The sequence below is a fragment of the Zingiber officinale genome, chromosome 10A (assembly GCF_018446385.1).
Source record: "Zingiber officinale cultivar Zhangliang chromosome 10A, Zo_v1.1, whole genome shotgun sequence".
Lineage (NCBI taxonomy): Eukaryota > Viridiplantae > Streptophyta > Magnoliopsida > Zingiberales > Zingiberaceae > Zingiber > Zingiber officinale.
In genome coordinates this window covers 84,643,052-84,715,140 of record NC_056004.1, presented here as the reverse complement: position 1 = coordinate 84,715,140, position 72,089 = coordinate 84,643,052, and the positions used below count along the sequence as shown (strand labels likewise).

The 72,089-nt window shown below is 36.5% G+C and overlaps 3 protein-coding genes across 13 annotated transcripts in view; 2 read left to right on the top strand and 1 right to left on the bottom strand.

Annotated features, from left to right (window-relative positions):
* LOC122027001 (lysine-specific histone demethylase 1 homolog 1-like) overlaps window positions 1-5,390 on the top strand; it is a 9,226-nt gene extending 3,836 nt beyond the window's left edge. The window contains exons 2-7 of one of the 10 annotated variants that reach the window (XM_042585791.1): window positions 1,038-1,109; window positions 1,192-1,274; window positions 1,376-1,454; window positions 3,763-4,786; window positions 4,857-4,920; window positions 5,126-5,390. In XM_042585791.1, the coding sequence (XP_042441725.1) occupies window positions 1,038-1,093 (56 nt within the window). In that variant the 3' untranslated portion in view covers window positions 1,094-1,109; window positions 1,192-1,274; window positions 1,376-1,454; ... (1 more) ...; window positions 4,857-4,920; window positions 5,126-5,390. The other 9 variants (XM_042585783.1, XM_042585787.1, XM_042585790.1 and 6 more) reach the window with 9 other exon arrangements.
* Window positions 5,391-7,114: 1,724 nt separating this feature from the next.
* LOC122027456 (5'-adenylylsulfate reductase-like 3) lies at window positions 7,115-15,362 on the top strand. Its single transcript, XM_042586435.1, has 4 exons — window positions 7,115-7,521; window positions 14,018-14,205; window positions 14,291-14,415; window positions 14,740-15,362. Exons 1-4 carry the CDS (start codon window positions 7,336-7,338, stop codon window positions 15,186-15,188), a joined length of 948 nt encoding a protein of 315 aa, XP_042442369.1. The 5' UTR covers window positions 7,115-7,335; the 3' UTR covers window positions 15,189-15,362.
* Window positions 15,363-26,386: 11,024 nt separating this feature from the next.
* LOC122026362 lies at window positions 26,387-42,073 on the bottom strand. 2 transcript variants are annotated; one of them, XM_042585046.1, is made up of 4 exons: window positions 41,740-42,073; window positions 35,835-36,858; window positions 33,602-34,463; window positions 26,387-26,748 (listed from the first exon to the last, which is right to left on the bottom strand). In XM_042585046.1, exons 2-4 carry the CDS (start codon window positions 36,801-36,803, stop codon window positions 26,708-26,710), a joined length of 1,872 nt encoding a protein of 623 aa, XP_042440980.1. In that variant the 5' UTR covers window positions 36,804-36,858; window positions 41,740-42,073; the 3' UTR covers window positions 26,387-26,707. The 2 variants fall into 2 exon arrangements, with proteins under 2 accessions (XP_042440980.1, XP_042440981.1); XM_042585047.1 differs by having other exon boundaries at window positions 35,835-36,855.
* Between the last annotated feature and the right edge of the window lie 30,016 nt (window positions 42,074-72,089).

Sequence of the window (72,089 nt, the reverse complement as noted above, 5' to 3'; positions counted from 1 at the left end):
GATCAGCATCTTGAAGTGCATGCATTATCTCGTTTTCCCCTTTGGCTAAAATGGTAAAGTTGTGGAAAAACTTGCCATGTTTTATGGATTAGGGTGCTGGGCTAACAGGAAATAATATGTACTAAAGCTAATTTAACAAAACTTAAGCACATCGTATACACACTCAGAAGCCGACAAGCAGAATATTCATCTCTCTTTGTTTTTTTTTTTTTTTCATTTTCTGAGTAGGCAAATTAGGGGGGAAGGCTGTCTACCTAATATCAAAAAATAAATAAATGCTAACACGGATGCTTCCGGCTACTACCAAAGATAAAATAAGAACATTATTGTCTAAGAGCAATTAGGTGTAGGTTCAAAAATGATTAAATGAATGAGATAGTATGGGCATGACTAAAGAGAACCAACAGATCTATATTTAGATGAGCTGAATCAGTTGGAGTGGAAGGGATAATGGGTAGAGGGAGGCTAGATTTTTTCGAGTTCTTGTAATATAACATGACTTATTTGATTTAAAGATTACTAGTGATATATTCTTGGAAGGGAAGTTTAGTGCAACGGTAAAGTTATTGCTTTGTGACCTAAAGGTCACGGGTTCGAATTCTGAAAATAGTCTCGTGTAAAAAACAGGGTAAGGCTGCATTCAATGCATCCTTCCCTGCACCGGGCTGCCCTTTTAGTGATATATTCTTGTATAAAGCTCAACAAAAGGATAAGATCCATTTAACCAACCTAAAGTAGTTGGGATAAACATGGATTAAGAAAAGAGAACAAATAGTAATGACGGAACACTTGTCAATAGGAGCTTCAGTTAACTAATTTTCAGGACTCTAATTTATCTGTCAGAGACTTGCCACCTATCATTCTTGTACACTGAGGTTCTCAATCCTCAGGTTTCCTTAAGTTGTTTATAGAACATTGCTCATGATTTGCCAATTGAATCTAGGTAGTTAGTAGATTGATTCAAGATATTATTCTCATCTGTTTGTTTCTATGTTTTAATGTGAATCTTTTATTGATATTGTCTCTTGTAATCTAAGTTGTTATCATCATCTTTGGCTTACCAAGGGGAATCACAACTTACGCCAGCTACTAGTGTCTCTCTTATAGATGTGAGGTTATGACAGAAGTGCTTATTGATATTTTTCTTGTTGTCTTTTATGTTAAAAATTGTCTGGCAACATATTCAAACAGAGCAATGAAGAAGCCAGAAATGTTACCATTGTCTTTTGCTTACCATGGGGAGTTGCAAGTGATGCCAGCTACTACTCTATATGGTAAGAGTAACCTTTTAGTCTTTGCCCTATAGAGGTGAGGTAATGACAGAAGTGCCTACACATTTTACTTATTTGTTTTAATGAGTATTAGCTTCATGCAGTAACTCTTAGGAAGGATGCTAGAAATTGCAACTTGATGGCATGTATCATCTTTCTTCTTTCAATAGACATTAAAATCGGGTAAATTCCTATACTTTGAAATTTGTCATTTTTGCATTTGTAAAGTAATAAAATCATTTAAAGCATTCAATTGCCTTTGTTAATAAATATATAAATTTCAGTATTTGATACTGGTTTGCTTTTTCTTATACATGCTGAGAAAAACAATTAAATTTTGTGTTTAATTTAAAGGTGTGGATAATTGTTGGTGAAGATGGAAAATATTTGATGACTATTTATTTCCTTAAATAATGCTTAAATATGTGAGAAAGTTGCTCGTGACGCTTAAAAACACTATTTTTTTCATAGATAGAAACATTTAGAGCATTTAATTAACTTTCTAAGTAAATATGTAAGGTTCCAGGATTTGGTATTTGCACTTTTTTTTTCAAGAGATCAGGAAAATTCATTTATTTTCTTTGTGGTTGCTTTAATGGAAATGGATAATTGTTGATCAAGGTAAATACATAGTGTAGTTTGCATTAATTTCTTTATGTTAACCTCAAGTTGCTTAACTTTTATGTCTCTAGGTATGATGCAATAACAAGTGTTTTTAGGTGACATGGTTCAAGTACCTTACACATTCATGGTGTTGATTTTTTACAGAGAATTTTATTAAAGCATGATTCCTACCTTTACCCTTATTCATTTTCTCTAAAAGAATGAGTTGCTACTTTTACCATATGTCCATTTTCATTCTTAATCAAGAACTGCAATCCTTTTTTGTGGTGATAACTACTATACAAATTATACATTTAATCCGTCTTTTAATGAAATATTTGTTTTCTTTAATTAATTGTTGATCTTATTCATTTTCAGATTTGGGTTGAATAGCCATAAACCAGAAATTGACAAACTTAAATTTTGATATTAAGGTTAGCTGCACAACAGAACTAAGAATGCAACAATAAGAACAACAATGCTAATTTTAAAATAGTACGTGGTTTGGAATTGCAATCCACAATGGCTTACTTTGATTTGTAAGGTAAGGCAATCCTCAAATCCCACTATCTTTTTTCCTTCCGGAGGTAGAGAAATCTCTTTCAAAACCTTTATAATAATTAGATTTAAAGAATAAGCACAAAGAAAGACTTGAATCAAGTATGAAGCTCGAAGTTTAAGGTAAAGATCTTAAGTTATGACAATAAAAATAAGATTAAAAATTAACAAAGATCGCTTTAGGATATAGAATTTGAGCACTTTGAGAAGTCTTAAGCCTCCAAATTGACTTTAATTCAACCTCACAATACCTTCCTTCCACAATTTCAGGCAACTCCTTGTTTTAGTGGACGCCTGCCTTCTACTTGATAATGCATACTTCAATTGGTTCACTTTGATTCCATGGTTGCCACCTTCTTATGGATCTAGTCGACTGAACTCGAAACCGAGAGCAAATAGAGAGCAATGATTTTGTAAATGGAAGTTCTTTAGTGGATTATGCAATCAACTAAGCCTTACCTCAGTCAATTGAATTCATCTTTAATCGATTCAACTTGAAATGCAAACTTTCTATTTGTGAACAAAATCTCTTGAGTTGATTCCCTAATCAACTCAACACCTCAGTTCATTATCGATTTGATCATTGACTGCAACCAAAACTACAGTTGAATGCTCCTTAAGTTAAATTCTACCTAAAACCCAAAGTTCATATCACTCGTAGAATCTCAACTCACTTAGAATTGGCTTCACTTTTGAGACTCCTTAGTTTGCAAGGAAGCCTTGCTTCCGAATCATCTTTTGCCAAGAGTTTTCGCCTCCGGGTCTTCTTCATCTATTGGTATTTGATTAACCTTTATGTGTCTGAACTTTCAATCGCTAAGTATTCTGTCACTTTTGGCCTACTTAAACTTTCAATTGTGATGTATTTGTTCACTCTTGACTTACGTGGATTATTCTTTTGGCAATAGCTGATGAACTTCTCCGATTGTCAAATATTTGTCAATTTTGACTTATTTGGACTATTATCCATTAATATGCATTTGCATATTGACAAACTTCATTAGCAAAGACACTCTTAGTCTAACTCAAGCACTTGGTTGAACTTGACGACTTAGAGTATAATTGCACCAACAACTCATCACTATTTAGTCAAACTCAACCACTTGGCACATCATTGCACTGACAATCTATTTGACTTTGGTGTTTGCCTTAACTCCATTACATATAAATAACTCACATTCTTTGTTGTTATTATTGGATCTCAACCATGTCATAGTCGCGCAACATTGTTACCATTATGGTTGCTATCATGCCTTCTTATTGCATTCTCGATCCATGACTACTTGACCCAAATATTGTCTTAGCTAAGGTTACTATCCTTCTTTTGTAGCAAAAGATGATTACGCTCACCTCAAGCACCCCTCAGAGACGCGTCCCAGGCTATGTGAAGGGAGGCAAATCACATAGTCTACTTATAGACGACCGCCAAGTGGCTAGGGGGTGAGAGAAATTTTTTCCCAAGGACATGCACTCGATGGGAATTGATCCTTGCCCCATTGTAGCAAATCTGTCCCATTATAGCCGATCGTCAAGTAACTAGGGGGTTACTATCCTTCTTTCTCTGTACGCATAGTGCCTTTATCACTATTGTTGATTGCTCTAATTGCTATCAAAATGTCTTCAAGTATGTGTGCCCTTGTAGGTTTGTGCAACATTAAACTCATCATTGCTTGTCCTTGTTCTTCATCTATGCTTGGCGATTATGTATTATATTTGTAATTTTCTCTTTAACATTACTATCGTTCCCTTGCCATTAGTGGTCACCAGAGAAATAATTTTGACATGACAACCATGAGGGTCGCATGAAAGTTTCCTCACTTCCTAAGTGAGAATCAACTATGCCTTAAAAGAACTACATACAAGTATATATTTTCCCATGACTAGAAACTTGTGAAGTTACAGAAAAAAGTCATAAAGAAAATTTACTTTCAGAATCAACTATAAGTTCTTACCCTACTAGTAACAAAAAATAGGAGACAAGCACAAAGAGAAATTGCCAAAACTTGAAATTCTCAACCCACCAAAACCTAAAAACCACATAGGGTTGGAGCAGCTATAGGATGATCAGTATGAAAAACTAAATTTCATAGAAATCTACATCATGGAGATGATAGTTTAAGATTTCATAGAAATCAAAGAGAAAGAACATGCATCATTAAGGTGATAGTTTAGGATTTTTCATAGAATTAAGAGAGAGCATATTTATCATGAAGATGATAGTTGAAGTTAGAATTTTATATATATGCTTTTTAAAGTGCCTAGATTAACATCTAACTAGATTGTAACCTGTGTGATGCACTCTAGGTGGTGTGTCAATGGATTGGACAAACATATTTTACTCAAGTAGACGAAATGTATGTTTGAACATTATAAATGTCATTCATCGCTTTTGCATTATCTTAGATCATAATTTACATCCTACAGAGACATATACACTGCTACTCCAGCTTCAATGATATCAGCCAGTCAATCATAGACATGGTGCCAGGTGAAATGCAAGTTTCATTCTCAAGATTTCAAAACTTCTTTACTTGTTTCTCCCAAGTATTCACCATACTGAGCTTGCTTTTCGTTAAATGGTTGTTGACTATTGTAGTATTCTTGTTTTCGATATTACAAAGTGGCTTGCATTCCAAACAATCGTTTTAACTCATAAGATCCTTTGTTCTAACTGGTAAAATGACTGCTGCCAGGGACACCAATTCATCTGTGATGCACATGATGGCTATATTATCTTTGTTCCAAACCAGATGCTTTCCTTTTCCTCGTAAATCAGGAGTGGTTTATCAAAACTATAGATGGTTTTCTTCTCTAATCGCATTGATGTATGAGATCTTTAGCTTGTCAAGTTCTTTCATAGGTTACTTCAAGTTTTTTCTCGCACTGGTGCGATTTTCATGTATGGGGCTGCTCTTATTATCATTTATACTAGTGAAATTAATGGCTAATTATTTACAAATGTGGAAGAAAGAGAAGGCAATACAAAGTTGGGTCTAAATAGTTCTTTCATAAACATTAAAGAACTGTTAATTGTTTTTGGGCGAAAATCAAAATAGCATCTCATATTTTACAAATCATCAAAAGAGTGGATAGTTTTTTTTTTAAAAAAAAAAAATCAAATGGGTGTTCCTTTTATGATTTTATTTCAAAAATATTTCTTGATCCAGTGTTGTTGTATAAGTTATTGGATATCTTCTACAAGTGTAGTAGTTACTATGTAACTTTTATAATGTGTAAAGGTTATCGGATAGCTTCTACAATGTAAAGAAGTTAAGTAACTGTTACAACGTGTTTAAAATGAATTTAGGATTTATATTGTGTAGAAATTATTCAGTAGTTGATATAATATATAGAAGTTATTGTGTAGCTGTTATAACGTATTTAGTGTTTAGTGTGAGATTAGGATTTATGATTTACTATTTGTTTAGGAGGAGATGAAGGAAGGGTAAATAAGGGGAAGAAAAACTTTGAACCATGTTTGGAAAGAAGTAACTTAAAGGAAAGGAAAGGTAGGGATAGGTAAATTTAACTTTCATTACCCATAAAGGAAAAGGAAGCTTTGTTTACATTCCAATTTGGGATATAAGAAAGAGGAACTCAGTTATTCTTTATTCTAATTTTATTCTTATTTTAAAAATTAAATCAATGTCTAATTTAAACAATGTATTTTTAAAATTTTATATATTTAACTTTTAATTTTTTCTCTTTCATCCCAAATAGGATAATACATGTTATGTTATATTAATAATACATGTTATGTTATACATTTCATCTCTTCCAAATAGGAGGAATATAAATATATATTTTTTCCGCTCATTTTCTTTCATCCCCTCTCTTTCCTTTAGGATAATAAACATTTTCTCATTCCATCCAAATAGAGTTTTATTAGGATTTAAAATTTAAGATTCTATGAATATTATTATATCAAAATACTATTTAATAATTTATTAAAATTATTTAAAAAATCTTTAAATTTCATAAAAATCATTTTAAAATAGTGGTAGAAGAGATTATATAGGTATAGCTATTAGGTAACTTTTACTTGATATAATAATTATTAGATAACTTTGACATGGTGTAAATTTTAAATCCACTTTAAATATATTATAGTAATTAATGGTAGCTTCGGTAACCGCATTGAATTCAAGGATATTTTAAAAATAAAATCGAGGGAGGGCATCTATTTGGTTTTTATGCCCATCTTATGTTTCTCTTAGTTTGGGGAATTTTTCTTACTTCTATAAAAATTACTGTACTATATTTGGTTGCTAAATTAATCGATTAAGATGGGCCAAACTGATATTCGTTTCCAAGAAAAGTTAGGGGCCAAAGTATAAAAACGTTAGGGCCTGCCGGTCGATTCCGTCAAGTCCTCTTCCCCAAACGACCGCGTGGACCCTAGCCCGGTCTAGAACGACGGAGTATCTCCTGCATCAATTCAAAACAGGCAACTCAATATTGATGCTAGATGAAATATGATGACGTCACCAAGAGAACTAAAATCCGTGTTCCCTGCGTCGATCCTTGGACCCGAGCGAAAAGGCTCCCACCTCATTTCCTCCCCCACCCTCTTCTCCGCCCCATCGCTGATTTCTGCTTCATACTGCCCGTCCGATCTGTAACGGGCGGTGGAGATTTCTTCTCCGGAAGACACCGGCTTCGTCTCCATTATTAACTCTGCTTCCTTCCCCATCGACGTTGCCAAGAAAAGAGGACCAAAATATTAAGGAAAAAAAAATCCTTTATAAATCTGTCGCCGGCCGTGGTCGCGGAGCTGGCACAAACGACGTCGCCCCGTCCTCTGCCGCTTCTCTCGCGTCCCCTCGACCTAGGGCTTCCTCCTGCCGTTCCTCTCCCGTTCTCTTGTCCGTATCTTCATATTTGCGGGAGTTGGAACCGGATCATGGAGGGGACCGGGAAGCAGACGCAGGCTCTGGCCGCTGCTCTTCTTTTCTTGGCCGCCTTCGTCGTCCTGGGGACGGGATCGCCTGCTTGCCCCGTGCCCTCGGTTGGGGACTCGATCTTGGGTCGCCTGGATTTGGATCCATCGATGATGCGTGCTAACTACCGGATCGGCGGCGTCGTTGAGGTGCTGAAAATATTCCCTTTTTTACATAAATTTATTATCGCGTGTTTTTTTTTTCTTCTACACCTCTAATTCTAGTCTTATTTAATTGGATTCTTGAGAAAATAAATATTGTTCAAGGTATCGAAATAATATATGGTCCTGAGATAAATTAGGGATTTTCTTTTGTCGCACTCCAGATTTGATAGCACGCGAAGCTTATGAGAATCCCACAAGCTTTTGGTTTTATGAAGTTTAAATTTTGCAATACCTGCATCAGTTAACCCATATGTAACGACCGTAACAGTAGCTGCTTTAATGAGAATAAAACTAGCATTTATGCCTAATATGCCCCCATGCCATCGGGAAGGGAGGTAAATGCGGCTTCGCCCAGCACAGTGATCCTTTGCATGAAGGTCAGGTGACCCATGATGTATTTTGCACATGCGAATCAACCCCATAACCTATTGCAGCAACACCACATGCAAGTACAGTTTGTCAGCCCGTGGGGGCTAGATTTTTATACTAGTGAAAACATGATGTATTTCACCAAGGTTTCATGTATCAGTCCATACCAGATATTTGGGCAGAAGTTCGTAATCAGTCCTAGCTTAGTGTGTTGGATATGGTACAGGTTGTTCCATTTGACCCCAATGATGAAAGAGAAAAGACGAGAGGAAGGAGGGAGAGATTGGTCTGATGAACAAGGAAAAGGCGAGAAAACACCTAAATAAGGGATGAGGAGATAGGAGGGAAAAGAGCTGAAATATAATCCTAGTTTTGACCAGCCTATGTTCTGCTGCTAGTCTGCAGTTAAATATCATCCTTACCTCATGCAATGGTCTGGTAATTGAAACTCAAGGAATCAATTTGTCCCCAGCCAGCCAGACTCCTGTCAAACTCTGTCAAACACTTGCGATACTATGACCCAAGGCCAGCATGGGCCTAAGGAAATATCTATTTTTTAAAAGAAAACAAAATCTATTGAATCACGAAAAAGAAAATATTTTGGCTTCACTCAGGTTTTTGGCCTACCATACTATAGAATGTCTACATACCTTCCATTCAAAGGATCAATTTCTTGCATTTTTCTAGTAATTGGGATGGTCTCACTTCCTCATTAGAGATTGATGTCTTTAATAAAAACTTAACTATTTACTTCATAATTTAAATTACTGAATCTCCGCTATGTTGACTTGGAAGATTACAGTTCAATGATCTAAGTATAGATAAGAGGTTATAAGAGTAATAACAAGTTGATGGTGAAACCTAAGTATATACATGAGGCTATAAGAGTCATAAGAATTTGATGGTGTTGATTGTTGAGAATTTACATATTCTCATAATATTCAAATATATGTCACAATATCCATTCTATTTTATTCTGAATCTAAAACTACAGCTACACAAAATGAATCACATGACTGAAATATCACACTCTAATATATATATCCAGTTCTGTTCCTATGGTGGCAATTAACTCGTCTAAGTTATTATCATTTTTATATTCATTAAACAAAGTACTGATATTACTAAACACTGTAATAATAAAAGAGAAGAGTGACACTAAACAATAGTAATATCATTATTAGCACAAAAAAATAATTCCAAAACATTGCAAACTTTAACAGCACTAATCAAATTCATCAATATTATTTTGAGGTAATCTATCACATATTAGTTTTGGAAAGTTCAACTCTAACTGTTTAAGTATTAAATTATAGCAAGTAAAATTGTAAACTATACCTTGCAAAGAAGAGTGGACAATGTAGCTGAGAGTTTGGGATGAAATTGGTGGTTAAGTATTGATGGTAAAACAAAAACAAAAAAAAAACAAGAGATCCAGAGAAGATTATGGGAAAATATTGTGAGAGAATGACATTGAGTGTTTAAGAGTTGAGAGTTTGAGATCAAGATGAATGTATTTGGATGAGGGATGAGTTGAGGTGGGATGGTATTTATAGAGAAATTTTGAGATTTTTTTTTATATTTACAACCAAATGATCGTTACAACCTTGTGATTTTAATAATTTTGGCCATTTGTAAGGTTATTAGGGAAGTTGAATGAGAAGTTTAGAGAGAAATATGGGTGAGACCATGCCCAACACATGGGATTGCACCTTGCTTTGCATGTGCCCGCGTACATAGTGATGAGCAGCATAGTTGACCTAATAAGCTGGTCCATGTTAGGTTGAGCTGACTTGTGCGCAGGCTGACATGTTTGATACTACTAATAGAAGCTATGCTATTTGTGAGCATAAACTATAAACTTTTACATTCAATTAATGCCAAGTGGAAAAAATAAATCTTGTTTTTGATACAATCAATGTTAGTTTTTTTTTTTAAATATTCCAAGATGAACATGTGCACTTATTAGTACACTTTGATAAAGATATTAATATTCACGATCAATTTAGTGTAGCTGTAATAGCTAACAAAATGAAAAAAAAAATAGATCGAAATATGGTATAATAAAAAATAGATTGAGATACCAATTCCTTTTAGAGCACAGAGCTAAAACTCTATAGTATAAATAATTCATTTTTTATTTTATTAATTAGTAATATAGTATAAGTAGTCAGTAACCTCTTTTGGAGCATAGAGCAAAATCTCTATAGTATAAATAATTCCTCCCCTGATTTATTGGTTAGATATAAGTAGTTCCACCTTAATTTTTTAGATTTCACATGTATATGCTCTAATTTATTGGTTAGACAAACACTGAAATATCAAAAGGGCAAACAACATGAAAACAAGTTGCAAGTACAAGAGTGGAACAATCTCAAAATCAAGCTCTTTTTCAAGGACACTTTCATTATCTATTTTCATCAATTTAATCATAGAGAAGGTACATGTAATGAAACAACTAGAAAGCACCCACCTCGAAAAAGAAATCCACATCCTCCAATCAACCTAAAATACCTTTATATTCTTCTAACAACTAAATATGCAACATATAAATGAGTATGGTTGTTAATTATGATTCTACACCGTAAATCAATCACGGCAGAGACACTTACCTTACACCTGATCAACATGATAACTAGTATATTCTCAAGCTTTACCAAACACACACCATAACATCATATCAAGAAGAGCCATAACTCGTTATTACATAAACTATAATATTGAACGAAGTCTTTTAATTGAAATTTGCTATACTTACATTCATAACAAGGCTACAAAGGGGAAACAAAAGGGGATTGGGGACTCTGATTACTCACATTTGAAACAAGACACTAAGTGGTTGTTGCCACTCGAAAGAGTTGAAGAGAAAGGTTTGATTGTTGTTGCTCACAAGGAGAGGGGAAATTGGTTTTGAGTCTTTTGACAATTGTTCGAAAGAAGGATGGGTTTCTATTGTCAAAGCGCTTTCAAAGATACATAGCGGCTCTACTCAAAAGAGGAAATGAGATTAGACTACTGCTTGGAAGAGGGATGAGGGATGTGTTTCTGTTGCTAAAGCACTTTTGAAGATGCATCGCGGACAACAATGGAGATGGATCGATGAGGTTGTAAGAAAGGGCAGCTGCTGTTGCAAGTTCACCAATTGGTGGTGGTAGGACTCATAGTCATTAGTGATTGCTGTTGTTGAGCAACTGCTGTGATGATTTGCAAGTGAAGAGAATGGTGTACTCACTGAAAGTAGAGACTCTGTAGGTAGGGGGGCGGCTGCGTGTGATGACTTTGTCAACATCTAACCATGACGTATGGCTAACAAAGGCATGCAAATAAGCATAATAGGGAAAGGTTAAAGCTCCTCATGAATATGAATAATCTTGAAAACTCTAGACCAAGTGAACTCAAGAATACGACTAAAATAGACTCAAATGTGTGGCTTGATTCAACCATAACTCATCCAAATTGAGTCCAAATCAATATCATTCTAACTAGGGGTGCAAATGAACTGAATCGAGCCGAATAGTATAAAAATATTGATATTTAAATTCGAGCATGAAAAATATATGATTTTCAAATTTGATTTGAAGTTTGAAAATACAAATAATTTTGGCTCGAGCTCAGTTTGAAATGAAATTTGAGCTCAAATTCGGTTCGAGTTGTTCGAATCTTGATTCAAGCAGAATCCAACTATAGCTTGAAATAACTCAAATTTGAGTCCAGTTCGAATTATTCGAAATTTAATTTTAGCATATTCAAATCAAAGTTGTGTACTACAAAATAAACGTATGTTTGCTGTCTAATATAATAAAAATATTAAATATATAAACATATTGAATAAAAACTTGCGAGCTACCTGTGAACAATTGGAAAAAATATTATGGGTTCGAGTTCAACTTGAATTTTTATCAAACTTGTTAAATTTATGCTCGAATTGGATAATTTTGAATGTTTGCACCTCTGTTTCTCATTTTCATCCATATTGAATCCAAATCGAGATCGGTCTAACCCTGTTGAACTTAATCACAAGATCTACATGGCAGACCCACTAACTTTTAAAAAAAAATAGGTACACCTTGACTCCATTTATCCTAAAATTAAATTAATTCTCTAAAATAATACCACTAGCACTAATAAATTGTAAATATAGATCATTTCTAACATTTGATTGATTTTTCTAAAATTTTCATACATAACATTACTAGTGAAATTGTCTTGCATAGACTTCAAAGGAGTTATATAATTTATGTGGTTGACCCAAATGGTTAGGACAAATATGGCTTGATGAGGATGATGATGATATTTAGTTCTCAAAACATCCTTGCATACTAGTTAATAGAATGGGTATAAAGAAGCACTAGATGGTAGGCTAAATGGTTTCGTAGTATAGATTAAAAATCAAAGGGGAATTTCACCAAAACTATTGATTTTGCCCATTTAGAAAAAATTCAACATTTTTTTAGGGCAATTTCATACATGTTCAGTTTGATGAGAGAATGCTATTATGAAGATCTAGAAAAATGCGGGTTGTATTTAAGAGCAATATAATAAAACAAGAGCAATATAACAAACCGAACAGATTCACATCCTTTTAAGAGAAATATAACAAACTTGGACAGAATCATTAGAACTATTCGATTTCATCCTGTCTATTTTTCACACTGACCATGATTACTTTTTTGTACAAATTAATATAGAACACATATACTATGATGAGAGAATGCACAGTAGCATATCTAAGTATGTTTTGGATTGAATTTAAGATCGATACAATAAAATTAAAGAGGGGTTAAATTGTTCGATTTAGTTTGTTCAATTTTCGCAATTACCATTTTACTCTTCTTTTTGAGATAGAGTTTTACAGAATGCATGTAGTGTGATGCGGCTTTCATAAGAGTTTAAGTTAATCAATTTTCACAGGCACGTGTATTATAAATAAGACTTACATAAGAGTGTAGGGTTTCAACCCTCTTTCACTTGTTCAACACACCTTAAATGATCCTTCCCCTTCTCTTCATGACTGAGCTTCATGGTAGAACATAACAAGGGTGAATTAATGTAAGATCAGGATTACTAAATATCTATCAGTCACTGGGAAGGAGAAGAAAAGGAACAAGAAGATCCTAACAAGGAGAAGAAGACTCCTTACTGACTAATCACCTCTTCAAATGAAGAAAGAAGAGGAAGCCATTGGGAGAGAGCACAAGATGGAGAAAATGATGTATGTTGGTGAGAGGGACAACAATGGTACAAGAGAAGGAATCCCACATGTTTGCTCTTTGGATGAAATCGAATCAGTTGAGAATTTTGAAGTCTATCAAGTGAACTATTTTTTAGGGCTATTATGGGACTTTCTTTAACAGGCATACCATTTTGATGAAAAATAAAAAAAGAGGCATCCCTTTTAATATTGCTAAATTGGGGCACTGCCTTGATTGTTCCCTATATTATAAGATAATACTGCTCATGGTGGATATTGTCTAAAGTTAACATGGGATCAAACAATTTGCTATCTTTTTGCTGAAGTGGATTATGGATTTGCAATTACAATTTGTAAATGTTCTAACGGGAACACATTATGCCAAAATCAGCAGTTAACAACATGAGCACCAAGCAAGACATGAAGTTTCAAAATCCAAATGCTTCCTTTCCCTTGACTGGAATAGAATTCACTAGGCCCTACAATTCCATCAGCATTACTTCTGATGGACATTGATTGATGTACAAAATGTTAGAAAATACTGCACAAGACACAACGCAAGATTAGCACATGACAACAGGTTCAGTAAATATAAATAGCTTTAAAAAAAATTATATACCTGAAATGTTTAATGTACATACTCGGCCAATCTATAGACAGAGATAAACAAATGAACTAAGTACTGAATCGGGAATATAAGAAGCAGAACATGTCTTACAGCAACACCTAACGTCCTGATTTGACACTCCTAGTACTCAGCTTAAATCTATCGGCAAAAAAATAAAAAGGGATGTTGGCTGTGTTGCATAATTGAAACAGCCTAGTTAATCATGAAAGTACCTCAAATTTATTTCATTTAAATTGTATTAGTTGGCTTTTATTTGCAATGATCTTTATATATTTTCTCTATTGCATGCATAGGGTGACGAAGCAGCTTTGCAACGGGCATTGAGCATTGTGCAGACAAACAGAGACAGCTATGTGGCCTTGCTCTTTTATGCATCCTGGTGTCCTTTCTCTAAAATCTTTACTCCAAATTTCCACGTCTTGTGTGACTGGTTTCCAGCTATTCATCATTTTGCATTTGAAGAATCTGTTATCAGGCCAAGGTACATCAAAAAGTTTGTTAAAATAACAAGATTCCTCAAATGTAATAATGTTTATATGGTAATATCTGAAAGTTGTCAATTGCAGTATACTATCAAAGCACGGAGTGCATGGTTTTCCAACCCTTCTTCTACTGAATTCCACTATGATGGTCCGTTATCGTGGTCCACGAACCTTGAATTCCCTTGTTGCCTTTTACAATCATGTCACAGGTATATTCTATTTTTCATGTGGTTGTCGGCCCCTGAAGTTTTTTTCTTGATTACTAGATTGCAAACTGTATAACTATTTTTCATGGTGGCTATCTTTTAGTCTATTTAGAATTGTTTAGTAAATAAGTTACTGCATTTATTACAATGAATATTGGACACTAAATGAATTCAACTGATGATCGAGAAAAGTTACTGCATTTATCACAAGCATACATCATGATTCTTGTTCTGGACTTTGTTTTGTGCATGGGGAAATCCAATCTGCCACATAGTTTGCAAACATATTCTAAAGGCTTTCCTTTATCGAATTTGTTATATTTTCAGGTGTTGACCCATCAGCAGAACCCATATCCCTCGCTGAAATTAGGGACTCGCCGAGGACTACTGAACCCACGGAAGACATGCAGGCAAACTGTCCATTCTCGTGGGCAAAGTCGCCGGAGAAATTGCTGCAGCAGGATGGTTATCTAGCACTCGCAAGTTTCTTCCTGCTCATGAGACTACTACATCTTTTCCTTCCGAGCCTTAATGCTTGTTTCCAGAGAGCTTGGAGGAGGCAGATGCGATATGCAAGCCTGCGGAACATATGGAATTGCCTCAAGGCCTACATGGAACAAGCTAAGCAGGGTTTCAGTAGGCTGCATCCGTGCAAGCAAAGCAATTTGCAGGAAGGTGCTATGAATGCAAGAGCCTGGGCTTCCCAGTCATTAGCATCAGTGTCGCTAGGGGAAAGTAGTTCCGGAAGAGCATACCCCACAGTCGAAAGGAATTGAAAAGGCGAGACCGATGGCCGCTGCTTGTACAGTGTTGCATATTTGATATTGTTTTCGGTTTTAAGCTGCAATGGGCTGCAACAATTGTTCAAGCAGCCCTTCCAACATGGCCTTCTCTTTAAGATAATTAGATTAGATCGGCTCGACACTCCCTGATGATCTGATCTTTTTCAACTTTTCGAAGCTTGACAACTTTAGCGCCGGTCGTCTCATTTGATGGTATGAAAACTTGTTGATTCATCCAGCGTCAGGTTGGCATCTCACCTACCGAACAAGCCTGGTGGGTCGGAATTCTACCTGTTTCTTAGTCTTCATTCTAAAAAACAATTTAGAAGTTCTAAATAACATGACAATTACGTAGTAAAACGTCATTCTTATAATTAATACTAATAACGTCTTCTTCTTAATATTAAATGATAGATCTAAGATCTTAATTAGGGATTAGCAATGAAATGAGTATTTTCGTGTAGTCATCATGACTACTTTGGCTACTTAATGGGATGCAAGTATTCCTTAAAAAAGGTGTAATATAAAGATTAATCATAATAAATTATAAACAAAATAAGTAAAAGTAAATTAAAATTTAGATAACTTATTTAAAAGTTGTCATCATATATATTCTCTCTCTCACACATACATAGGTGTGTTCCTCTACACACTCACGGTGGTCGACCATCGTGAGTGCCTCGTACAAGAAGGGCCTTTGATCATAGGAGGCACCTCCGCACATGAGAGGCATCCACGGTGATCGTCCATTGTGGGTGTGGAGGCTAACCACCTACTATATATGGTGCACCCTCATAGGCGACACTCACATGTTTGAAAGCTTGGAAGTGTTCCCGGGCGCTCCGATTCTAGAAAGTGAATCGGGACATCTAGGAACACTTCCGAACGCCCGAACATGTAAGAGTTGCCCAAGAATATACATCAAACGAGTGTACAAGCTAAATTCCCTTATATATATATATATTCTTTCTCTCCTAAGAATTGAGCTATAAAGTAAAAAAAATGATAATTTACTGAACAACATAGGTGAATATATATTTTTCTTGAACGCATGTGGTTTTGAAAATATCCAAACAATATAGTTTCTCATTTTCTTTTACTGTTTATCAACGCCATTGTGTTGCTGGTTTTTGAAATTTAACAACACAATGACGAAAAAAATATGAAAAAAAATTCTATATTGCCGATTTTCATTTTCCGATTAATCCGAAAAAAAATTTGAATCAATTTTTATTGTGTTGCTAATTTTCAAAAATCAGTAACACCGTAAAAAGTGATTTATAGTTTGTACTCCACAAAAATCAACAAGACAGTGAAAAGTGGTGTTGTTGATTTTTAAAAATCAACAACACAAGGTTAATTTTATGTGTTATTGTGTTGTTGATTTTCTATATTGGAAATGTCCAAACAAAGTAATCTCTCTCTTCCTTTATACTTCTATCTTTTTCTTTTTACTTATCTCTCTCTCCCTTTTAATTATTCACCCGGAAAAAATTCCAACAAGTCACCAACACCGTGTGTTGCTGATTTTTGAAAAATGAGCAACACTCTGTGTTATTAATTTTTGAAAATTAGCAACACAGACATACGGTGTTGTTGAAATTTTTTTATCAACACTGTGTTGTTAATTAACATAGAGTATTGTTGATTTTTCAATAATCAGCAACATAGATATACAATGTTGTTGGAATTTTTTCAGCAACACTCTGTGTTGCTGATTAACACATAGTGTTGCTGATTTTTTTCAGCAGCACACACAACACTCTGTGTTATTGCTAAAAAAAATCAGCAACACAAACACACGATTTGTTGGAATTTTTTTAGTAACACATGCATACGGTGTTGTTGGAATTTTTTCAGCAACATTCTTGTTGTTGATTTCTACAATCAGCAACACAGATACATAGTGTTGCTAAATTATTTTCAACAACACTCTATGTTAGCAAGAGAGAAACAAGTAAAAAGGAAAAGAGAGAAAAAAAAAGAAAGAGAGAGATTACATTGTTTGAATATTCTAACATAGAAAATCAACAACACAGAAAATCAACCCTATGTTGTTGATTTATGAAAATTAGCAACACCACTTTTCACAGTGTTGCTAATTTTCAAAAATCAACAACATTATGGAGTATAAACTCCAAATCACTTTTTTGAGTGTTGCTGATTTTCGGAAATCAGCAACATAGTAAAAAGTGATTTGAAATTTTTTTGGATTAATAGTAAAAAAAGGCAATAAACAACACTTTTTTTTTCAGAATTTTGTTTGCCATTGTATTATTGATTTTTGAAATTCAACAACACAATAGTGTTGATTGCCTGGAGAGGAAAAATAAATTTTTTTATTGCATGCATGCATGCAAAAGAGAGAAGAGAGGTTGCATACAATTGCTGTTAGATAAATAGTAAAAGGAACAAAAAGACTATATTATTTGGACATTTTCAAAACCACATATGTGTCTGGGAAAAATACATATTCACTTACATTGTTTGGTAAATTGTTGAAAATAAAAAAAATGTTTAATTCCAATCCTATTAAAAACAATCAAATCTTATCTCATAGGTAGGATTGATTATATATATATTTTGGATGCGGAAATCTCATTTTGGTGATGCAGCGATAGAAATCCATATTACAACCAACAGCGATGATGTCAAAGCCTTTTCCTTGCTTTCTTCTCATGGCAAGCCAAATCTACAAAGAATGACAAACATCAAATGACTCACCAAGAGTAGCCCCGACGAAACAACTTCGATGCCTAAGTTATCCTGATGTTTCGATGAAAAGGTACAAAGTAATAAGAGAGGTTGAGTTAGAGAGCCCCCCCCCCCCCCCCCCCCTTCTCAGAGCATATACCTAGTTTTTTATAAGCATGAGGTACCCCGAGAGATCATGTAGAGGTGGAGAAGAGAACATGGGAGAGTGGGAATTGTTGGTTCTGATAGGCCGACTAGAAGAGGGTGAATAGCCTGCATAAAGAGTTAAAATTTTTCTTTTGTTATCGGCTTAGTAAGGACACACAATTAACTAAAAAGAATAAAAAACATAAATTAAAGAAAAAAGAGGCACAACGAATTTACTTGGTTTCAATCGGGGAATTTGCTAATTCAAAGTAATAGAAGCTCCAATAAGAAATCTTCTTTCAAGCAGGCGGAGTAGCTTCTTTACCAGCATTGAAAGCACATAATAATAAAAATAGAATGTGAAATGAAAGTACAAGTTTGTTATTCTAAACTTCGAGGACCATGACTCTATTTATAGTCCACTAGTCAAAGTTAGTCGTTGGCTGATGTGGCAACTTCCAAGCGTCTGGACTTGGTCGTGTCAATCCACTCCGCAACGACTTTTTTCCAACCGTCTTCACTTCCCAGGTGCCTGGACCTGGTCTAGGTCCGACGCTCGGGGTCAGTTGACGTGGACTCTGTGCTGATGCTCTTCGACAACGGCTCGCTAATGTGGCCCAAAGGAATCCAAGCACTTGGATCGGGCCGGGGGCCTGGAATGTCCAAGCGCTTGGATATAGTGAACTCAACGGTTGACTTTGTCCTATTGCTGGGGTGGTGTTCCGACCATCCAAAGTTGAGCTCACCAAACACAATTGCCCGAAGGAATCCAAGTGCCTGGACCAAGCTCGGGGGCCTGGACCTGGTCTAGGTCCGACGCTCGGAGTCAGTTGACGTGGACTCTGTGCTGATGCTCTTCGACAACGGCTCGCTAATGTGGCCCAAAGGAATCCAAGCACTTGGATCGGGCCGAGGGCCTGGAATGTCCAAGCGCTTGGATATAGTGAACTCAACGGTTGACTTTGTCCTATTGCTGGGGTGGTGTTCTGACCATCCAAAGTTGAGCTCACCAAACACAATTGCCCCAAGGAATCCAAGTGCCTGGACCAAGCTCGGGGGCCTGGAATGTCCAAGTGCTTGGATATAGTCAACTCAGCGGTTGACTTTGTCCTATCGCTTGGGTGATATTCCGACCATCCAGAGTTGAGCTTACCCAAACTCAGCTCCGATCTTTTCCTCGAACAATCTTCCTCCCAGGCTTCTCGTCCCTAGGAAGTGTTGCGCGTGTCATTCTCATCCGTCGATGTACTCTTCTGTAGCTCCTCGTCCTTCAAATGCACAAAACCCGTTGACTCACTTTTCGTGTCATCCTTCTCGCTCACTGTGTCATCCGCTCGACTTTTTGTGCTTCTAAGTCTTTGCACACGTAGCCACAATGTATCAAAACTATAGAGCATAACTTAACTTGATTGATCACATAAAAATCAACGTAGAGTAATTACAATCTCCCTTTTTGTGATGTGCATCAACTTAAGTTAAGTCAGGGTTAAAACAAACAATAAAACAGTTATTTGCATTTATAACAAGAAATAAATTTGCAAAAAAAATAATAATAAACCTCCCCTTTATTTTAATCCATATTTCTCCCCCTTTGATAACATCAAAAATAGATTAGGAAAAATATGAAAAATATTAGAAATTTTTTTAGAAGTTTTAAACGAAGTATAGAAAAGCTTGTCTTTTTACCAAAATTATTTTTCAAAGATAATATTTTTTTACTAATTAATTTTTTATTTTAACAAAAAAAATTAAAAATTATTTTTAAGTTTAAAAAAAAATCCTAATTTTTTTTTGTCACTATGAAGCATAAATATTCAAACCAATATAAAAGTATTCACTAAAATAATATTTCTATTTTATCCAAAATAAATATTTTTGAACAATAATTTCAAAAATAAATGATTAGATATAGAATTTACCATCTAAAATTTTTGCTTATTTTTCTAAACATTCAAAATAGTACGGTCTTTAGCCAAAAAATCAACTTTTTCAAAAATTAATCTTCAAAAAATTTTAAAATTTAAAATTTTATTTTTTATAAAAAATTCATAAAAAATTAATTACTGATCTAAATATTCCAAAAAATTTTATCCATTTGTGCATTATAGAAATAATTTTTTAATGGAAAACAAGAAAAGAAGATTTACGAAATAATTAATTTTGCTAACAATATCAAATTAAATTTAAGCATGCAAATAAAATCAATTTAATAGTTTAGAACAAATTTAGGAACACAAAATAAATTTCAAATTTTATTTATCAGAAATTTTCTTGCAATATAATTTCTAAGAGTTTTTGTAATTTGGATCATAGGATTTCTTAAATACCAATTAAGCCTTTTATAATTTCTAACATTTGAAATTGATAAGGAATTAGAGCATGCATAACCATTTTTCAATAAGTCTATTTGATCTTTTAATTTTAAAATTTTCATTTGAATCTTATCAAAATCTTCTAACAAACATGCATAGTATTTCTTTGATTTTAAGTATTTTGTTCTATTTTTACACAACAATTTACTTAGCATTTGAACAACTTCATATAATTGCTCAGAGGAAAGGTTACGTACCTCACTTAACATGTCGAACTCATAGTTCGACGCTCTCTTTTCATCGTTGCTCTCGATACTCATTTTAGACGAACTTTTGTGATCTTCTTCTTTGTAACTCGTCGTTAATGCTAGTCCAACGTATTGCTCCGTCTCAGATTCAGATGATGACATCCCAAGTTGCCTTAAGGTTCTTATGTCTTGACCTTTTGGCTTTCTCCTTTCCTTTGCTTTTCAGCTTTAGACAATTATTCTTAATATTCCCTTCTTCTTGACAGTTAAATCACCGAACTTTCCTTTTGTTTCGGATTAATTTTGTTGTCTGTTTCTTATCAAAATTGCTAGTTTTTAAAATTTTACTAAACTTTCTTACCATGTAGGCTTCTTCATTTTCGTCGAGTGATGATTCTGAGTTTGGATCGTCTCCTTAGCTTTGAATGCTAGGTTCTGACTTGGCTTCTTTTTCTTTCTTAGACCTATACATTGAGTTTTATGTAATTCTAAAGTTGAAAATAAACTTTCTAAGGTACTTACATCAAGATCCTTAGAGATGTAGTAAGAATCTATTATCGATATCTAGTCTGGGGTCCTCGGAAATGCATTAAGTGCATATCTTAATGAGTCTCGATTTGTTGTCATTTCTCCAAGGATGGTGATTTCAGTGATCGGTTCCTTGAGTTTGGCGTGTAGCTAAGCAACCGTTTCCCCTTCTTCAAGCCGGAGGTTGCTGAGTTGGTTCCGAAGAAGATCTCTCTTAGCTAGTTTTGCTTCAAATGTTCCTTCTTATAGCTCTAGGAATTTTTTCCAAAGTTCTTTTACTAAGTTATAGGTGTCGATTCAGTAGACTTCTTGAGGTGGTAGCATGCTCAGAAGGTGGAACTCGACCTTACCATATGCCATGAATTCGATTTGTTATTTTTTGTTCGATAGATGTTCTTTTTTTCATCTTTGTTCTCATCTTTAGGTACTTCAAAATCATATTTTATAGTTAGTAAAATGTCAAAATTAGTTTAAAATATACCTCTATTTTTCACTTCCATAGTGTGAACATCCCCTCAAACTTTGGCGGGAAGATGCTGATCTGGCCATTTCCTTATTGCTTGAGTTGGCGGTTAGTCATTCTAAAGTGAACCTCGCTCTGATATCACTTGTTGATTCCGATAGACCAGCTAGAGGGGGGTGAATAACATGCACAAAGAGTTAAAAATTTTCTCTCGCTATAAGTTTAACAAGGACACACAGTTAATTAAAAACAATAAAAAGCATAAACAACAACAATAATAACAACCAAGTCTTTTCCCATTAGGTGGGGTCGGCTGTATGGATCTTTTTACGCCATTGAGCTCTATCTCTTATTATATCATCATCTATATTTAAATAAATTTTATCTTATTTTATTATTGCTAATCAAATCTTTTTTGGTCTTCCTCTTTCTCGTTTGATATGTATATTTATCATAGTTTTACATCGCCTAACTAGAGCATTTATTGGTCGTCTAAGTACATGTTCGTACCATCTTAAATGTGTCTCTGGAAGTTTTTCCTCAATAGATGCAACTCTGACTTTCTCTCTAATGCTTTCATTTCTTATTTTGTCCATTCTCGTATTCTCACATATCCACCTTAACATCCTCATCTCTACAACTTTAAAAACAATAAAAAACATGAATTAAAAAAAAATAGGCACAACGAATTTACTTGATTTACAACTGAAGAAGTTGCTAATCCAATGCAGTGGAAGGTCTAATAAGAAATCCCATTCTAAGCAGGCAGAGTAGTCGCTTTACAAGCATTGAAAGCACAGAATGACAAAAATAGAATGCGAAATGAAAGTGCAAGTTTGTTATTCTAAATTTCAAGGACCAAAGTTTTATTTATAGCACACCAGCCGAAGTTAGTTGTTGGCTAACGTAGTAGCTCCTAGGCGCCTGGACCTTGTCCGGGCCTTTGGACTTGGTCACCTTAATCTACTTCGCAGCTTCTTTCCAATGGGTCTTCACTTCCCGAGCATTTGGACTCGATTCGAGTGCCTGGAGTTGGTTGACATGGACTCCATGCTGATCCTTTTTGACGTCTTATTGATGTGGCCCGAAGGAATCTAGGATTTTGGACTAGGTCTGGGCGCTTAGACCTAGTCTTGGCGCCTGGATACAATCAACTCAGCAATTGACTTTGTCTGGTCGCTTGCGTGATGTTTCGATCGTCCAAAGTTGAGCTTATCAAAACCCAACTCTGGTTTTCTCCTTGAGCAGTCTTTCTCCCCAATTTCTCATCCCTCGAAAGCGTTGTGTGCGCCCTTCTCGTCCGTCAGTGCACTTTTCTGTATCTCTTTATCCCTCAGATCCACCGAGCCCATCGATTCACTTTTCGTGCCATCCTTCTCACTTGCTGCATCTTCCGCTCAACTTCTAGTGCTCCTAAATCCTTGCACACTTAAACACAAGGCATCAAAACCGCTATGCTTAACTTAACTTGGTTGATCATATTAAAATCAACTCGGGATTATATCCCATGTCTACTTATGTTCGGCTAAACTCGATTAATTGAACTCGGACTAAGGGAGTTGGTCCTGCCGATTAGACAACCTTAATAAATCGGCAAATCGAAAGATCGACTCAACAAATCAAACAATTTAGGAAGGCGGGAGGTCAACGACTTGACTGATCGAGTTGTCTCGATAGGTCTGACTTGGAACGCGTTGTGGAGTTTATGTAAATCAAATCTTGAAGCATACCATATCCGGACTCCCTATTAACCGAGTCAAAAACTCACTGCATATAGATCTTTAACTACCTCCGCCTCATTATCATCATTATCATTTAAAATAAATAAAAATAAATGGGTGGTAGAATTAATTATATATTTACATTTAGAAGAGAAATGAAGTAGGAGTTGAAGGATGTAGTTTGGTCATATCACGTGTTCATTGCCTACGCACGGAATCACGGATTCATTGTGGCATATGACCACATAGAAAAATGCTGCGGTGCCTTGACTGGTTTAATCTCCTTAAACCGGTAGATGATTTGACCCATCCGTAAACCGGACGCGGTTTACAAAGTCGAACCAGAAGGTTGTCGGTGTCAAGAAGCAATCCGCTACCTGCTTTTTTGACCGGACCCTGCAAATTGACCACAAACCGTGCGTGAACCAAAAGAATCTATTACTGAGTGATGCTGATTTAATGATTGTTTTTATTTATTCTATATATTTTTTAAAAAAAATTATTTTAAATTATAAATATCTTCAGTTCGTTGTAATAAATTAATGGATTTTATTTAAAGGATTGTAAATGGTGTTACATTGTTTATAAGTTTTATAAATTAATTATTAAATTATAAATAATTCTGAACATATTTCTTTAGCTCGTCTATATTAATGTACAATATGTGTTAGTCACTATTCTAAAAATGAATAATCGTCCATGATTTATCTCTTTCATATTGATCCTGAGATAAATTGACGAGAACACTAAATACAAATGTATTCATCTTTTATTACTATGTACAAATCTCTCGAAAATAAGAATCAACCAATTAAATAAATTTAAAAATATATAAAAAAATTTAAACAATCACACAACTTCAAATCCAACTCAAATCACACAACAGCTACTTTAGTAAATAATTTTAAACTTAGTTTAGTTTAATATTTATTTACTTTATAAATTCTAAATTTTGTTTTATTGAACAACCTCAGAAGTCTCACATGGTTGGCCATATAATTATTTGTAAAGAGTTAAATAAGGAGTCTGAATAATATCATCACATGACGCTTACTTAATTTGACAATTCTATTAGTGGTGTAGTTAAGATTTTCATTCAAGAGGGGGCAAAGAGACGAAGTTGGTGAACACTGACGATGATGTTGACAGTAAACAACGAAGTCGACTAAACGAAAGAAATCAATTAAGTAAATTTTACTTCAATTAAAAAATATTTTTTTTATAGAGCATCGGTGAAGCGATGATGTTAGCCAAGTGAAGACAACGATCATGCAACAAATGACAATAACGATGATAGCAATCGGTGTCAAAAATATAAATTAAGTTGAGATAATATACACAAGAGAGACCAAGTTGGGTTGATGCATCTCCCTCCAAGTACATCTTTTCACCATATTCACACAATATTTTACTTAGATTCCATTCGTGCATCATTAATGACTAATCGATCAACTAATATTATCCACGAGTTCACATGTTTCACATACCCATTTTATATAATTTGCCCTTTCCAATTGAACGATGACTTGGAATATGAAAATAAAAATACTAGCTAGAAAATCATCAAGTCAAACGTGTTCGTCTTCACAATTGTCCCCTTAAGACAGTCTAATAATTAGCACATAAAATATTATCATCATGAGATCTAAGATTCAAATCTCAATATACATGAGCATAGTTATCTTTTGTCACCATGTCTTCACCTCCACAAACACAAATCTATATATATTTTTTGGTCAGCCATGCATGAATGGAAGTAATCAATATCCTTGCCTATAAATAATCCTACCTCGTGATCAGTTGGTTTCATTGAGCAAACTTTTTAACACCTTGGATCATAGATCGATCAGTGGAGTTGCATTGATTCCATAAAGAGAGCTAGAGAATATATATATAAGCTGATCTATGGGTTCTTCAATTGAAGCTCTGGCCATGGCTGGAGTTGACTATTTGGAGACTGGCATAGATTTGGAGGACCAGGAGTCCAACAGTATTCCTCCTCCCCATCTGTTGGCTGTGGATCGAGAGAGTTGCGGAGAGACGGATGAAGAAGATGATGACAATGATGATAATCGGGAGGATGACGATGAGAAGGAGAGGATGAAAGTATCCTTGGTATTGTGGGCAAAAATGGTAGGGTTCTTGGTTCGTAAAAGTTGTTTTTAACTTGGATTTAATCAGTTTCTTTGGCTAATTAATTAGATCTAGTGGAGTTAGTTAGAGGATTTGTATATATATGTTGTAGGTGTTCCATTGAGTTTATGTTTTCAATGTTTGGATAGTTAATTGAGCTTAACTAAAGTGGAGATTATATGTATATATACATGTGTATGAAATTTTTCTTTGACAAAAAATACAATAATTGTTTTTTTTACATAGTACTAAAGTTATCGCAAGTCTTTGTTTAATCATCTTGAGATCAATATGGATCAAGGGTGACCTCCCCTTCCCGTTCTTCCGCCTCTATCTCTTCCTAATTTGTTTTCTCCATCCTAATTTGTTTTCTCCCATGATGTTTTTAGTGCTATTAGCTGTCATATCCAATAGAAGATGATTATGTTCACCTCAAACGTCCCTCACAATGTCCCGAGATTATATGAAAAGAGATAATCATCTAAGACCATCTATATAATTTGTTGATAATTAAAAAGTGTTATTATGAGAATATGTGTATCATCTTTAATGAAAAAATAAATTTGATCGAATCTTGATAAGGTACTCATAACTCTTTTTAACCTTCCGTACCATTCTCGCGGCCATGATCACTACAAGAAGGGAGATACATGTGGGAAGTAGCATACACAAGTATACATGCACATTTTTAACCAAGCTCTCATAAAGATAAATCCGTTACCTTATCGGCCCTTAACCAAGTTCTTGTCTTCTGAGCTGATGTTGATTGAGCGATGGAGTGCCCTCGTCGAGCCCATTACAAACATCATCTTTCCTTTGGCAGATTTTTCCCACTCTGAAGCTTGTATGATCTTGTTTTTCATTGAATCTTGCTAGAAAGTTTGATTCATCCAACTGACCAAACCATCAGTAACTACAGTCTATAAAATAAAGCTCAAGACAATCATTTGAACCAAATAGAAAACCTCTTCCCTCTGAAAGCAAAAAAGGTAGCCAAAGAACACTAATTATGCATACAAATCATGTCTATGGAAGCTAGCATCTCCATTCAATACGCTACAAGTACGAAACCGGAACCACAACCAAACAATCTATAAACAAAATATTGGTCAAAAAAGAGGGTGTTCCATAGGAGTTAACACAGTGGATATGGTGGAATTTGTAAGAAACTCAAACTCACATCCAAGAACTGGGAAGAAATATTTGACAGTTTCAATATCTGAACAGAAGAAACAACCGCGCTGATGAAATCTGATACAAATTTGTCTCATTCTTCAGCCAGAAGGATCTTGTATCCATGTACCAAATCTATCATGAAAGCAAATGATGTCAGGAATTTGTATCAAAGAAAATTCTAAGTGAGGGTCGAGTAACTACATGATGTAAAGAGCAAAGTTGAGAACATATTGATAGTTCTTCAATCAAATATGATGCAATAAAAATAAAGCAGAAATTGTAGTGTATTACAACTGAGTTAAAGAAATTGCATTTTACTTTTAAAAATTTAGTCTTCTCAACCCAAAAAAAAAAATTAAAAATTAATGGACATATCTAAGTGGTGATATAGCATGGTTTGTAGTTCTAACAAATCACCAAAACTCGATACCACTCGACACCAAGATTCAAAATCTTGAATCGTGTCATAATTTTGATCTTTAACTGAAAAGATATTGTTCCAACTACAACAGATTAGAGGTTTGAAGGAGGAAGAAGATGAAGCAAAGGAAGGAAACATTGTTTGTGCTAAATAGTATTGAGTTTCGATAATCTACTGAAATGATACATTTTGACTAATTCACCCGACATAGTACAAGATTAAAAACCATGCCTGACCCAAACAATGTCTCCTATGCTTCATCTCCTTTCTTCTTCAACTCCAATTCATTATTGGCACCATACATGATACCGAAACAATATCATTCCAATTAAAGGCCAAAACATTGGCACAACTCATGGTTTTGAACCTTATGATATACACAATGTTTTCACATTACAAGGGAACACAAAATGGCCAACATGTGTATAATCCCCATGAACTTATTTCTAAGGGAAATTTATAACCTGACGCATTAACTCTGCAATATGATGCTTCAGAATTTCATGAATGGTCAACTATTATATACTCCATTCAACAACCCCCAAGCCCCACTTGTTCAGCATCATTCTATGAAAGAACTTGGTACACATACCAGTACAACCACTTCTTTCCCCTTCAAAAGCTATTTGATGGTTGCTCTTAACTTCTATGCAAATACTCAGGCCATTGGTTTCTAGTTACTGATATGTAGATTGGGGACAGTAGTAAAAATTGACATGCATTTAGCAAAAAGCATATGATCTTCACGATAAAATGAAAGAGAAAAGTACACTGCAACAAATTCAACAAGAATCCAAAAGAAGCGCAATTTTAATAAGGTAAGAAGAAGAAATAACCCACAAGCTAGAGAATATGAGGAACCCTGCAATGAAAGGATTCCTAGAACCCCATGTGCAATCTCAAACCCCTCATGATAAGAAAACACCGTTGGTTTTGGTGAAGAAAATGCAATGAATACATAATATCATGTAACTCCTGTTGTCCTTTTCCTAATGGCTAATGCAAGTTTTGAAATTATGCATCAACCATCATCAAAACCAAGTTGCATTACCATGAACTGTTTCATGAGAAGAACCATAATTTTAAGTGCATAAACAAGGTTTATGAATAACTGGAAACCTCAATCAGTATGGTGGACGGTTTAAGTATATCAGGCCACATAAGAACACTATGTTCTAAATTATAAGTTCCCTATCGTATGTGTCGAGAATATAGATTATTTAGGAAAGCTCTGAGGTGTAAATTATGCTAGCTAGCTGTCTTGATTATTTTTAGCAAGCTTTAATTAGCTTTAATTAGCATTAATTAGCTTTAATTAGCTTTAATTATTCTTAATTGCTGTAAATCATTGAGCTGTAATTATGTTGTAAATTATTATAAATACAATCTCAATAGGAGAGATCATTATGCCCTCAAGTCATCTCTTTCAAGTTGGTATCAGAGCCATCATTCCCTGTCCAGAAATTTCTTAAGCCAAAGTCATGTCTGAAGCGAATCCACCACCATTCCTCAGTCCTCCTCATATCCTGCCCAAATAACCACCATCAAGCTGAACGGCGACAACTTCTTACGATGGTCGCAATCAGTGAAGATGTATATTCGGGGCCGAGGAATGATGGGCTATTTAACGGGTGAAAAGAAAACTCCATCGGAAAAAGACCACAATGTATGTTACATGGGATGCCGAAAATTCCATGGTAATGACATGGCTCGTAAATTCCATGGAAGAGGAGATTGGCGCAAATTATATGTGTTTCCCTACGGCATATGAATTATGGGAAAACATAAATCAGATGTACTATGATTTGGGGAATCAGTCCCAAATCTTTGAGTTGACTCTCAAACTTGGTGAATTGCGGCAAGGAGAAGAACCGGTCACCAAGTATTTCAACTCCTTGAAGAGGATCTGGCAGGACCTTGATCTTTTTGATGCATATGAGTGGAAGAATGTTGAAGATGGACAGTACCACAAGAAAACAGTGGAAGACAGTCGTATCTTCAAATTTTTGGCTGGCCTCAATGTTGAGTTCGATGAGGTAAGAGGAAGAATCATTGGTAGGAGACCACTACCATCCCTCGGTGAAGTCTTCTTCGAAGTTAGAAGGGAGGAGAGCCGGAGGAATGTTATGCTTGGCAAAAAAGGACCTACGACTATCATTGAAGGTTCAGCCCTTACCTCTACAGGCTCAAACATACGCAGAGGCACTGCCAATCTACGTAAACTAGAAGAAAAGTCAGTTCTGTGGTGCGACTTTTGCAACAAGCCATGTCACACCCGAGAAACCTGCTGGAAAATTCATGGTAAACCTGCCAACTTTAAAAGCAAATCAGGTGAGAAAAATGGGCGTATCTTTCCCACTGCGAATGAGGCAATGACTACTGCCAGCACCATCACAAAAGAGCATCTGGAGCAACTTCTAACACTGTTAACTTCAAACCCATCATCCAGTACTCCTAATGTTTCTGTGGCGCATACAGGTAACGAAATAATTGCCTTTCCATGTGGTTTCGGAATTTCTGCTCCATGGATAATTGATTCTGGAGCATCTGATCATATGACCAATTCCTTGAAATTGTTAAAATTATACTCACCCTGTCCTGAAAATAAAAAGGTTAAGATTGCAGATGGAAGTTTTTCACCTATTGCTGGAAAAGGTTCAGTCCAAATTTCTGAGAATATAGATCTTAAGTCTGTTCTCTATGTACCTAAACTTACATGCAATCTTCTTTCAGTCAGTAAATTATCCAAAGACTCTAACTGTCGTGTAGTTTTTTGTGACTCTCATTGTACCTTTCAGGACCGGAGCTCGGGGAAGACGATTGGCAGTGCTAAAATGGTGAATGATCTTTACTACTTTGAGGACATTTTACCTAGTAAGGAAATTGTGCAAGGACTTAGTAGTATTAGTTCTCTTTCTGTTTATGATCAAATAATGGTTTGGCATTGCCGTTTAGGTCACCCTAGTTTTTCATATATGAAACATTTATTTCCTGATTTGTTTAAAAATATGAACCCCTTAGATTTTCAATGCGAAAGTTGTATTCTTGCAAAAAGTCCTCGTAAAACATATGTCTCTAGACCTTACCTTGAATCAAAACCTTTTTACTTATTCCACAGTGATGTGTGGGGACCCTCAAAGGTAACTACATCATCAGGACAAAAATGGTTTGTAAGCTTTACCGATGACCATACTCGACTCTGTTGGGTATTTTTGATGAGAAACAAGAATGAGGTTGAGAAAATTTTTAAAGAATTCTACAATTTGATTGAAAACCAATTTCAAACAAAAATAAGTATTTTGAGAACAGATAATGGTACAGAATATTTCAATCAATCTGTAGAAATTTTTTTGAGGACAAAAGGCATCTTACATCAATCAACCTGTCCTGATACTCCAGAAAAAAATAGAGTTTCTGAAAGAAAAAATAGGCACTTACTTGAAGTTGCTAGGGCCATAATGTTTTACATGAATATTCCAAAGTACTTGTGGGGAGATGCAATTCTAACAGCAACTTATTTAATTAATAGGATGCCTACTAGAGTTTTAAACTACATCACGCCGTTGCAATGTCTGAAAAAATACTTCCCTGAATCTTGCATCAATTCTGATTTACCCCTTAAAGTATTTGGTTGCACCGCTTATGTACACATACCTAAGAGATCACGGTCAAAATTAGATCCTAGGGCAGAAAAATGTGTTTTTATAGGCTATGCTGCAAATCGCAAAGGCTACAAATTTTTTTGTCCTCTAAAAAAACGGTTCTTTGTAACAATGGATGCCACTTTCATGGAAACCAAACCATATTTTACCAAAAATTTGATTCAGGGGGAGAATCTAAGGGAACAAAATTTTTGGGAGATAACTAGAACTCTTCCAAATTTGGTTATTGACCAACCTCAAAAATCTCAAAATGAAAATAATGGGGAGTCCGAACCCATAATTGTCAACCATGAAATTGGTCTATCAGAAAAGGAAATACTTCGAAGGGAAGAAAACCAAAATATCCTTGACCCTTTGGTTTATTCTAGGAGAAATGTCCTTGGAAGAAGTAGAGATGAATTAACCATTCCAGCACAAGCCTCATTGGAAGCCCCGGGTGAAGGAACACTGAATATTCCAGGTACCTCTTTTTCCCCTAACTCATATGAAAACTCCACTTTACCTATTATGCTTGAGTCTACTAGTCCAACCTCAATTGTTCCGCAAGAAAATGACCTTGACAACCTTGACCTCCCCATTGCTTTTCGAAAAGGTACCCGAACCTGTACCAAACATCCCATTGCCAGATACATAACCCATGACCATTTATCTGAATCACATAAGGCATTTACTATTAATATTTCAAAACTTGTTGTACCTAGAAACATTCAGGAAGCACTGGAGGACAAGGATTGGAGATTAGCAGTGTTTGAAGAAATGAATGCCTTACAGAAAAATGGTACTTGGGAAATTGTTGAAGCACCTAAGGATCAAAAGATAGTAGGGTGCAGATGGCTCTTCACTATAAAGAGTAAACCAGATGGGAGTGTAGAGAGATATAAGGCAAGGCTTGTAGCAAAAGGCTTTACGCAGACATATGGAATAGATTACCAGGAAACATTTGCTCCTGTCGCAAAAATTAACTCAATTCGAGTTCTTCTGTCACTTGCGGTCAATCTCAAATGGCCCTTATATCAGCTGGATGTTAAAAATGCCTTCCTAAATGAAGACCTAGATGAAGAAGTACTTATGAGCCTCCCTCCAGGTTTTGAAAGAAAGTTCGGAGTCGGAAAGGTGTGTAAACTGAGGAAGGCCTTGTATGGTCTAAAGCAATCCCCAAGGGCATGGTTTGAACGCTTTGGCAAAGCTATGAAGCGACTTGGTTATATTCAAAGTCAAGCTGATCACACCATGTTTTACAAACACTCAAAGGAAGGTAAAACAGCTGTGCTTATTGTATATGTTGATGATATTATCCTAACAGGGAGTGACTACAAGGAACTTGAAGAACTTAAAGGAAAGCTTGCAAAAGAGTTTGAAATCAAGGACTTGGGAGTGTTAAAATACTTTCTTGGCCTGGAGTTTGCAAGGTCCAAAGAAGGTATATTTGTCAACCAACGAAAATATGTCCTTGACTTGTTGACCGAAACTGGTATGCTGGGATGTAAGCCAGCTGAGACGCCTATGGAGCCTTACGTCAAACTACAACCAGCAGTGGCAGAATCAATAAAGGAAAGGGAGCGCTATCAAAGACTTGTCGGGAGACTGATTTATCTATCACACACTCGACTTGATATAGCATTTCCAGTAAGTGTAGTTAGCCAATTCATGCACTCACCTGGGTCTGAACACTTTGATGTTGTGTATCGGATCCTAAGGTATCTAAAGAGAACACCCGGTAAAGGACTTCTGTTTAAAACCCGGGGGCATCTACAAGTTGAAGCTTACACTGACGCTGACTGGGCAGGAAGTCTAACTGATAGAAGGTCTACTTCGGGATATTGCTCGTTTGTGGGTGGTAATTTGGTCACTTGGCGTAGCAAGAAACAAAATGTGGTAGCTCGAAGCAGCGCAAAGGCTGAGTTTAGAGCCTTAGCTCATGGAATATGTGAAGTTTTGTGGATCAAGAGACTATTATTGGAATTGAAGATATCAGAGTTGGCGCCAATAAAGATGCACTGTGACAACAGAGCAACAATTTCAATTGCACACAATCCAGTACTTCATGATCGCACAAAGCATGTGGAAGTCGACAAGCACTTCATCAAAGAAAAAATAGACAATCATGTGATTAGTGTGGACTATATTCCTACCATTGAACAGGTTGCTGATCTACTTACAAAAGGGCTACACAAGAGACAGTTTGAATGTTTAGTAAGCAAGCTGGGTATGGAAGATATCTTTAAACCAGCTTGAGGGGGAGTGTCGAGAATATAGATTATTTAGGAAAGCTCTGAGGTGTAAATTATGCTAGCTAGCTGTCTTGATTATTTTTAGCAAGCTTTAATTAGCTTTAATTAGCATTAATTAGCTTTAATTAGCATTAATTAGCTTTAATTAGCATTAATTAGCTGTAATTATTCTTAATTGCTGTAAATCATTGAGCTGTAATTATGTTGTAAATTATTATAAATACAATCTCAATAGGAGAGATCATTATGCCCTCAAGTCTTCTCTTTCAAGTGTATGCAAAGAGAAGATAATTATACAAGCCCAAATTATTTGATTTATAATCTCTAGGGACTAAGATCAAAACCTCTAGAGAGTAGTAATTACACAGATTTTTTTTTTTTTTTGACAGGAAAATCATGAGCAAAGGTTAGCGCTGCCAAAAAATGGAAAACAGGAGTATTTGGTCACTTAAGCATTTGATAAGGTTATGTTTGACAAAAACCTCAATCAACTTTATATCATCACATGCTGGACAAAAAAGTAAAGGATAGGAGTAAATCTACTATTCTAGCATAAACATTCCTTCGTTGTATTTTATGCAAGTATAAACAGCTTTTAGAAAATATGCTAGTATTGCAGTCATAGCAACATCATTTTCTTCAAATTTCTAATCCGAAGATAAGTCTCATACCTTTTTTTGTTGCCTTGTCATACATATCTTTGCGGATGTTGTCATTTTTCCAATCTCCATCATCATCTGCTTCCCTTCCATCATTTTCCATGTCACTTTCACTGGCGGTCTCCCACTCAGAGTCATCAGCCTCTTGCTCGTAGATATCTCCAGTCCCATCATCAGTATGAATAACACCATGCTTTATAGCTGCTTCTCTAAATAACCATGCAGCACGCATCTGTTTCTTCACTAATCTTTCAGCATAATCAGGAACTTTGTTGTGCTTCAGAGAAAGATCAGGATCATTAGATTGTGAACATTCGTTAATGAAAAGAATGGCATCTAACAAACTCTCCTTTGCTAAACCCAGCATATCATATGCTTGGGCTCTCCTCCAAAGACTTTTTGCATGGCGATTCGGAGGGTTATGAAGACATAAAGCCCGTGTAGCATCACTTATGGCTGCTAGTGGTTGCTGCAAGAGAAGATAACACTGAGCCCTGTTGCTGTACAATACAACTCTCTCTTTTTTGGACTTCATTGGGCACAATGCCAGAGCTTCAGAGTACTTTGATGCAGCTCCAGATATATCTCCTGAGGAGAATAAAGAGTTTCCTTCCAGCTTAACAACCAGTGCCGCTGCTTGTTTTATTTGAAGATCCTCCTTTGGCATGTTTTTCTCCCATTTTAATCTCTGCCTAGAGCTCAAAAGCTCATCAATCAGTTCTTTTGTACGTGTGCTGATGTAACTACGAGCAGTTCCTTGTGCCTGGCAACATTCTTGAAGGACGTTAACAATAGTGTCCCCTAATCTTTTATGGTCACCAAGGGCAGTAATTTCTGCTAAATCTGTGAGGGCTGGAGCGGCTTTATCTATTACCTGGAAAAGAGTATCATCACACAATCAATAACTGATCTTATCTTTTAAATTTAAAACCAAGCATAGTAACATCCTGTTCGTACTTTTGAAAGGACTAAGCAAACAACAGTTATTGATGCCAAGGCATCAAAAGCCACCAAGTATTATGTAATACAAACAAGATGAAACACTAAAATTTTATATCATTGCTCAATTCAAGAAATGAATTAAAACTATCTACTCCACAATTAACCTTTCATATGCTAGAATTCATCCATTTCTCTGAATCTTTGATCTTGTACACAGCAAAATGCTATAAAATAACAACTTAATCCATGTTTACCCTGGTGGAATCCATAGCAGGGGAAAGGAAAACTCAAAACTTTAAAAAACTCTCTTGTTTATCCCAATGAAAAGTCGGCAGAGAGGATTCGATCCTTCTCTGTGGATGATTTTTTCTCCAAACTCTCATCTATCATAACATGGAGGGACTACCACAGCAATAATAAACTCCTTGATTAAATCCTACTTTTTGCCTGTGAGAGGTTCTGGGGCAGCAAGATTCGATGAAGGGCGTCAAAAAGACAGTCTCTCGATGGCATGACGGTGGTGACATTCAGCGAATGGCCGAGCTCCCAGCAGCATGGTGGTGCTTGATCAGACAACAAAGGTGGTTAACTGGCTGTGTGGTCAGGCAGGTAGGTGGCAGCTGCAGTGATCAGCCAGCGGCATGTGTTGGGTTGGCAGTGCAACACCATGTGTCAAGCAAGCGAGCGAACAAAGAGGACGAAATCAGCAGCAGGTGGACGACATAAGCAGGTTGTCAATCAGTGAGGATATTGGGTTAATTTATCACTCCTCTCCCCATATAGAGCACCATAAACAACTTCAACTCCTTCCTTCCCCTTCTCTCTACCTTGTCATTCCTCTCCCTCTCTACCCTCTCCTCTTCTCTCCCCATGACTAGGTAAACAAAGTCTCAATCTTTCAAATTCAAGTTTATGTTTTTAACAATATATATCAGAATGTCTATTCCCTGTGTATGGGTCCCAAAATGAGAATGTTAACAAATTCAGTTGCAATTGAAAAGAGTCCATTAAATAAGTTCTTATGTCTGATCATTAATTTCCATATTAAATATAATCAGCAAAAATGAAATAGTACAAATTGTAATATGTGTCTCCTCGAAGCTAGAAGTAGAAACATAATTAGCTAAACATTATATCAGAAAGAGGAAATACCTGCTTTGGAATTGAGTTATGCAACTTATGTAGGCAAAAAAATTAACCACCCACATACAAGCACATCAAGCACAAACTAAATGACCATCATATATGCAAGCAAGCATAATGTAACTTTTCGTGGATAGGAAGCATATATGATTTTTTTTACCTTTTGTGAAGTATTCTGATCTTGGAGTAACCAAAGAAGACAGTCAATAGCCATATACTGCCAGTCATCTGATGATCGGGCAATGTTGCATAGTGCTTCGACAATATCAGGACAGTTGGCAACAGGAGCTCTCCCAAGCTTGTGTTGACATATTGTCCGGAGTAAACCAATACCTGCCGGTGAGTTCTCATTAACCAGTCCTCCCCACATGCCCGGCAATTTAACCAAAAACTCTGGTTTGCAAATGTCGAAGAGAAACTCTGGCTTGAAAGCAAAGCAGTTAATAAGCTGAAGTGACCAGCACTGTAACTGACTAGCCCATTCCTCTGCCTTCCTAGATTCCATTTCCACTCCTCCCATTCCACGAGTAAGCAGATCACAATGATAGCTTATCCTCCTATCCACAAACTGGTAAAAATGAGAATAGACAATCTCAAGAGAACTTGATGCAAGCTGAATGGCAAGCTCAAGTACTTCTCCATGATCTGCAACTGCAGGAAAGCTACTAGGATAAGTTGCCAAGTGTCCTAATGCTCTAACTGCTACCCTCTGCTCCACCCAAGTCAATCTACCCCTTAGAAGCTCAACCAAGGGAGGAATGACAGAAGCAGGGACTGCTCTTTCAGCAAATTCCTCCATATTCATAGTGTAGGACCCAATTATATGAGCTGCATAGTATGGGATATAAATGTTCTGGTCATGTGAGAGCCATCGCCTATTCTTTAAGCCTTTCCATATCAATGCTGCCATGCATTCAAAGATTCCTAAGTTGATGAACTCTGGATCATTTGGATGAGCCATGGCAGTGTTCCACAGTCCACTGATAGGAAGAACTTGACCATCATCATCCTGGGAAGGAAGCTCTCTGAAGAATTTCAGGATACTTGACCGACGCTTGCTGGGATTGCCTTCCTTCATGACACAGAAGAAACAACCTGGATAAGGGCAGTCGGGTGGGATCTTCTCCATGACAATAAGAACTTTGAGTTTTTGATCTAGTCACTTTATTAACCCAAAAGACCTGCTGCACAAATATATCATAAATGTGTCAAGATAAACCAGCTACATGTAAACATCAGAGTTCATTGCCTAATGCAAGTTGGCTCTACTTTAACATTAAAAGAAATCATCAATCATGACAATTTAAAATTTTTCATAAATATACTCAATTTTCTGTTATCTCTAGGCAAGGATATAGAGAATCAATAGTTTCGTTAAAATTAAAATCTTCATAATTCCTTTTATGTAATTTTGGTGCAAAATTCATATAGGTATGAGAAAGTTTACATTTTGTAAGTGAGCTCTCTTCCACCATAGCAATAAAAGAGAGAGAGAGAAGAACAATATCAATGCAGTTTCACAAATTTAGCATGTCCTAAGATGATTATACAAATGGAAAGGTCACAAACAAAATATATTATTCCAATGCTCGTTTACTTGATTCATGCTTACAAATCAATGCAAATGCTTAACCCTCATAACAACGACAACTAAGCGTTATCCCACTAGGTGAGGTCGGCTATATGGATCCTTTTACGTCATTGAACTATATCTCCTATTATATCATCATCTATACTTAAATAAATTTTATCTTGTTTTATTAATTCTAACCAATTCTTTTTTAGTCTTCCTCTTCCTCGTTTGATATGTGTGTTTCTCATAGTTTCATATCGTCTAACAGGAGCATTTATTGGTCATATAAGTACATGTTTGTACCATCTTAAATGTGTCTCTCAAAGTTTTCCTATGCAACTCTGGCTTTCTCATAACTCAACGCTAAATCCAAACCAATCTCTGGCCAAGACCAATGCAGTCTTGGCCCATCCTAAACTAGTTTATAATAGAACTCTGATCTGCCAAGTCCAATGCAACCCATCTATCCAGAACTAGAAACCAGTTTAGTTTAGCCTAGAACCCAATCCGAGCTTTAAACAAGCCTAGATTTAATGACAAATTTAACCTAGGTGACTAATTAATCAAAATCAAACTCTAAACAAGGTAATATGGCACCCACTAACCCCACACATCAACTCCACAATCACATGCTCAATTCCATAACTTCATAAAACACTACATTATCATTTTCAATTAAAACTTTACAATCGTTTAATCATGTGTTGTATTTTATTAATCAATTTACAGCTTCATATAATGAACAATAAACTTAAAATCAACTCAACTGCATAATATCGAAAATGATTGTTAAATTTAGACATCAACAAATACTACCGATTTCTTTGGATGTGCACAAAGCACAGTTAAAAGTATAGCAAAGAAATGGCATGTTGAAACTCTAGCAAAAAAGGGACAACATTTAGGTAATTATGTTGTGCAAAACCCCATATGATAGAACAACCACACCATGAGATTGAAGAGCTCATAATAGCATCATAAATGCTAAGATAGCACGCACGCACGCACGCACGCACTCACGCACGCACACACGCACGCACGCACACGCGCACACACACGCACGCACAACAAACACACACACACAAAATAAAGTATGGACGGGTTGTGTTAGACCACTTCCTTGCAATTTATATAAATTGAAAGGGCCACTCACTTGAGAATTGTATGTTTAGCCCCAAGGAAAATATTAGCCATACACAATTGCGTGTTTTGCATCACCTAACACTCTGTCATGACATATAAATTTGGGTTTCTCAAAGATGACCAAAGGAAGTCAAGCTAGGTAGAGTTCAATCTAGCTCAAGTTAGGTTAAATGTATTAAGATTGGTCGTAGATGAACCAAAGAGCTATAGGGGGGTGAATTGCACTTTGACCTGAAATTGTCATTTAAAATCAATAAATTATCAAAAAATACAATACTACTTGTCACCAAGACAATATCTCGGGTGTCGAGTATTTTCGTGTTAACATTTGACACTCCTTGCCTCCTTGGCATGCTAAACTCGAGTTATTTTTTTTGTAGAGTTTTTCTTCATATAAGATAATGTCCAAATTGTAGCATTCCAAATGGAAAAACAAAAAAAAAATAAAAGTTGTTTTCTTTTCTTTTACATCTTCATTTCTTTCCTAACTCTGCCCATGATGAATTACCTCCCATGCTCGAATAAAGGAAGAGGGTTGCATTAGGTTGTCAGGGTTGAGCTAAGGCAAATGTTCAATGATCAAACTTCTTCATCTCTTTCCTCCTTCCATTTCCAATTTATCGCCGACACCATACATCGAAACACCAATACGATATCGAAATAGTATTGTTCCAATAAAAAATCAAAACGTTGGCACGACTTAAGATTTCAAACTCTACCTGAAATGAAATTTTTTTCAAGGTGACACAAGTTAAGCCTAGTAGAAAAATCAATCAAGTAAAGCAAGCACTAATATAAGGGATTTTACAAAGCTCATAAACTTCAATTTCTACTCCATGGCCTATGACTTGTAAGGAGAGTCACCCTAGGATATCCTTTCTCTTTCCTAAAGGCAAAGAAACCTCTTACAAAAGTTTCTTTCAATGAAAGTAAAGTAAATTAATCTTGTAAGAAAAACAAATAGCAATAAGACTAGAGATACAACAATTGAAACAATGGCACCATCTCTAGCTTTTTCTTAAGCTTTTTACCAACCTTGGCAAGCTAACCTTGCCCCTTTATAGCCTCTAAGTTGCCTTCAAATAAGCTTAGTTCATTATTCTATGCAGATCCAATTGACTCGACTATTTTCCAGTCTCAGTTTTTCCTAATTAACTATTTTTGTGATCGTGTAGGCTTTTGCCTAGCAACAAATACTTCAGTGGAATCAACTTAATTCTAGTTGACTATGCTATAGATTACATAATTTAGCTTCAACTATTGAATTAACAATCAAATTCTAACTTTTTATCGATATTCAGATAGTTGAATGAAATGCCTTCCGTGACACCCTACTCAACTCCCAAATAGAGAACAATATTAACATATATGCACAAAGAAAGTATTCAGTTGATTGCCAAGTCGACTCAACTTAAGTCAATCGACTCCACTCCAAACAACTCCCTTCTAATTACAAGCAGAACAACTTAATTTAACTCTTTAGTCGACTCAACACTCCAATCAATTGATATCTGGATCATTGACTACAACTAAACTATGGTTGACTTCTCACCCAAGTCAAAATCTACCCAAAATCAAAGTATAGGTCACTAGTAGACTCTCACAGCTCACTAAGAGTTTACATGTGTTTGCAACTTTACTTTTGCCAAGATTTCATCTCCCATTATGTTTTTAATCCCTTAGATCCACCAAGTCCTTGACTTGTTCCACATGTCATTCTTCATTAAGTCACCTACGTAGTCCACCTCTTGCACTTGTGGAAGCTATCAACCCAACTCCAGCCAAAACCTCTTGGCCATCATTCAAACAAGTAAAGCTCATGAGCTTTGTGTGCGTTTTATCAAGTCCCCGCAAACTCCATGCGCATACACATCATTCAAACAAACCTAATTTAAAATGAAACACATCAAAACATGTTGGTCGATAACAAATAATTACGACATAATTACACTAACGAAATGGACTATGCCTAGAGTGTAACCAGTTTCAGTTAAGTGAGCTCAATAGGACTGGGAAACACTGTGACAAATAGTGGATCTTGGAATAAATAGAGTTCAAGTGAGAATGGAAATATGTTGTAGCTAGGGGAAAAAATTTCTCCTTGCACAGAAACCAAAATCACCATAATAATTAGAATCTCTCTGCTTGTGTATGACTTTGGAGTGAGTGTTTATCCAATGGTCCTCTATTATATGTTGCTTAACTAATAGTATGTTCACCTTTTTTTGTTGGATTAACTATTTTCCACCTAACTCAACTATGATTCCTCAAGTCAGTCCCTATTCACAAATGTCTCTTTTCGCCCCCTTACACATGTCCTCCATTCGATGGTCAATTACTCTAGTAGGTATTTTACCCACATTGCTCCTATATTTGGTCCAACAATATTGTGGACTATGTAACATGTACACATCCAATTTGATACCAAGTTCTTGCTATTGCCTATTGGTTGAATGCTATAAAGACTGTAGAGATAAAATACAAAACAATTCCACTTCAAAGTTTGATATACAAACTATAAGTCCCAAACAAAAGAGAACATTGTTGCACATCTCACATTGATTATCCCAATTTTCATTGGAAGAGTACTAATTAAGGCTATCACTTATTCAAGAGTGTTAAGTACATAAATCTGTAGGTTTCTTAAGAATGATGACAAATATGATACCAAGTAAAGAGACAAACTACCAGGTTCTCAGGGAATGGACTCACATTTTCCTTTTGAGAATCGAAACAATTTCTAGTTGCTCTTCTCATGTGAAGAATTCAAAGCGTAATTAATTCCAACTAAAACAATAAGCAAAATTATTTCTTTTCCAGGAATGATCAACCTATAAGGGAGGTTTTAACTTAAAGATCAACCCTGATACCTCGATATGAACAGGAAAATCAACTTCCCCACTCTAACCACCTGAGAAACTACTCCAATAGCATACCTCTCTAGCATAATTTTTTTTTAAAAAAAACTGAGATCAGTTGGGAAACCAAAAATGCCTAAATTCTACTATGACTCGAAGCATTCTCTCCATTCATCTGAAGAACAGACTAGATCTGTCCACATCGCATTACAGGCTCTGCCAAAATGCTGCGAGAGCATACACCAAACGTTTATCTGTACGGAAATTTAAAAAGGACGTCTATTTCCATTCCAGAGAAAAGGGGCTGAGTGCATAAAACCCTAATTGCAAGGCAAAGCTAATCCCCAGAAAAGGGGCATCTTTTCACGAAAGGAAGCCTTTATACATAAACAACTCTTTCTCAAAAACCTTCTCCAAACGCTACCCTACGCTCTTTTCCTACAAATAAAGAAGAGAAACGAGGCGAAGGAAAGGATTACTGGTCAACTCACCTGGAAATGGAATCGATGCGGGACGAAACACACCCGAAAAAGAACGGCGGCGAGATCGGACAGCAAACAGCTAGGCGAGCTAAGTGAACAGGAACTGCGCAGACTCAGATTCCTCCGATGACAGAAGACAAAAACGAGCGCTTCCAGCGATGACTGATGAGTGGCGCCTCGAGCGGTAGACTGTGTCAGTAAAACGGCCCTCAATCCGCCAATTTACGCTCTCGCTCTCTCTCGCGCTCTCTCTCTCTCTCTCTGCTGGGTTGGCGGTTCCAACCTTTTGCAGCATGAGAAGACAAGGAAAAGGAGAAAGTGGGCAGTGTGAGTGTGTGCAGCGGCAGTGCAAAGAACTTGTCTTGTGATTTTAAGGTAATTTCATTTCGAACCTTTTAACTTTAAATTTTCAATTTGACATCCCACTGTTGTCTTATGTTTATTTCGAATCTCGACACAAAGTCGAGATAAATATCTTCCTTATATATTAGTCATTATTCTAAAGGTTAGTAATCGTCCATGATTTATCTCTACCGTATTAGTCTGAGACAAATTGACAATAACACTAGGACGAACGTATTCATCTTTTATCATAATATTTATTTCAAAATTACTTTTATTTTTTACTAGCAACTCAACGTTATAACTAGAGCATCCAATACTGTATCAAATAATTTTTACTTTTATTTATTTAGGATGTCTACGTTTATACCATTAATTGAATATCTTAATTCTTAAATATATCAAATCTCATCATCAATATTCTTCCAAATAAATATTTATGAATACCACCTACTAAATATCTTTAAATTCCACCTACCAAAAAAAAAATTTATCATTGCCCACTTTTGACGGGCCTGATTGTATGCCATCGAAAAGAAATCATCAGGTATATAATATTTGAGAAAGTGGATATTTAAAAAAATATTCTTTCCAAATATCTCCATTAAAATGTCCTTAGTATTAATTAAAAATAAATTATTTATATTCTAGCAACTATCTCATAATTATTAGAATATAATATTAACTATAAAAAAACCTAACATTTTAATATAAAAAATATAATGTAGCAGGTAACACCAACACACGATCAGTTTGATCTTATTAAAATTTTCAATTAACCATTAAAATAAATCAAAAATGCTCATGGTAAGCGGTCAAAAGTCTAAAATTTTATAATTACACACCTCATTTTAAGAAAAAACTATATAAATACAGGGATCAAATCACGGATATCTCATTTTAATATAATCCTAAATACTAATTAATCCCTAAAATTATTTAAATTAATTAAATAATTTAATCAATTTAAATCATTTAATTTTGTTATTATTAAATCATCTACCATTTACCCCATTTAATTACATGACAACTCAAAATTATATTTTAATTATTTTTCTAATTAATAATAAATTAAAATTATTCTCAATCACTCAATCAAAACTTTTCATCATCTTTTGAATTACAATATTTAATTAATTAATCGATACTTTTTTCTTCCTTTTTCTTTTAAACCATCGAAAATTAATTAATTAAAATTTTCTTCTATCCCCTTAGTCTTCTCCATTTCGGTGCAAATCAGTGTTGCTTTTCTTCTTTCCCCTTCGCCTTCTCCCTGGCGATGCAAAACCAATAGAAATTTTAAAAACTTGGAGGAAGGAAAACGCCTGCTACTTTTTCTTCTTTCCCCTTTTCGTCTTGTCCCTCATCTTGGTAGGCGCTGATCGCTCAATAGAGGCAACTAGGAAAGGATCCAAGAAAGGTTGGGCTATAGCTTAGGATAGCCCTTGTCTGGATCCAACTCTGCCTGTTACTAGTAGTGATTAATAGTGATTAGAGATAAAGTATTTATATTATAAGAGCTATGAACTGTAATTGATACAACTCAATATTATTATTGTTGATCAGAGTTGAAGTACTACTATAATATAATCAGAATTAGAGTATTCATGTTATATCTGAATGATGTTCTAAGATAACCACCTTATGATTTGTACTATTTATTGGATAAATAAAGTTTCACTCGATGTGTATAATTAGATCTTAAACTCATTTACTGAACATTCGTAATACGATTCATAATATGAGAGAATTTATGATTGGATCGCAACTAGTGAGCATCTCTACATGTCTAATTATAAATGTATTTAAACATTCTCTAGTCAATGAATTGATGAATTCAGACATTATCGATTCTGTGAAACTAGATGTGTTATACTCCTTGATTTATTCAAGTAGTTATTCCTCATTGGCTAGACACATTTGAATGTTGAAAGTTAAACTTGGATGCTAGTTATGATAACTACTTCATTCGAGTAACCCGATGTAAAATTTCATATGGTTCTCTACATATATGGATATGTCAAAAAAACTTTTACTGTAGCTTAAGAACAAGTTTCCTTCGACTTGAAGTATTCAAGCCACCTTGATCATGGATAGAGCTGTTAGATGGGTTAACTCGTGACTAGACGGGTCAACCTATGGTGGGCTTGCCATTTGGCAAGATGGGGTGGACCGACTCATCATCTCGGTGGATTGGGAAATCCCCAATCCAACAAAATCTAAGGCGAGTTGTGGGTTAGGCAGACCAACCCATAGGCCCATCAAAAACTAAAAAAAAAGTTATATATCTTTAATATTTTCTTCGGAAAAGTTTCATAAATTAAATGTATCCAGAAATAAGTATTTTAAATGTAAATGAGCACAAATAAGTACTCATGTTTGATGAAAAGTATTATTTTATTTTAAAATTATAATAAATAAAGATAATAAATTGATATAAAATTTAGTTTACATGTGTTTCTCAACTCTCGGGTCAACCCAAGCCTGTCATGGGCCGGCTCGCACAGATCACAGGCCTAGGCGAGTCGGCATGCGATGAACTTGGATTGATAAAATTCTAATACAACCTGCTTAAATTGTTTGGTGGAGTGGGCCAACCCGACAGACTTAACCCAAATTAACAACTCTAGTTATAAAGGTATATATTTTGATATCCTAAGCAAGCATATCCTTAGAGGTATAACCCTAGAACGATTGGGTATAAGTCAAGTGCCCAAAGGTGTTTAGATAGCCAACAAAAGATTCACCGTTCCCTATGAGGAGATGTATACTCTATGACTACTTGTCAGGATTGCTACTCAAAGTTTTTGGCCAAAGCATCACATGTTAAGAGTATTGTACTCTTTGACACGTGTACTAGTAATTTGAATCTATAAGATGAGGAAATATTACTTGGGCTAGGTATGACGTAGTCAGCCTAGTGGGGACTGACACATAAATCATGTCTGGAACCAAGTGGGTATAAGACGAGTGAAAGGAACAATGCATGACTCACTATAGCTGCTGAAAAGGTTCAGAAGTAGTTCTAGAATTAACTATTGATTTTTCGGTCAATTAGGAGTCATGATGTACTACTAGGTGTAACTCATAATTAATCCATAATTAATGGTTAATTATGGACAACCAATATAACTGAAAATCTATTGGGTCACATGCACTACGAGTTTATCCGAAGGACTTAAAATGAGTTTGAGAATTCGATTATTAAATCGAGAGAGACTGAGTTTAGTTAGGCCAGACGAGGGGTAAATATAAAAGATATTTGTCTCATATGAAGCACGGATGAGCCATTTCTTTTGAAGAAAAGTTGAACCCTTTTGAGAATTAGTTTGGTTTTACTTAAAAGAGTTTTAGTTATTGAATCAAGCGGTTTGATTATTGAACCAAGTAGTTTGATTTTGAACTAAACTTAAAACTAATAATATGGATTGTGGGTTAGTGGATACATATTTAGATTTGATCTAAATCTAATAGAGATTTATATAAGATATGGAAAATGAAATAAGTTTAATTTTAAAATTAAATTTAATTTTGAAATTATTTTTTCCTTTTGTTTTTTTATTCTCTCTCCTTTTATTTTGTTTTTCTACTTCGTTTCAGTGTAAGAACTAGAAGGAAAAAGGTTTTCAATTTTTCTACGCCACCAACGCCAGCCAAAGAAAAGGGCTTTCCTTTTCGGCCAACCGTTAGCTGTCAATAAGTCCCCTGCCGCCTAGCCTTCTGCCACTAGTCTTCCAGTGGAAGGGCAACAGTAAAAGGTTGCTGGACAACAATTTATCGATTTGTGTTATCAGGTTGCTTCAGCCACCGGACATGAATCGTGTCTTGATCCATCTCTCGAATCATTCTGTCTTTCCATTTTGGTAAGCACCGAACTTGTAAGATCCCACGGGCCAGGTTAAAAATAAAAAAATAAAAAAATAAAAATAATGAAATAATAATAATAAATAAATAAAAGATGTTAATTAAGGAATTAACTCTTAAAATTTTCTAGAAATTTTTAGGAATTTTTCGAGGGGTTTAAAACGAATTCGTATGACCTATTTTAACGGGATAGATCCGTTAAGCTTGATAAAAGCCTATTTGAACACCCAATTAAGTTGGAAGTTGCTTGAATATATAAACCTAAGTTTAATATTAGACCCTAAGTCTTGCCCTAAAATCCTTCCGCAGCTCACCCTCTCTCCTGATTCCCCTCTATCACTCCCCCTCAATGCCGCACCGCCTCATCGCTAGTGATTCAATGTTGTTCCTTTGCCGGAGTAGGCCAGAGTCCGTCGGGGGTTCCTCCTGCCCAACAGCGACACCAAGAAAAGAGAGAGGCAAGTAGATTCCTTTAGTATGTATGGAATATGTGCTTTTTCGATAGGTTTGCAAACAAATTAGATGTGTTGGTCTTTTTTTGTGTGTTTTTACCTTCTTTTGCTTTGGATTTCAGAGAGATCGATTGGCTTTTGATGATGGCATTGTTTTCTTGTTGTGGTTACATGCTATTAGAACATATTTGGGTGTGGTATGTGGTTTATTTGCTCTTCCTTGCATTGCCCTTGTGAGGGTTGTCCTCTTTTCTAGATTTTAGATCGGATTTGGGAAGTGGAAGTTCAGGTATGTTGTGGTGTTGATTTCTTGCAAGTAGCCACAATTTAGGGGATGGGGCTTGGGCATTTTATACATGATTGTTTGGGTTCATTCTTCTCATGGGTGCTATGAGTTTTCGGTTTTGGCATGGGAGTGTTGCTTTCATGTGTTGCATTTTTCTCCTTGTGAGGGCTCAGTTCTGGGCAAAATGAAGGTGATACTTTAAATGTGTGTGATCTTGCTCCATGAGACAACTTCGGTTTTGCTGGATGGATGGGAATCGATGATTGTGATGGGATGGGTATGTTCTTTGTGTCAGTTTCTGCTTGCCGGAAAGATTTGGAATTCGATATATGCTTGGATAGTGATTAGGTTTTCAATGATGCATTAGTTCATCCTATTGGTTTCATTTCTTTTTTTACGGAAAATCCGGTGAATATTTCAAGGGGTTTCCGATGTAGCATTTCTTCTTTGTAAGGGTATTGATTTATAGTAATAGACTAGGTAGATTGCAATTTGTTTCGATGATGCATTTCTTCTTCTTAATGGTTTTGATTTCCTGCAACTGTTTTGTGAAATTACAATGTGTTTTTGATGTTGCCTAGCTTCTTCCTATATGTTTCAGGTTTTCTTTTTTTTTTTAAAAAAAAAAATAAATTGTGGTTGCTTCTTGGTGTACTGAAATTCTTGGGACAGATTCAGGAGAGTAGGGATTTCTGTGGTTTAAGTTATTTTTCTACTAATTTTATGTTGGATCTAGACATGCTAGAGGGAGGGGGGGTGAATAGCGCTTGTGACTTTCACTTATCATTTTGGAAAACGTTCGAGTAAAGCAGCGGAAAATAAAACACACACAAGAAGACCTAAGTATTTTTACTTGGTTCGGAGTCTTGGACAACTCCTACTCCAAGGTCCGTGATCGTTGATCACTTTCGGTGGGCAATCACTATCAATCCGCAAATCTTTTACAATGTTAAAGTACAAGTACTGAATAAAGAATTATACTGATAGTACAAACAGATGAAGACAGTCGTCGTCAGTTGTCGGAGTCGTAGAGCGTAGTTGGAGCGTTCAGAGCAACGTACAAGAGCACAGATTATTCAATTTTTGTTCTTCTCGAAGCTGCTTCCCGAGGCTCCTTTTATAGTCTCTGCAGGACTGATCCAGATCCTCAAAGCTCGGGATCAGGTTTGACCCGAAGCGGATCGGTCGACCGATACCCACGTTCGGTCGACCGATCAGATGATCTCCTCCTCATCCGATCCTCTCACTCCGCTTCTATCTGGTCAAGTCCTATCCTTGGTTCGGTTGACCGATCCCAAGGTTCGGTCGACCGATTAGATGACCTCCTCATCCGATCCAATCCCCCCGACTTCGATCTGGTCAACTCCCATTCTTGGTTCGGTCGACTGATCCCCAGGTTCGGTCGACCGATCCCTCGACTGAACCCGATATGCAATCTGGAAATCTGGTCCTTTTATGCTGTGGTTCGGTCGACCAATCAGGTCGTTCGGTCGACCGATCATGGTTGAGTCTGACACTGCAAAAATGTTAGTTTCCTGCAAAACAGAGTTAGACAAATAGCACATAAAACAAATAAGTTGACAGCTTTCGGGCTGTCCAGTTCTGACTTCGAATTTCCTACCGGAAACCCTAGGTCGAACCGACGTCTACTGTTCCCTCCACGGGGAATGCACTCTCACCTACTCCACTCAGGAGAGCATACCTGTTGCCAGTCCGGTCCTCCAGACCGACTGGACTTTCTGCCTAGGGTTACCACCCCCTAGGACCTAGGGTTATCACCCCCTAAGGTTACCTCCCCCTAGGACCTAAGGTTACCCCCCTTAGGATTTTCACCACCTAGGGTTACCACCCCTTAAGACCTAAGGTTACCATCCCTTAAGATTTTCCACCTAGGGTTACCATCCTCTAGGACCTAAGATTACCATCCCCTAGAGTTTTCCACCTGCCTAACCGCAGTTAGGACTTTCCTGCAACCTCATTCACATACATTAGATAACAAACCAACTTAATTTGAACCCTTTGACATAATTAAAACACCGGTTTGATCGTCGGATGCTTCCCGCACCAACATTTTCTTGTGATACATGGATTGTATATGCATTGCTAGTAGTCCTAAGTAGTTCACTTTATGAAAGATAGTTCAAGAATTATGCGATGTATTTTATGATGGAGCCATGTTTACTCAATTTGAAAAACTAGATAATGATGTGCATGTGTGGTGACGGTACGAGTTGGGTGCCTCGGGATGAGTTTCGGGGAAGGCCCTTCCAAACATGAATGATGATGCAATGAATGTTGGCTTTGGCTATATGATTATAAGTTCTACTAAGAGGTACCTCTAAAGTTTATAAATATGGACAAAATGAATGTGCTTTAAAGACAATTGCCACACTTGTATCATGTTTATCTCTTGTTAAGTTATGCATAGTTCTTTTCCTTGTTTCCTTAATGGGTAAGTAAGTTCAAGCTTCATCCTTCCTAATTTCATTCTTATCTTACCATCTATTTCTTATACCTACTAGTGGAATATACGTGCTAAGTTTGTAGATACACATTGTAAGTGATACAGGTAAGAGAGATGCCACCAAGGATATGATAGAGGACATGGGGGAGGAATATCTGAGAAGGCAAGATGGAAGTATAGCACACAGTCTGTGTGTTGACGATAGAATTCATACACTTTATTAATGATAATATGTTCTATATAAATACCATTACAAGTGAAAAATGGGAAAACACATAAAATAGGAAAACATATAAAATACTAGAAAATAAATAAGTATTTCCTAATAATAATTATTCTCTAACAATTAGGAAACAAATAAGTATTTCCTAATAATAATTATTCTCTAATATCTAGGAAACAAATAAGTATTTACTAATAATAATTATTTCATAATATACCCTCTCAAGATGGTGTCCTAGAAATGACACCAATCTTGCTGCAAATAGCAAATAACTGAGGTCGAGAAAGTGACTTGATAAGTGCATCAGCTAACTAATGCTCAGCAAGAATATGAGTAACTCGTAGTTCGGAGGCCTGCACTAGATCACGAACAAAGTGATAGTCAATAGCCAGATGCTTCATCTGAGAGTGAAAAATAGGATTAGCTGAAAGATAGGTGGCACCCAAATTATTAGTGAAAAGCATAACAGGCGTGGTAACTGGAAGAAGCTGTTAGACCCCGTGGTTGTTTTTATGTGATCAACCAAGTTGGTTAGGTCTTGCCTTGTATTTGATCCCTGTGTCTGAGTGTGTAGGATCTTAGGAGCGCAGGAAGTCGATCGGAAGATGCAGCTGGCGAGAAGGACGACACGGGAAGGGAGTCGACGGGCTCGGTGCGTCCGATAGACGAGAGAGCTGCGGAAGAGTACACGGTGGGCGAGAAGAACATGCACGACGTTCGAGGGACATTAAGCCGGGGAGGAAGGCTACTCGATGAGAAGGTCAAAAATTGGGTTCGGGTGAGCCCTACTTCGGTTGGCCGAATCACTCAACCTATCGGAGCATCGGAAGCCAAAGCAAAGGAACTGGAAAAGAAGCAAAAGCTGGAAAACCAACTTGAAAGCGCCTTCATGAAGCATGAAGGCACCCTCAACATGAAGGCGCCTTCATGACTTGATGAAGGCGCCTTCAACAGGTCAAATGTGACCGTTTGCGTTTGGGATAAAGTTTTATCCGCCTACTCGATGGAGGCGCCTTGGACCTCTGTTGGAGGCACCTTGGACATCCGAGATAGAATTTCCAGGGATTATAAAAGGACCCCTAGACCTAGGAATTATTCATCAATTGTTCAATCAACTCTGTATTCATTCCTAGCAATAGTTCTGAGCTGTCAGAGTGTAAAAGGCTTCTCCGCCTTCAGTAAAGGAGACTTTTTCTAGTGCGCTTTTCATCGCCCTAGATTAACAACCTTCTTGGTTGTAACCAGGTTAACTGCTGAGTCTCTGTTTTATTTCTGTTTCTTTATTTCAATTATTTTATTATTGCTATTGCATTTTTGAGTTGAAAGCACGAGGAGGGTATAATTTTTATTTTTCAGGCAATTTACCCCTCTCTTGCTGGCCTCCGCTGCACCAACAATTGGTATCAGAGCCAGACTGCCTTAGAAGGACTAACCGCCGACTGAAGCATGAAGATCAAGACATTGGCCGGAACAAGCATTCATCCCCCGAAGTTCGACGGAGACTTTGCAACATGAAAACGCCGGATGGAGGTATTTTTTAAAACCGACTTCGATATTTTACTAACTATGAAATATGGTTTTGAAGTTCCGAAAAACAAAGAAGAGCATCAGTGGAGCAAGAAGGAGCAAGCCGATTTTGTCGCCAACGGAAAGGTAGAGTTCCACCTGCTTAGCGTGCTGCCACCACAAGAGGTAAGTCGGATCGGAAGCTACGACTCCGTAAAAGACCTCTTGGAAAAATTCCTAGAGCTTCAAGAAGGTACATCCGAAGCGAAGCTTGCAAGGCGCAATATCCTCTGGACTCAACTTACGAACATCCGGATGAACCAAGGTGAGAAGGTAGCGCAACTCCAAGCAAGGATTAAGGAGCTAATAACTCAACTAAGCAACCTTGGAGAAGAAGTAACGAACCGGGACTCGATCCGGTACGCGCTCAACACTTTTCCCAGAACTCCAGAATGGGCGTCCTTAGTAGATGCATACTACATCTCTAAGGACTTCGAGGTAAGTACTTTAGAAAATTTATTTTCTACTTTTGAACTTCACGAATCTCGAGTTGCAGAACCTAATGGAGTAGAGAAGACTAGTCAGAACATTGCCCTAAATGCAAGAATAAATGGTTCTGACTCCGAAGCCTCGATCGACGAATCTGAAGTTGCATTAATGGTAAGACGATTTAATAAGTTTTTTAAATCTAACAAATTTAGATTGCAGTCGAGTAAACATCATCAAAAGAGAAGGACAGTCCGTTGCTACAATTGCAACGAAGAAGGACACATCAAGGATGATTGCCCGAAATTGAAGAGCAAGCAGAAAGAGAAGGAAAAAGTAAAGTACAAGAAGCCAGATTCCTCCAGATATAAGACCCTGAAGGCCACGTTCTCAGACTCATCCTCCGAGTCAGACATCGAAGAATTCTCGGGGTTAGCGCTAATAGCTAACCATCAGCTGGAAGAAGAGTCAAGCTCAGAAATGAGCATAGATGAAGGGGGAGGAACATCAGAGGAAGAAAGCTACAGTGAAGGGGGAGCATCACCAAGTCAAGTAAGTAAGGTACGTAATCTAACCCCGACTCAGTTCTTTCAATTTATTAAGTCTCTTTCTAAAGATTTATTCAAATTAGAAAAAGAGAATGCTGACTTAAATAGAATTTTAGATAAATTAAAATAAAAAAATGATAATTTAAAATTAGAAATTGAAAATTTGAAAACTGATGCATGTATTAAAACAAATGTTTTTCAAAAGTCAAAACTTAGGATTTATGGAAAATTAAACTGGTATGTTAAACATCATTAAGGTCAACTTAGAAAAATTCCCAAGAACTATATACCCCCTAAGTTTCTGATTAATCCAGTAGGAAGGAACCTCTTTTGGGTTCCAAAAGCTTTATTAGACTAAATTTCTTTTATTATTAAAGCTTCCAGTAAGAAAATTAAACGTTAAAATATCTCTATGAGGCTTTGTCTAAGGAAGTGATTGTTACTCCAATAACCAAGAAGGTCTAGTGCCTCGCCACGACCTGGAAGCTGAAATATTGAAATAAAATGTTTAATTAACTTTTTGAAAAAGCATTAAACTAGAATTAAATAATGCTTTGAAAGTTTTTCAAATATTGTCTTTGAAAATCTTCAAAATTTTTACTTAGAATTTTTTTAAAAAAAGTCATTTAACTTAGAATTTTTTATAAAAATTCAAAAAATTCATTTTAGTTAGAAATTTTTTTGGAAAATTCTAAAAATTCATTTTGCTTCGAAATTTTTCTAACTTAAGAATTTGCTAGATATTTTTAAATAAATATCATATTCTCTTATTATTACCCCATTTTTTTGCTATGGTCAAATGGGGAGAGAAAGGTACAAGTTATGGGGAGAGAATTTTTTTCAAAACTCTGAGTTTTAAAAATATTTTTGAAAAATTTTGTTTAAACTCTTAATTAAATAGTTATAATTTATTTTAATTGCAAATTTATGCTTAAATATGTTAGTTTAGTAATTTCTTAAAAATTACTGTTTGGCTATTTTACCCTAACCTAAACTTGTGTTGATGCACATCAAAAATGGGGAGATTGTTAAATTTCGTGGTTGTTTTGATATGATCAACCAAGTTGGTTAGGTCCTGCTTTGTGTTTAATCCCTGTGTTTGAGTGTGCAGGAACTTAGGAGCGCAGGAAGTCGAGCAGAAGACGCAGCTGGCGAGAAGGATGGCACGAGAAGGGAGCCGACGGGCTCGATGCGTCCGAAGGACAAAAGAACTGCGGAAGAGTACACCGGTGGGCGAGAAGAACATGCGCGGCGTTCGAGGGACGTTAAGCCGGGGAGGAAGGCTGCTTGAGGAGAAGGTCGAAAATTGGGTTCGGGTGAGCCCTATTTCGGTTGGCCGAATCACCCAAACTATCGGAGCATCGGAAGCCAACGCAATAGAGCTGGAAAAGAATGAGTGACTCCGCCTAAAGACATGCTCCAAACTTCTATCATTGCACTAACAATGACTTGGAATCCCTAAACCTTTAGAAAACCCAAATTTAAAAGTTTTAAGGTTCAAAAATCTAATATTGAAACTAAACCTCAACCCAAACTTCTACTTAGTCTTCCTTAACCAATCTATCCTTATTTTCATCATAAAAACTCCCCCTAAATGTATACAAATGTGTTTCAAGGGGGCTAGGAATGGTTATCTAGACTAAAAATGGTTTAAAATACTGAAATAAGGCTTTCCCAGCTAAAATCAGCATTCCCAATCGATTGAAGTTGGGGCTCAATCGATTAAAACCATTTCAATCGATCGCTTGATCGATTCCGCGAGCCTCTGTTCATGGAAATTACCTCTAAATCGATCCACTGATTGATCCAGGCAAGTTGAATCGATCAGTTGATCGATCCAGCGAGGCTCAACTCACGAAGAAACGCAGCTCAATCGATCGGCTGATCGATTGAGTTTCTGAAATTCTGAAATCAAATTTCAATCAAATTTCAAAAATGCCCTAAAATTTTTACAAAATTCTAAAAATCATGAAAACTTTTGTAGACACTATTTAGGGTATATACTATCATGGAAAAATAGTTTTATAAGAAAATACATCTTCTTTTCAAAGATTGACACAAAATTAGAAATTTGTAAAAACTTCAATGTTTCTTCCAAGTTTGTGTCTAACTTTTCAATAATGATTAGTATCAAAAGATACTCTTCACCAAGGTTTTCCAAAGTATATTTAAAATATTTTTCAAAACCAATTTCCAACCATGTTCTTTGGGCTCAATGCACATGACTTGTACATTAACTTTCTCAATGATTGAAGTACACATAACTATGTGTTTTGATGAAATCAAGACTCAAATAGATGCACTAAATTAACATCTTGAGTCTTTTCCATCATCCTAGCATCTCACTTGTATCTAATGTGTACTAAAATACATATAAGTCACCTTATGGTCCTTTATGAGATGTAGATTTGGTTTTATCCTAAACTAGGGATCATGCACATTTATCTAGGCATTTTAGAGATTATGAACATCCACCTAGGATGTCACTTGTTAGTAAATGTCATTGTCCTTAATTTCAAGGAAATTAAAATAATGCATGATGGGTTATGACATACATAAAAAAAAAAAAAAATTCAAAAGAAATTACACTATTGCTACATGATATATGTATGACATGTCATGGTAATTTTATGTTTTTCATAATAAAAATGAATGCACACATGATGTCATGGCATATGATGGGCAAACAATCATGGCAAATTAGTATAAATAAAATATACCTAGATTACCTATTTAAGTATCCTTAAACCTTAGCTAACTTAAAATTAAATCCTAGATTGATCACTTTTTCTCAAGAAAATGTCAAACTCCCAATTTTGACATTTCTTTTACTTTTCTTAATTTTTGTCAATTTAAATTAAGCATAATTCCTCACGGTTTGACACATTTTACTCTTACAAGAGTAAACATCTTAAATTAAGGCCTAAATTTTGCCCTTAACTCCTTAAGAAAATACCAAAATCTCAACTTGACTTTTCTTTTACTTTTGATTTGTTGTGCCAATTAAAATTACATCAAATTTCTCAAATTATGGCACATTTTACTCTTACAAAGAGTAAATCAATAGTCTACTTTATTTTCAAAGGTTAATAATAACCTTGAAAATGCCTTCCGAGTGTCAACTTCATCAAGGTTGGATTAACTACCCTTCCAATTGGAGTTAACACTCTCTAACCCATCTAAGCGGTAGAGAAAATGCTCCTAGGAACCCAAAATCTATTGGTACTCCTTGGATGCTCTAGGTACTCACTAGGGATAACCTCCCTAGTTACCTTCCTAATAACCTTCCTAGGCTTCTTAGAAGCCTTGGTCACCTCCTCTAGGTCAACTCTAGGGGTTGCTTCCCTTGTGACCTTCTTAGTGAATTTTTTAGACTTCTTAAAAGTCTTAGTCATATTTGTCGTTGCAAAGATACTCCTAAGGATAATTTCTCTTGTATCCTTGACTTGACCCCTAGACCTAGAGTTTGTTCCATAGCTATATGGAACCTTATGGTAAGAAGTCGCATCCTTCTTAGCCTTAAGTTTGTATCCCAAACCTCTATGGTCATTGAATGACTTTTGTACTCCCAAATGTAGGTTATGCTCATTTTACCCTTTTAGGATATTTTTCATCCTTTTTAGGGTCTTTTCTATTTTATCAAGCATTGATCTCAAGACTTTATTTTCTTTCCATAAATCCCTAGATTTTGATTTTTCATTTAGTCCTTGAGCATTTTTATTTCTAGGCTTATAACTACGGTCCTTAGTATTCTTGCCTAGTTTATCTACCTTTCTAACCTTAGGTGAGGTAGTCTTAGCATGAAAAGCTACATGATTTTCATTAATTCTATCATGCTTCCTATTTTTATGGTAAATAGCATTAAAATGATATAAGTTAGAACTAGCATACTTTTTACCATGATTTAAAGGGATAGACTCAATAAATGATACCCTGGTTTTTTACTTTGGAAGCTCCCCCTTGATTAGTGCTTCCTCCTTTGACTTTGACCGCTTTCTTCCCCTTAGGACATTAATTTCAATAATGTCCTTTTTGGTTGCAAGAAAAGCACACAATGTGCTTATTGCTCTTCTTTATTGTGGGAGCGGTCTCCTTGCGCTTCTAATTGCCCTCAAGTACCACTTGGCCCTTTTTCTTGGCCAATTTAGGGCATTTACTCTTATAGTGCCCATGTTCCCTACACTCAAAACATATAATATGAATTTTATTTTTAATTGAACTTATTATACCTTCACATGTAGGGATGACACTTGATCCTCCATTTGATTTTTCTTGATTTGTGGAGGTGGCACCATCTGTTGGATCGTAGACGTTCGATAGAGGGGGGGGGGGTGAATATCGAAAAACGTTCGAACAGAAGTAAACGCAGCGGAAAAGTAAAACAATGCTAACACAATTCACTTTACTTGGTTCGGAGCCTGTGTCGACTCCTACTCCAAGGCTCACGGTCGTTGACCGCTTTCGGTGGGCAATCACTATCAATTCAAATATTACAGAGTTTAAGTACAAGAATTGACAGAGAAAGAAAAAATCGACAACAGAATGAAAACAAAACCAACACTGAGTCGGAAAGCTTTTCGTGGCGTCGCGAGAGCACAGAGAAGCAGATCTTGGATTCTGAGTTGTTGTTGAAGCTCCACCCCTGCCCCTTCTTTTATATGAGGCTCGGGGAGCCCCGGATCCCTTCTGAGCACCCTGGTGAGACGTGGCAGGTCCAACCAGCGAGCTCCACGTGGCGACGACGCGTTCAGGATAAAACTGCCTCCTGGGCGCCCGGATCCCCTCCGGGCGCCCGAATCCCCTCTGGGCGCCCAGACCACCTTTTTTCCAAGGAACATCTTTCCTGCAAAACAAGGTTAGTCTGAGGCAAATAGATATTGTATATCCTACAAAACAAAGTGTTAGCACAGTTTATAAGTTTAATATAAAAGGTATGACTTAGATTCCGTCTTTCCGAGACCGGAATCTAGTCACGATCTCGACTTAGATATCCGAAATGGATCTAAGCCGGATCGACGTCTAATGTTCCATTCCCAGGAATGCGCCCTCACAGTCACTCCTTTCCAGTGACTTACCTTTACTCACCTGCCAGACATCCGGTCAGCCCTTCGACCCGTCTGGACTTCTCGCCAAGCGTCTGGTCAGCTCGTCGACCCGCTTGGAATTCTCGCCAGCTATCCGGTCAGCCCGTCGACCTAGCTGGACTTCTCGCCAGCTATCCGGTCAGCCTATTGACCTAGCTGGACTTCTCGCCAAGCGTCCGGTCAGCCCGTCGACCTGCTTGGACTTCGTGTCAGACATCCGATCAGCCCGTCGACCTGTCTGGACTTCGTCTGCACACTCGATCAGAGTGTTAGATCACGACAAACTTAAATTAACCTGATTTGTCATTCATCAAAACCTGAGTTAGACCGTTAGTGCTAACCGCACCAACAATCTCCCCCTTTTTGATGGAATGACAACCTGGTTAAGTTAGTGAAAAATATGCGAGTAAAAAAAAGACCAGCATGATTTTTAAGGTTTAAGTTAGTTTTTAAATTTGACATTTTATTTCTCTAACTTAACCACCTATCTCTCCCCCTTTGGCATTCATCAAACAAGGACATAAGTTAAACATTCAAAAATACAGAATATATAAAAAAATGTAAGGAATGATGTCAAGTTAACTTGGGGGAGTTTAAACTTTTGAAGACTTGTTTAAAGCATTAGTTTTAGCTTTTAGAAAATAGCCAAGTTTTGAAAAAGTAGCTAATTGTAGCAAGATAACTTAGTGATGAGTATATTTTGAGTAATTTTTAAAGATAATTTTGTTGGGTTTTTCGGGCCGCGAAAATCGCTTTTTCGCGTATCGGAAACCCCGAAACCCCCGCCACCGGATCCGTGCGAAGATAAAACTTTCGAAAACAAAATTATGAGTACGAGTTTACCAACCTATAGATATACACTAGAACTATATGTTAAGAGATTTTTACCCTTGATGCGAAGCCCTTCGCAATCCCGCTCGTCCTCGGTTCGCCGGATCTTGAAAGTGTCAAAGTAGACACTTCTCTATGCGTATCCACACAAGCAAGAGATGGAGAAAAATCTCTAAGGATGTGCTAGCAACCTTAGAGATCAGTAATGGAGGAGAGGGAGAGCAAGAAGAAAGCTAGAGAGGAAGAAGATGGGAGTTACCACAAAAAAAAATGAAACTCTCCACATGAAATCAAAGTGGCCGGCCACTTTAGTGGAGGTTGTAACCTCCATGGGATACCAAGAGTCACAACTCTTGGTAACTCCCATGAGGTGGTATCTCACTTAAGTAACCATGATGATGTGAAGCATCATCATTGGTCCACTTCTTGCCAACTCACCAATGAGGTGGCAAATGGTCAAGTCAAACTTGACTCTTCATCTTCCTCTCAAGTCAAGTCAAACTTGACCACTTCTCTCCCATGGTTGATCAAATCTAACCATTGGTTCAAGTCAATTTTAATTTAATGAATCTCTATTCATTGACTTAAATTGATTCAATGAGTCTAAGTCCAAATTAGACTCATTTAACACATGAACCAAATTGAGTCCAACTCAATTAGCATAATTTGGATTACTCTTAATCCAATTTGGTTCATCACATAGACCTAATCCTTTATGTTCATCAAATGAACCTAATCTCCATCTAATTTCCCTTTGTGTGTGACCCTATAGGTTCTTGTAACGTTGGCAATGCCCCTAAACCCATTTAGGAGCATAAGTAATGAGCGGTATCTAGCAACACATCATTACTACCCAAGTTACAAGAATGTTGAGATCCAACATCACCTTGTGACTACTAATTGTGACTCCTCACAATATATGACAAGTGTCCTTCTATCCTAGACATTTAGATTGATCAATGTGAGGCATAGACCGTGTCATCCTCTGACCAATCTAAATCTTGAACTCCAAGTAGACTCACTAAATCAAATGAGCTCAATATCTCATATTGACTCATTTGGGCATGGCCATGCACTTCGTGGTCTCACTCTATCAAGAATATCGATGTCTCTCCCATCATATAGGAGGGATAGATCTCATCTACATCACTCACATCCTTCTGCATAATTCGTTACATACCCAGTAATCGCCTTTATAGTCCACCCAGTTACGGGTGACGTTTGACGAAACCAAAGTACATAACTCCTTATGTAGGGAACCGTGGTGACTTCAGGTCTAAGGACTAGTAGTCATACTAATAGCCACATGAGAAAGTATATGACACTCATAACGATCCATGATACTTTCTCATGGCGGGTCATTCAGTATACATTCTCCAATGCATACCCATGTGTCAACTTGATATCTCTATATCCATGACTTGTGAGATCAAGTCATCAAGTTGACCTACATGCTAGTCTTATTGCATTAACATTGTTCTTGAATGTTAATACTCGACTAGGAATGATTAAGAGTAGTGTTCCCTATATCATCTCACTATCGGTTCAACTAACCGATTGATATAGGTGAGAACCTTCTACTCAAGGACGCTATTATACTTAGTTTATTTGGCACCAATACAAGTAAGTATAATAACCAAAAAATGCCTTTATTTATATAAGAATATGATACAACAAGTCCATAATACAATCATCAAATGATTGGCTCTAGGGCTCTAACTAACAAATTTTTGCAAAATTAATTTAATTTTCAAAAATGACTTTGCAAACTCAAAGAGAATTTTCTAATCAGAAATTTGAAAAGCAAATTTTCCAGTATAAGTGTATAAGTTTCAAATTTTAGGATCAAGTTTTAAATTTTCAAAATACGTTTCAATTTTAAAGTATTTTTCAAACATAAGTTTTCAAAATCAAAATTTTAAGGCTAAGTTTTCAAAACTAGATTTATCAAGAAAATTTCCAAACATAAGTTTTAATTTTGAAACACTTTTCAAACCTAAAAAATCAAAGATTTCAAAGTTGAGTTTTAAAAGATATTTACTTTTCAAAACTGATTAAAACTAAGTTTGCAATAGATTCAAAATCTTAGTTTATAAAATGTAATTAAAGAGTTTAATTTTATAAAAGATAGTTTTAAAATTTTTTTAAAAAAGTTTGAAACATAAGTTTTCAAGATTAAAGATTTCAAAACTAAGTTTGAAAAATCTACTTTTCAATACTGACTAAGTTTGTAAAAACTTTTAAATTTGAAAATCGAAATTCAATCTCAAAACTGAAAAAAAATATTATGTTTAAGGTGGAGAAAATAATTTTAGTGCTAATTATTGATTTAATCCTCCCCCTAAACCTGACATCTAAAGTAGCTGTCTAACCAATTAAGTACTTATCGACTATCAGAAGATAACAGCTTTCACTTGGTTAGTCAAGTTAAGTTCATTGTAATCAGTTAGCAGTTGACGAAACTGAATAACTTAACTTGATTAATATATGTTTGGTATTTAATGCCTAGACTTATTTTGATGCACTGACATAAGCATCTTAAGTCCAAGCAATTGGCCTATACATCTCACCTCTTTCTATGCATGTCAATCACAAGCAAGGTAAACCTAGGATGTTGGTGAGATGCTCAAATACTAGTCCTCGGGGAACATGATTTCTAAGGGGATTTTTCTAGTCTAAGGCTAAAATTATTTTGAAATTCTAAAAGTAGGAAGGTTTTGAATAAATAAAACAATTTTAACCTAGAATTTAAAATAATTATTTTTGAAAATAGTTTTTGAATTTTGAAAAATCCTAGTCTATTAAGCACATCCCTAATTTTCTACGCAGATTACTGAATTCACTTTCAGGGAGTGGTTTTATGAATATGTCAACTAAATTAGACTTGGACTCAATGTATTTGAGTTCAATGCCCCCTTTAGTAACATGATCCCTGATAAAGTGATGCCTAATTTCAATGTGTTTAGTTCTGGAATGATGCACTGGATTTTTTGTTAGGTTAATTGAGCTAATGTTATCAATTAAAACTTTGAAATTTATAAGGTTCAAGTTAAAATCTTTTAGGGTGTGCATCATCCATAATAATTGTGCAACACACTCTCCTATTGCTATATATTCTGACTCAGTTGTGGATAGGGCAACACAGTGTTGCTTTCTACTAAACCAGCTGACAAGTGATGGACCTAGTAATTGACATCCGCCACTTGTGCTTTTGCGGTCTAATTTGCATCCAGTATAATCTGAGTCAGAGTATCCTATTAATTCAAAATTATTAGTCCTAGGATACCCAATACCTACATTTGTTGTTCCTTTAAGGTATCTAAAGATTCTTTTGACTTGAGTCAAATGAGATTCTTTAGCACAGGTTTGGTATCTAGCACACATACTAACTGCAAATAAGATATCTGGTCGACTTGCAGTTAAGTATAGTAGGCTACCTATGACACTCTAAATCAACTGGTTTTCCATTGGGATCATCATCTAGGATTGTGTTTACTGCCATAGGTGTTTTTATCTCTTTGGTGTTTTCCATTCCAAATTTTTTAAGTAATTCCTTAGTATATTTTTGTTGATAAATGTAGTTACCTTCATTTGTCTGTTTGATTTGTAATCCTAAAAAGTAGGTTAGTTTGCCTACCAGACTCATTTCAAACTCGTGTTCCATTAAACTTGTAAATTCATCTAAAAATTCTGAATTTGTTGAACCAAAGATTATATCATCTACGTAAATTTGTGCTATAAAAATATCTTCTTTTATTAATTTGACAAATAAGGTTGGGTCAATTTGACCTTGGTTAAACCCTTTAGAGATTAGGTAAGAAGTTAGTCTTTCATACCAAGCCCTAGGTACTTGCTTAAGTCCATATAAGGCTTTCTTCAATTTATAGACATAATCAGGGTGTTCTAGACTCTCAAACCTAGGTGGTTGTCCGACGTAGACTTCTTCTTTTATTAGTCAATTTAGGAATGCTGACTTAACATCCATTTGGTATAGTCTAAACCCTTTGTGTGCTGCATAACTTAGTAACATCCTAATGGACTCTAGCCTAGCCACTGGGGCATATGTTTCATCATAGTCAAGTCCTTCTACTTGACTGAACCCCTTAGCAACTAGCCTGACCTTATTTCTAGTAATTTCTCCAGTTTCACTTAATTTGTTTCTAAATACCCATTTTTTAAATATTATTTTCTTATTCTTGGGTGGTGGTACCAAGTCCCAAACTTCATTACGCTCAAATTGAGCTAATTCTTCTTGTATAGCTATGACCCAGTCTGGGTCAAGTAGTGATTCGGCTATGGTTTTGGGTTTAATTTTTTAGATTAAAGATATTTGACTTAGATTTCTAAAGGAAGATCTAGTTTGAACCCTAAGATCTGGGTCACCAATTATTTGATCAGTTGGGTGATTTGGGTTGACTCTTATTGTTCTAGGGGGTTAACTCTCCTGAGGTTGTTCTTCTTCTTCTTCATGACTTATAATTTGGTTGGTTCCTTCAGAGTTATTATTTTCTTGAACAAATTCAATTGGTTGATGTTGTGTTTGTTCTAGGTTTTGTTTGGATTCTTCAAATTTCACATTAGTAGTTTCTTCAATTCTTAAGGTAACCTTATTGTAAACCCTGTAGCCTCTACTATTTAGGGAGTAGCCTAAGAAAATTCCATTTTCAACTTTAGAGGTGAATTTTACTAAGTGTTCTCTTGTGTTTAAGATGAAAGCTGGGCACCCAAATACTTTAAAGTATTTTATATTGGGTTGTTTATTGTAATAAACTTCAAAAAAATATTTTGTTATGGGTTTTATTTAGTGTTGTTCTATTTTGTACATAGCAAGCTGTACTAACAGCTTCTGCCCAAAAATATTTAGGTAAGTTATATTCATTTAACATCGTTCTAGAGGCTTCAAGTAAGGTTCTATTTTTTCTTTCTACAATCCCATTTTGTTGGGGGGGGGGGGGGGGTTTAGGGCATGAAAATTCGTGATGGTAGCTATTTTCAAGGCAGAATTTGTTAAAGTTATAATTTTTAAATTCTCCCCCATTATCACTTCTAATTCTTTTAATTTTAAGGTTCTTTTCATTTTCAACTTGTTTACAAAATTTTGTAAAAATTTGAAAAGTTTCATCCTTATTTTTTAAAAATTTTACCCAAGTGAACCTAGAATAGTCATCTATTATTACTAGACAGTATAGACTTCCATTTATTGATTTGACTCCATGAGATTCAAATAAGTCTAAGTGTAACAGTTCTAAGATTGAGTTGATTTGTGGGTAGATTTTGTTTGCTTACCTTGTTGACAAGCATTACATATGGTTGAATCAAGGTTAGGTAATTTTGGTAGTCCTCTAACTAGTCCATTTAGTCTGCTTATATTTCTGAAATTCGTATGTGACATTCTTCTATGCCATAACCAGGTTTCTTCTTTTTGTGTTAAATAACACTTAATTGAAAAAGTGGTTAAGTTAATCGCATAGATGTTGTCTTTCCTAAACCCTTTTAGGCTTATGTTAGGGTTGTCTAGGTGTTTGATTAAGCATTCTGTAGATAAAAACCTAACCTTATACCTAGTATCACACAGTTGACTGATACTTAAAAGATTATACTTGAAATTTTCAACAAGTAAAACATTTGTAATAATAAAGTCAATTTTCAGTTCGATATTACCTATACCAATTACCTTGAGTTTGTCATTGTTCCCAAAGGCAACTGTTCCTAAACTTTTGTAAGTGAGTTGAGTGAATTTTGTGTGATCTCCAATCATATGTTTGGAACAACCACTATCCAAAATCCACTTAGTTTCCTACAATAGGTAGGAATTGGGGTTAGTCTAACTATTGGACTTATAGTTTTTAAGTTGGGAAAAAAATTTAAGTTAATTTTTAAATTAACAAAAATTAAAAAATTAAAAAATTTTAAGTTTTAAAATAATTTTTAAGTTAAAAGAATTTAAGTTTATTTTTAAAATAATTTTTAAGTTTTTAAAATAAATTAAGTTTTAAAATAAATTTTTATAAGTTTCAAAATAAATTTTTAGGTTTTTAAAATAATTTTTTAAGTTTAAACAAATTATGTTTTAAAATAAATTTTTAAGTTTTAATAAATTTTTAAGTTAAAAAAAATTTAAGTTTTAATTTTAAAAAGAAAATTTTAAGTTTTAAAAAAAATTAAGTATTAATTTTTAAAATAAAAAAAATTTAAGTTTTAAAATAAAATTTAAGTTTTTAAAACAAATTAAGTTTTAAAATAAATTTTTAAGTTTTAAAAAAATTTAAGTTTTAAAATAAATTTTTAAGTTTTTAAAACAAATTAAGTTTTAAAATAAATTTTTAAGTTTAAAAAAAAAATTAAGTTTTAAAATAAATTTTTAAGTTTTTAAAACAAATTAAGTTTTAAAATAAATTTTTAATTTTTTTTAAAAAATTAAATTTTAATTTTAAAAGGAAAAATTTAAGTTAAAAAAATTAATTTTTAATTTTTAAAATAAAAAAATTTATGTTTTAAAATAAATTTTTAAGTTTAAAAAAAACTTAAGTTTTAATTTTTTTTAATATATATATTTTTAAAAAATTTAATTTAATTTAATTGTAATTTTAATTTAATTTATTTTTAATTTAATTTAATTTTAATTTAATTTAATTTAATTTAATTTTAATCTAATTTAATTTTAATTTAATTTAATTTTAATTTAATTTAATTTTAATTTAAAGGTTAAAGTTCTTAGTCATCTCACCCGATCTATGTTTTCAGTCAGGGAATCCTATGATTTTGTGAGATGAGTTAAGTTCACTTTTAGGGTTTGTTTTTAACTTGTGTTAGATTCAGGTTTAGCTTTGAGTTCAACAAATAGGTGTTCTCTGGATAAACTTCTGGGTTATGGTGAGTCACTTGGACATCATTAAAGTAACCATGCCTTCGAGGTTTTTCAAATAGTCCTATCCACCGGACTTAGTACAAAACCTTGGTCTAACTGGTTATGATCCATAAAGGGTAGCTTCGGTCAGTTCCACTTAGCCAAATGCACCAGGTTGAAACCATATCTTCCTAGACATGCATAGACTAAGTTTCCCTAACGTACTATCATCCAAAATTTCACCAGTACCATTTTTTGAGTTAAACTTAAACCCTTTTTAACTAATCCTAATTACCCTATCGGGTAGGTTGGTTAGGGTTACCCTACCGAGTAGGTTAGTTTTGGAGGTGTCAGCTATTCTGGAGCCTCCCCTTGAATTAATGACCATTAATTTAATTTTTAGTTCTCGGTTTATGTCTATTTCTTTTATAATTATATTTTACTTGGTGATAGTTTAAATTTTGTTGAGTTATAAGATGTTTAGATTTTAAATTTTTTGGTTTAGGTTTGTGTTCTGGTTTTTGATTTGGTTTATTTGACTTTACGTAATATATTTTATCTTTAGGAATATAATATTGGTTAGGTCCTATTTGTGTGGTTAAACATGCTTTCAGAACTCAGGCTTTATTTGTTGGTTTGTATTGGGTTATTAAAGATTTAAAAGTTTTATTTGAGTTCAACTTATATCCGAGTCCGGTTTTATTATAACATGTTTTTTGATTATTTAGAATTAAGTCTAAATTTTTTGATCTAGTAGTAAATTTTTCTAACATATTTTTTCAATTATTAATTTCTAATTTTAATGATGAATTTTCCTCCTCAAGTGTTAGATCTTGAGTTGGTTTATTATTTACAACTTGTTCCTTGAGGATTTGATTTTCCTCGAGAAGCAATTTGTTTTTATTTTATAATTTAACTAATTTATTATTTATGTCACGCCCCAGGTAGTCCCTGTCCGAAGAAATTTCGGCAGCATCTCCCCTGTACGGCGGACAATATGAATCTCAGTATACATATATCAATACCTCGGCCACACTCGGCCGGAACAATACAGACAAATAGTAAAACAATCCACGCAGTTATATTCAATATTTCTACACAGATATAATATGAATAATCCACGCAGTTATATAAAGAAAAAAAAATGATATAGAAATCAACGAAGATATACGTACACATCCTACTCCACTACAACGAAGAAAACCAATCCACGAAGTAATGAAAATACAATCGCAGCGGAAAACAAAAGGAGCAAACCCGAATGTTCAATGTAAAGTTCACAATACAAACCCACATCACAAGTATACGTATAAAAGCGAATACAAGAAACGATATCTAGAAATCCTCGCGACCAAGGGGCTAGCGACTGGAATCTCTCCTGACGGCCTCAACCTGAAAAATAGTAACAACGGGGTGAGTTCAAAAAACTCAGCAGGTAAACCAATAGACATGTACAGCAATATATATCCACCAGTAATAACCTATGGTACAGTACACTAAACCATAGAGCCTACAGTACAGTCTCCTAACAGTACAACCTACGGTACGGCCTCCAATATAACAGATATGCATAGCTGAAATAAACTGTAATAACCAGAATAGGCATAAAGTACAGTCTATAGCAAGAATAATAAGAAATGCATAACTGAAATAAACTTTACTCACCTGCGAGGCAGGGCATCCTATCAGAATAAAAATAGTCAGAGCAAAAAGCATGTCCTGTATGCATGTCAATCATATGCAATCACCAAATGCATCAATCATAACGAATGCAATCCGTGCTATATGATGCAATATGACATGGTCACCCATGCGCCAATCGGCCATCTCACACACAATGGTGAGACCGAGTAGGTAGGGTTGTGACACTGCACTCTGCCATCACCGCCTCAAGAGTGACCGAGTGGACGGATGTCGAGTACACCTATCCTCCTACCTCAAACATAGTGAGGGAGCGCAATGCTCTCTCCCAGACGCGATGATGGGGAGGGATCCCTGTCCTGCTACCACGCTGCAGACACACTACCCATGAGCGGACGGTGAGCACCACTGGATCTACCGCCATACACACCCCATCGTCGTGCCACTACCCATGCAGTGAACACGTTGTGTGCAGGCCTATGTAGCCGGCCGACGAGCTCAACAATAATGGAGTCGTCAATCGCCCAGCATGCAATCATGCGATATGGTGCATGCGGCTACAATATGACATACCTGAACAAGCCTCCTCCATATATGTGCGTGTCAAAAAGGTAAACACATATAACTATAAACATGATATAAATAGCATAAATCCAAAGACATCACATATACAATGATGTAAGTATCATGAATCCAAGAGCATGTATCACACATGTAAAGCAACTAATCCAGTAGAGTAGAGCACTATAGATATGCACCTCTATGAACATATATACACATGGCAAGAGATAAAATATCCAATCCTGAAGTAAAGCAACTAGCAGATGAAGTATGTGATAGGTATCAACTAACCCTAAATCCAGGGGAAGTGTTGAACTACCAATCACTAGTAACCGTCTACAAGTATCGAATAACCTATAACCAGGGAAGTGCTAAATCTACCAATCACTAGCAAGTATATATAAACTGCACATATCAAAAGACACTATCAAGAGATAAGTCAAAGGGTACCCGCCTCGAATAGAAGGTACAATCCGGTCCTAATCCAATATCGAGATGCTCGTCTCGAATCAGAGTCCTGTGTAAATACATTTACTTTTATTTAGCTAGAATACTAACAAATAGCTAAATAAATCTTAAATAGAAATTTAGGAACAAACCCTAAACCATATCCCACAACCTTTCTAACGGTTAACTAGGGATAGTTTCCTAATCCCTAATCAACCACTAGATTAGCAAATCAAACCTAAATCCATATAACCTAATTAATCTACACAACCTAATGATAATTAATTATCAATAGGTATCAAGATCATACCTAATCATCTAACACATAATCTATAACATGTTCCAACCAAAATTCATTTCAAACCTAACTCTAAATCAACACTACACATGTATCAAAATCCCTACACATACCTCAATTCCCAGCTGAACTAGGTGCTGTATCAAGTACACTGAGGTATGGATGACTGCCGATCCAAACTGAGCTGGCTGGATGAGGTGTCTGCCGAAGCCAAAGACACCACAGCAAGAACCAAAACAGATCTTCACCTTGCTGGATCAGAAAACCCACAGTAACCTCTGCTGGATCCACTTCACGATCACAGATTCTCATTTCCTTGAAGTCAATCCGATCACAAGAGATGAGATCAACAATTCAACACACCCAATCTCGTGACCTAATTCAGCCACAAAGAGAAGAGGATCAGATTTGATCAAGGGAACAGCAAGAACGTGATCCAATTCCTTTCCCAAACCAGAACAGAGTATTAATCCGTGAATCAACAAGAATCCGATGATGAATCAAGAGGGAAATTGACAAGATGGGTTCCGGTTAAGTCTAGCTTACCCTCGCAGATGATCGAGTGGCACAAATCCGGACTAGGGCACCTCTCTAAGCTTCGGTGGCCGATGGTGGAGGGAGACGCGATCCGGCGATGCCCTGCCTCCAAGATCACTGCTAGGTGATGTCGCTCGGTCCAATCCGGCCAGCGAAAAGGTAATCACCCTGTGTCCAGCGTGAGGAGAGAAGAGGAATGGTCTACCGATGGGAGACGATGCATGATCTGTCTCTCACCGTGCCCTAGCCACAGTGCCTTCGACGATCAACCTCCAAATCCGCAGGACAGAACCCCTCGATCAGATCCAGCTCCTCGGCACCGTCAAGCTCTGGTGATCCCACTAGTTTCTGTCGAGGTCGACGATCGCCGGAACCCCCGGCTGTGCTTCGTCCGCGAGAAAGAGAGGTCGAGAGGAGTTGGGGAGATCGGGGAAAGAAGGTGTTCGGGTTGGGTGAAGAGTCGGCGTTTGGGGGAAGGAAATAAGAAAAAGAAAAAGGAATTTATATAATAAACATTTCCTCACTTAAACGGGTATCCCAAACAGGCTTAATCCGAACTCGAATTGATCCCCTCAAAACCCGTCTTACGAGCTCGGAAAAATTCCCAGAATATTTCTAAAAATTCCGGAAAAATTCTATAAGGCTATTTTCCAAATAACCCTACTAATAAAAATTTGGTCCCCAAATTTCGCTATAACCAATAGCAAACACCATAATATAACCAAACAGTATAAATGCTGAAAGAAACTCCAACCCACATACCTCAAGTAAAAAGATGAGGGTATCGAGCTCGGATCGTATCCTCCAGCTCCCAAGTAGCCTCTCGTCAGAATGAGGCTGCTATCCGATTTTAACCAGTCGGACAGTCTTGTTCCGCAGCTGACGCTCTCTATGGTCCAGAATCCGCACCGGAACCTCCTCGTAAGTAACATCAGGCTGAATAGGAACAGATATATCTGACAGAACATGTGCCGGATCGGATACGTATCTCCTCAGCATAGATACATGGAATACATCGTGAATGCCAGCTAGAGATGGTGGTAGCGCCAGACGGTAAGCTACTGCTCCAATCTTCTCCAAGATCTGGAATGACCCAATATATCGGGGAGCTAGCTTACCTCGGAGACCCAATCTCTTCACCCCTTTCGTGGGTGAAACTCTAAGAAATACATGATCACCAATGGAGAACTCCAGGGGTCTCCGTCTCTGATCAGCATAACTCTTCTGACGGTCCTGAGTCTCTGACATCCTCCGTCTGATAGTGCGAACTAACTCTGCATCCTGCTGAGCTCTCTGAGGTCCTACCAACTGAGCCTCCCCAACCTCTTCCGAGAGGATGGGTGTCCGACAAGGCCTACCATACAACGCCTCAAACGGTGCCATCTGGATAGCCGAATGATAGCTGTTGTTGTAGGCGAACTCCACTAATGGCAGGTGGTCCTCCCAACTGCCTCCGAAGTCCATGACACAAGATCTCAGCAAGTCCTCCAATGTCTGAATAGTCCGCTCTGACTGCCCATCTGTCTGCGGATGGAATGTCGTACTGAAACGGAGCTGTGTGCCCAAGGCCTGCTGCAGACTCTGCCAGAATCGGGACGTGAATCGTGGGTCTTTATCTGATATAATACTCAACGGAACTCCATGCAATCTGATAATCTCTCGACAGTATAACTCTGCTAATCGATCCAGAGAATCAGTCTTCCGGATCGCTATAAAATGTGCGGATTTGGTTAATCGGTCAACGATTACCCAAATCGCATCATGGCCTCGTCGAGTCCTAGGCAATCCTACCACAAAATCCATAGTAATATGCTCCCACTTCCACTCTGAAATAGGGATCCTCTGAAATAAACCAGCAGGTCTCTGGTGCTCAGCCTTCACCTGCTGACAGACAAGACATCTAGCTACAAAATCTGCGATGTCTTTCTTCATGCCGTTCCACCAATAGGAACGTCTTAAATCGCGATACATACGAGTCCCACCTGGGTGGATAGCGAATCTAGAACGATGAGCCTCCTGAAGTAACTCCTCCTTGACCGGGTGAGACTGAGGTACACATAATCTGCCTCGAAAATAAACAATACCCTCATCATCTCGTGTAAACTCGGTCTGCTGTCCGGAAGCTATCTGGCTGCCAATGAACTGTAAATGCTGATCTCCGGCCTGGGCCTCTGGAATCCTCATCCTGATCGACGACTGAGCAATCATGGTAACAAGAATACCCTGCTCTGTCCGTCCCTGCTCCTCAAGGCCCAACTCGGAGAATCCCTGAATCAAGTCCGTGACTGTAACTCGGTAACAAGCTAAAGTCCCTCTGGACTTCCTGCTCAGTGCATCAGCAACCACATTAGCTTTACCCGGATGGTAGCCAATAGTACAATCATAATCCTTCAGGAACTCCATCCATCTCCTCTGTCGGAGATTGAGTTCCTTCTGGGTGAAAATATATTTGAGACTCTTATGATCAGTAAGAATCTCAAAAGTAATACCATAAAGATGATGTCGCCAAATCTTCAAAGCAAAGATAATAGCGGCTAGCTCTAATCATGTATCGGTAGTTCTTCTCATGCTCCTTCAACCGACGAGAAGCATAAGAGACTACCCTACCGTGCTGCATCAAACGCCCAAGCCCTAAAGAGATGCGTCAGATAAAGTACGAATCTATCATCACGGAAAACCAAGATCTCCTCTAAACTCTCCCGACTCACCGGAAGCTGGTCTCACAAGCCTCGACCACGTGAATTTTACGCCTTTCCGGGTCGACGTGTCAACGGCATAGCAATGTCGGAGAAACCCTCAACGAATCGTCGGTAATATCCAGCCAAGCCCAAGAAACTGCGGATCTCCTGGACTGACTTCGGCTGCTCCTAGTTGGTGATAGCCTCGATCTTCTGAAGATCTACTGAAATACCTCGGCTAGAAACCACATGTCCCAGAAAACCAACTGAGGGAAGCCAAAATGCACACTTACTGAACTTCTCATACAGATGATGTCGTCGCAGAGTCTCTAAGCCTATGCGAAGGTGCTGTGCATGTTCCTCCATGGAACGTGAATAGATCAATATGTCATCGATAAATACAATAACGAACCGATCTAGATACTCGGAAAGATACGGTTCATCAAATCCATAAATCTTCTGGGAGCATTGGTAAGCCCAAATGGCATTACCAAAACTTCGTAATGTCAGATCAGTGCGAAATGTTGTCTTGAATATCGAATCCCTAACTCTCACCGATGATATCCGGCATCACCAGATCAATCTTAGAATACCGATGTATCTCGAGTGATCAAATAAATCCTCAATCCGCGACAAGGGGTACTTATTTCGATAGTCACTGCATTCAACTGCCTATAATCGATGCACAACCTCGAGTACCATCCTTCTTGACGAATAGTACTGGAGAACACTAAGGCGGAATACGGTGGGGTTCCCTACTAGGACACCGAAATGCTCCTGCCGGTGCATGTCATATGAAACTGCTGCAGGAGGGGCTTTCGGCCTGCCTCGCTGAGTCCCGGACTGACCAAACTTTCCTCCCGGAACAGAAATCCCAGAAGCTACATGCTAAGCCTGCAGCGAACAGTCTCGGCTCACGTGCTTAGGCAGTTTACAATAATAGCAAACTGACTGTCCCAGGGTGAATGCAGAGATGATGTGATCTCAGAACCCACATCGGGTGCAGTGAGAATCATCGGTGGACAGTTTCCGGTTCTGCTGAGAAGACCGGGAACGTCCTGATGAAGATCATCCTGACTTCTGGGGTCGGCCAGATGACCCAGAAATACCCTAACCCGTCGGAGTACGACTACTCTGCTGTTGTCTTGTAATCTGTGGCTGCTGGATCTGTCCGGAAGTCCGATCAGTCTGCTTCCTCTTCTTGTCTGCATTTACTCCCTGATGAGCAAACTCGATCATAAGCGCTTTATCCAGTGCCTCTTTG

Bases quoted from the DNA above. Each gene is read 5' to 3' on its own strand.
- LOC122027456 (XM_042586435.1), top strand. From the start codon at position 7,336: ATGGAGGGGACCGGGAAGCAGACGCAGGCTCTGGCCGCTGCTCTTCTT. The intron at 7,522-14,017 runs GTGCTGAAAATA...TTGCATGCATAG, and splicing joins GGATCGGCGGCGTCGTTGAG to GGTGACGAAGCAGCTTTGCA. The intron at 14,206-14,290 runs GTACATCAAAAA...TGTCAATTGCAG, and splicing joins GAATCTGTTATCAGGCCAAG to TATACTATCAAAGCACGGAG.
- LOC122026362 (XM_042585046.1), bottom strand. From the start codon at position 36,803: ATGGAGAAGATCCCACCCGACTGCCCTTATCCAGGTTGTTTCTTCTGT. The intron at 34,464-35,834 runs GTAAAAAAAATC...ACTCTTTTCCAG, and splicing joins ATCAGAATACTTCACAAAAG to GTAATAGATAAAGCCGCTCC. The intron at 26,749-33,601 runs GTATGAGACTTA...CTTTCATGATAG, and splicing joins TGACAAGGCAACAAAAAAAG to ATTTGGTACATGGATACAAG.